This window comes from Antechinus flavipes, chromosome 3, assembly GCF_016432865.1.
Source record: "Antechinus flavipes isolate AdamAnt ecotype Samford, QLD, Australia chromosome 3, AdamAnt_v2, whole genome shotgun sequence".
Taxonomy (NCBI): domain Eukaryota; kingdom Metazoa; phylum Chordata; class Mammalia; order Dasyuromorphia; family Dasyuridae; genus Antechinus; species Antechinus flavipes.
In genome coordinates this window covers 314,118,311-314,190,399 of record NC_067400.1, presented here as the reverse complement: position 1 = coordinate 314,190,399, position 72,089 = coordinate 314,118,311, and the positions used below count along the sequence as shown (strand labels likewise).

At 34.9% G+C, this 72,089-nt stretch overlaps 2 protein-coding genes across 3 annotated transcripts in view; one reads left to right on the top strand and one right to left on the bottom strand.

Moving 5' to 3' along the window:
- The first annotated feature begins 24,466 nt into the window (after window positions 1–24,466).
- Window positions 24,467–62,051, top strand: CD80 (CD80 molecule). 2 transcript variants are annotated; one of them, XM_051985341.1, is made up of 6 exons: window positions 24,467–24,559; window positions 26,345–26,451; window positions 36,230–36,556; window positions 42,756–43,034; window positions 51,765–51,881; window positions 54,663–58,825. In XM_051985341.1, exons 2-6 carry the CDS (start codon window positions 26,382–26,384, stop codon window positions 54,803–54,805), a joined length of 936 nt encoding a protein of 311 aa, XP_051841301.1. In that variant the 5' UTR covers window positions 24,467–24,559; window positions 26,345–26,381; the 3' UTR covers window positions 54,806–58,825. The 2 variants fall into 2 exon arrangements, with proteins under 2 accessions (XP_051841301.1, XP_051841299.1); XM_051985339.1 differs by lacking the exon at window positions 24,467–24,559 and adding an exon at window positions 61,001–62,051 and having other exon boundaries at window positions 26,116–26,451; window positions 54,663–54,807.
- Window positions 62,052–68,803: 6,752 nt separating this feature from the next.
- Window positions 68,804–72,089, bottom strand: part of TIMMDC1 (translocase of inner mitochondrial membrane domain containing 1) — a 20,699-nt gene continuing 17,413 nt past the window's right edge. Inside the window, exon 9 of the mRNA XM_051985343.1 lies at window positions 68,804–69,573. Within this exon, the coding sequence (XP_051841303.1) occupies window positions 69,420–69,573 (154 nt within the window). The 3' untranslated portion in view covers window positions 68,804–69,419. The remainder of the gene's footprint in view (window positions 69,574–72,089) is intronic.

Genomic DNA, 72,089 nt, shown 5'->3' with positions numbered 1-72,089 from the left:
TAAAAGATAAAATATGCTGATATTATGCAATATTATACACCTATTTATGCATTTTTGAGTTTTCAAACTTTTTCTTTGTTGTCTGCTGGCCTTTGCATGTCATCTATAGCCTCTGCAAAACTTCCAAAAATTCCCATTTAATTTCTTAGGCCAACCTACAATATATCTAAACTGCAATGGGGAAAGTTGCAATGTGGAAGGAATCCAGAAATCCAGAAGTCAAGGCAAATAGTAAACAGGTGGTACGTGCATGTGGGGACATATGGGGGGAAAAACAGAGGACACCAGAGATAAAAAGCAGGCTGGTAGAAGAATCTATAGATAGAATAGATCATCAAAAGCAAGGTATATAAGAAACAGGTCACTACCAGAGTTGAAGAGTGAAACAATGTCAGGGCTCCAGAAAGATAGTTAGAAAAGACCAATAAAGTATCAAAAACCATGATAGGGCTTTTATGCTAATGCAAGGTTTGGGTCTAAGCAGAAATTATTAAATTGTCTCCTGTAATTATAAAAATCAATACAATGAGTCTTGTCATTTTTTCCCACTTAAAAATTATTTTTATTCAAATTTCTAATTCAGCACATATATCAAAAACTAATCAACTCCCCAAAATTTTAAAAGACATTAATTTTAAGTTTTATATCTCTCTAAATTCTGACCAAGAAAGGATATCAAGTTTGCCCCTGCATATCACTACTGGGTCTGTTTGCAGCAGCTCTTTTTGCAGTAGTTAGAAACTGAAAATGTAATGGAATATTATTGTTCTATAAAGGATGAGCAGGTTGATTTCAGAAAAGGCTGGAAAGACTCACATGAACTGATTGTAGGTAAAGTAAGTAGAACCAGAAGAACATTGTACATAGTAATAGCAAGATTATATATATGATAGACTTAGCTCTTCTCAATAATACAGTGATCCAAGACAATTTCAATAGACTTCAGATAGAAAATGCCATCTCCATCCAGAGAAAGAACTATGGAGACTAAATGTACATGGGGACTCAAAGCATACTATCTTCACTTTTTTTTGCTTCTTCTTGTGGTTTTCCCCTTTTGTTCTGATTTTTCTTTCACAAAATAACTAATATGGAAATATGTTTTAAATGATTGTTCATGTATAATCTATATCACATTGCTTGCTGTCTTGGGAAGGAAGGAGATAAGGGAGAGAGGGAGAAAATTTTGGAACTCAAAATGTTACAAAAATGAATGTTGAAAACTTCTTTAATTGGAAAAATGAAATATTATTGATGAAAAAAGATTGCAACTGTATCCCCAAATCTATTCAAGTTGTAGGGCCAACCATGGTGAGTCACTGATATTGTTCACTGAGAAAATGAGTTCTTTCCCTTGGTAAATTCCTTCCACTTCTCCAGTTCACTTTTATATACTTCTTAGGTACTAAAAAAAGCATAGAAGAGACTTGTGGTTGACATGATTAGATAATTATCTGAAGAATCACTCAACTTAGTTGTTATTTCTGAAACTTTTTGTTTTGAGGGAAGGGAGGGTTGTTTGACCAGAATGAAGTTCAGATTGAGAAATATGATAAAAATTAGTTGACAAGGTAGATTGAGTTGAGAACTAAATTCTAGTAATAACCAAAGTTAAGACATGAATGAACATGTAGATACTCAGAAATACTATACATAGCTCCCACACCCTTAGGGAATAATGGATAGTTTCCATCCCCTAACAAGAGGCAATCTGGACTTGGCAGTTCATCAATTACAAAAGCTGCCAAAGAACCTGAGAAAATGCTACCCTCTTATGACTTCAGACTGACAACTGTGTGTGGTGTTTCATTTTGTTCTTATTGTAGTAAAAAAAAAACAATCACAACTTTCTTAATTTGTTATAATGACTCTTGGGCATGGAAATCACATAGCAGCTTCAATGACTGGCTCAGTAATGATTTAGAAATTTATTACCATTTGCTATATACTTGTTTGGTCGGTCTCCTTACAATGTTGGTTACTTACAAGTAGATCTTGTAATTTTAGTACCTTATAATACTATGGACAGTTTGGAAGCCAAAATTGAAAACAGTAAGTGAATGAATTTCATTTTTTAAAGGGGGCAAGAGAGCAACAGATAAAGAGAAATTCTGATATCCTTCTTTATTTTGCTTGTATATTTATGTTTTAGTGATGCTTCTTCAGCAGTCATTTCTTAATTTCTCAGTACTATCTCTTCAAAGCCATATAAGAAAGGAGAAAAGGTAAGCAAACCTAAGCCACAGAATTATTTATGGCTGTCATGTTTACATCATTCTATACCTCCCAGATTGTTGTGAAAATAAAATGAGATGATATTTATAAAGTAGTTAATACAAAGCTTGGCACACAGTAGACATCTAATAAATACTTGTTTTCATTAATCATAAACATAAAAATGTAAATGAAAGAATATGTTAAAAGATATCAAATTAGAATACATAAATGCAATGAACAATTTTTGTACAGTATCATACCTCTTTTCTATGGAGAAAATAAGTATATTTTATTCTTATGATATTGTATAAGTATCATCTCGTTTTATTTTCACAACAATCTGGGAGGTTGGTACTATTATTATCCCCATTTTTTTAGAGATCTTTATTTTTATTAAAGCTTTTTATTTTAAAAACATAAGCATGCATCATTTTTCAACATTGACCCTTGAAAAAACCTTGTGTTCCAAATTTCCCCCCTTCCCTCTATCCCCTCCCCTAGATGGCAAATAATCCAATATATGTTAAACACGTACAATTCTTCTATGCATAGTTCTACAATTATCATGCTACAGAAGAAAAATCAGAACAAAAAGGAAAAAATGAGAAAGAAAACAAGATGTAAGCAAACAACAACAAAAAAGTTGAAAATACTGTGTTGTGAGCCACAGAGTTCCCACAGTCCTCTCTCTGGGTGTAGATGGCTTTCTTCATCACAAGACAATTGGAACTGGCCTGAATCTTCTCATTATTGAAGAGAGCCACGTCCATCAGAATCTTGTTGCTGTGTACAATGTTCTGCTCACTTCACTCAGCATCAGTTCATGTAAGTCTCTCCAAGCTTCTCTAAAATCATTCGGTGGGTTGTTTCCTACAGAACAATAATATTCCATAGCATTCATATACCACAATTTACTCAGCCATTCTTTAATGATGGGCATCCACTCAGTTTCCAGTTTCTTGCCACTACAAAATGGGCTGCCACAACATTTTGTCCATGTGGGTCCTTTTCCCTTTTTTATGATCTTTTTAGGATACAAGCCCATTAGAAAACACTGCTGGATCAAAGGGTATGCACATTTTGATGGCCTTTGGATATAATTCCAAATTGCTCTCGAGAATGGCTGGGTCCATTCATAGTTCCACCAACAATGCATCAGTGTCCCAATTTTCCCACATCCCTTCCAATATTCATCATTATTTTTTCCTGTCATCTTAGCCAATCTAAGAGGTGTTTAGTGGTACCTCAGAGTTGTCTTAATTTGCATTTCTCTGATTAATAATGACTTGGAGCATCTTTTCATATGGCTAGAAATGGTTTCAATTTCTTCATCTGAGAATTGTCTTTTCACATCCCTTGATCATTTATCAATTGGAGAATGACTTTTAATTTGAGTCAATTTCTCTATATATTTTAGAAATGAAGCCTTCATCAGAACCCTTGAGTGTAAATTCCACCCCCCTCAATTTATTGCTATTATTATCCCCATTTTACCATTGAGGAAACCAAGGGCCTAGGGTCACACAGCTAAGTTTCTAAGTTTGGAACTCAGGTGCTCCTGACTTCACATCCAGGATTCTATCTATACATTACCAAGCTGCCTCTGTATACTGACCCCTTGATTCTGCTTTTTGTTCTGTGCATCTTTTCATATAGGTCTTTCCACAATTCTTTCAATTCTTCATATTCATCATTTCTTCTAATGCATTAGTAATAAATATACCACAACTTGTCAGTGTAACTTGTTTCCTTTTTTCTACTATAAAAAAGGCTACTGTGAATAGTTGGTATATTTATTCCATTGATTTTTTTCAGATGCATGCCCAATATTATGAATGTTAGCTATAAACAAGTTGTTCGCTTTTCTCACATAACCCCAATTTATTTTCCCAAATCATTGGATCAATTCATGATTCTAACTATATTGTATTAGTGTATCTGAGTTCCAATAACTCCTTTAATATCGACTCTTTGTATCTTCTATCATCTGCATTATTTTGATGGATATGAGACAAAATCTCAGAACTATTTAAATTTTCATTTCTCTTATTTAACATTTGGGTTTTTTCATATTGCTGTTGAAAGTTTGCATTTCTTCTTTTTGAAAATTATTTCACTAATTTGTTGAGGAGGAGAGAAGGAGGGAAATGGAACAGTATTGTTCTGGACCTAGAATCTGGAAAACTTGGGATCTATATTCTGATTCACATATTTACTGTGTGGCCCTAGGAAGATCTTTAACTTTTCTGCACCTCTGTTTCCTCCGCTATTTGATCAAGCTAATATTTACACTTATCTCACAATGACATTGTGGAATCAAATGAGAAAACATATATCACACTATTTTTCAAATCTTAACAGTGCTCTGTTAAATGAAAAATTAGTCTTATTTGTATAAATCTGGATAATAAGTGTTTATCAAAAATGTTTGATACAAAAGTTTTTTCCCACTTCAGGGCTTCTCTTCTTATTCTCTACAATAACTTTTTAAAAATATTTTTTCATTTATAAAGCATTTGTTTTTCTTTCCCCTCATCTTCAACTTCTGCCCCCATTGGGGAAAAAAACCACATCTGTAACAAATACATGTGGTTAAACATAACAATTCAGTCCATCTCTCTGACATCACTTATCCTCTGGAGTTCAATATATCTCTTCCAGGAGGTGGTAATCTTCTTTCTCATTTGCCCTTTGGGCTCATGAATGATCACAGATTGATCAGAATTCTAAAATTTTTCAGAGTTGAACAACATTATCTTTTTTTTTTAAAGCAGAGACTTTTTTTTCAATTCCAAATATTCTCCCCCACTCAATGTAAAAACAAGAAAAACAAAACTCATTACAAACATGTAGTCATATAAAACAAATTTCTGCATTAATCATTTTTAAAAAAGAAATAAAAGGACATATTTTTAAATATACTACAATCTATGAAATGCAAAATGAATAATTTTCATTATGTTAAATTAAAAAGGTTTTGTACAAAAAAACCAGATGCAACCAAGATTAGAAGGGAAGCAGAAAACTGGGAACAAATTTTTACAGCCAGTGTTTCTGAAAAAGGCCTCATTTCTAAAAATATATAGAAAATTGACTCGTTTATAAAAATACAAGCCATTCTCCAATCTCAGGGTATGAACACATGGTTTTCAGATGAAGAAATCAAAACTATTTCTACTCATTTGGAAAAAAAATACTCAAAATCACTATTGACTAGAAAAATGCAAATTAGGACAACTTTAAGGTATGACTTCACATCTCTCAAATTGGCTAAAATAACAGGAAAGATAATCATGAATGTTGGAGGGGATGTGGCAAAACTGGAACACTAATATATTGTTGTTGGAATTGTGAACTGATCCAATCATTTTGGGGAACAATTTAGAACTATGCCCAAAGGGCTATCAAATTGTGCATTCCCCTTTGATCCAGCAGTGTTTCTACGGGACCTGTAGCCCAAGAGATCCACATTGCAAAAATATTTGTAATAGCACTTTTTGTAGTGTCAAGAAACTAGAAATTGACTAGATGCCCATCAGCTGGGGAATGATTGAATAAATGCATATGAATATTATGGAATATTATTGTTCTATAAGAAATGATGAGCAGGTTGACTTCAGAAAAGCCTGAAGAGAATTGCATTAATTGATGCTAAGCAAAGTAAGTAAAACCAAGAGAATATTGTACACAGCAACAATAAAATTGTGTTATGACCAAATGTGATAGACAAGGGGATTCAAGGCATTTCCAATAGACTTGTGATGGAAAATGCCATTTGCATCCAGAGACTGAATGTGGATAGAAGCATACTCTTTTCACCTTTTGTTGTTGTTGTTATTTGTTTGCTTGCTTTATTTTTTCATGTTTAATTTTTCCTTTTGATCTGGTTTTTCTTGTGCAGCATGATGAATGTGGAAATATATTAGAAAAACTATACATGTTTAACCTATATTGGATAGCTTGCTGTTTAGGGAAAGGGAGAAAAGAGGGAAAAAAAAAAACTTTGGAACACAAGGTTTTGCAGAGGTGAATGCTGAAAATCATTTTTTGCATGTATTTGGAAAAATAAAAAGCTATTATTAAAAAAGAAACATGCTCTATTAAATTCTAAGAAAAAAAGCTACAGTCTATACTCTGAGTCCATCAGATTTCTATCTGAAGGTGGATAATATATTTGATTTGGAAGCTTTTCCAAATTGATTTTCTTTACAATATTGCTGTTACTATAAAGATTATTCTTCTGGTTCTGCTCACTTCACATTATATCAGTTCATTAAAGTCTTCCCAGAACTTTCTGAAACCATTCTCTCATTTCTTATAGTACAATAGGAATCCATCACATTAATATACTATAACTTGTTCAATCATTCCTTAGCTAACGGGTATACTTTGTTTTCAATTTTTTGCCACCATAAAAACAAAAATAAAAAACACTACTATGAATATTTTTTGTACAAATGATTCCTTTTCCTCTTTCTTTGATCTTTTAAAGATATAGACCTAGTAATTGTATTGCTAGATCAAGGAGTACACACAACTAAATAGCCATTTGAGGAATTTCTTCTAAAATGGTCAAATTATTTCACAATTGCACTAACAAAGTATGTGTATTTGTTTTTCCACATTCCCTTCAGCATTTTTTGTCATCTTAGCTAATCTGAAGAGTTTGAGGTAGTATCACAGATTTCTTGAATTTTTTGTAATTTAGAACATTTTTTTTTCATATGACTATAGGTAACTTTGATTTCTTTTTCTGAAAATAGCTTTTTCATATCCTCTAACTATCAATTGGATATTGGTTCTTATTCTTTTTTATTGTTTTATTTTTTTCTAATTATACACATACATTCATTTTTAATGCATATTTCTTTATGCATCATATTGGGAGAGAAAAATTAAATTAAAAGAAAAAACCACAAGAAAAAAAAAACAGAAAAAAAAAGAAAAAGAAATGAATATAGCATGCATTGATTTACATTCAGTCTCTATAGTTCTCTCTCTCTCTGGTTGCTAATGGTGTTTTCTATCCAAAGTTTATGGGGATTGCTTTGGATCACTGAATCACTGAGAAGAACCAAGTCTTTCATAGTTGATCATTACACAATCTTGCTGTTACTGTGTACAATGTATTCCAGGTTCTGCTTATTTTGCCCAGTATCAGTTCATGTAAATCTTTCCAGGCCTTTCTAAAATCAGCTTGTTTATCTATTTTTATAAAACAATAATATCCTATTACCTTCATATATCACAACTTATTCAGCCAATCTCCAATTGATGGGAATCTACTCATTTTCCAATTCTTTGCTACCACAAAAAGAGCTGCGACAAAAGACCAAGTAGGTCTTTTCCCTTCCTTTATGATTTCCTTGGGATACAGACCCAATAGTGGCATTGATGGATCAAAGAGTATGCACAGTTTTATAGTCCTTTGGACATAGTTTCAATTTTTAACTCTTATTTGTGTAAATTTTACTCAATTTCCATATATTTTAGAAATGAGTGAGACCTTTATCAGAAAAATCTACTACAAAGATTTCTTTGCCTCTACCCCCATTTCCTGCTTCTTTTCTAGTTTTAAATGCATTAATTTTGTTCTCAAATTTAAAAAATCTTATATAATAAAAATTATTCATGTTACCTCCTGTGAACCTTTCCATCTGTTCCCCTATCCATGGTTCTGACAATTCTTCCCTACTTTACTAATTTTCTTATGACATCAGCTTTTATATCTCAATTATGTACCCATTTTGGGGCTTCTCTTGATATATAGAGTGAAATACTGGTCTGTGTCTAGTTCCTACTACATAATTTGCAGTTTTCCAAACAGTTTTTTTGGTCAAATGGTGTGGTTTTGCCTCAATATCTGGAATCTTTAGGTTTATTAAACATTAGGTTATTGTGTTCACTTGTTTCTATACATTATATATCTAATCTATTCTATTGATCAACTTTTCTATTTCTTTACCCAGTACCAAACTTCCTTTCCATTCTCCCCACTAAAAAAATTCCCAGGTTATTCTTGATTTTTTGTTCTTCCAGATGAATTCTGTTATTATTTTCTCTTCTATAAAAGTAATTATTTGGTAGTGTAATTGATATGGTTCTAAATAAGTAAATTTATTTAATATTTTTATTATACTAGCTCTATCTATGCCTAAACAATTACCATTTCTCCAGTTATTTAAAGGCTTTTTTGTGAAAAGTATTTTAAAATTTTGCTTATATAGTGTGTTTTGGCAAGTAGACTCCCATCTATTTTATATCATATATTTTATATAATTTGTTATTGTTATATTTAGTAGTTTTAGTTGTATCTGACTCTTGATGATGAGGTTTTCTTGACAAGATACTGGTGTGATTTGTCCCTTCTTTCTCTAGCCCGTTTTACAGGTGAGGAAATTGAGGCAAACAAAGTTAAGTGACTCAGCCATGATCACACAACTAGTAAGTATCTAAAACCAGATTTGAACACAGGAAGATGAGTTTTTCTCACTCCAGAACTAGCACTATATCCATTGCACCACCTACCTCTTTCATACATTTTCTTACAAATAATGTTCTTTGTAAGTCTCAATTATTTTCCCACTGCCCCACCCCCTCCTGACTCTTTTTTTATTTTTAAAAAAAAAATTATCACTCTTTTTAAAAACCTCTTTAGCTCTTCTAAGAATTTTTTGTTGGGCTTGGGTCAATTCTGCATTTTTTTTTTTGAGGCTCTGTGTATAGATCTCTTAAGTCATTGTCTTCTATTTTTGTCTGGAGTTTTCCTGTCATCAAAGTAGCTCTTTGTGGTTGTGGTCTTTTATTACTTCATTCTTTATTCTACCCTACTTCTTGACTTTTGAGTTTTTATCAGTGTTGGACTCTTGTGTGTGGAGGGTGAAATTTCTGGCCTGAGTTTCTGTCTTTTTATGGCCTGCTACTTTCATAGCTCACCCTAAGAGTCTGCAAGCTTCTGGGGCCTCCCAGCTATTATGATCGAAGGAGGGGTTATGGGCCCTAAGAGTTCTTGAGCTCTGGATTTGTGTGGACCTGGTGGATTGTATGTTGTTGAATTTCACTCACTGTGAACTCCTGGGAAGTTCTGCAGGCTCAGACTGAGTGAACTGTAAGACTCCCCTTTAGTTTTGGTTTCCTGCCCTGGTTATTCCACTGTAGGCTTATTTGTAGTCAAAGGTTAGAATTGAATTTCCACTCTGTTCTTCATATCTCCTGCATACAAGAGTATCTCTGTCACTCATAACCATTACTGTGTCCTGGAATGATGAACTGGAACTGTGTAAAGGACAATAGAATTGCCAGCTGGTACTTGTTCCTATTCCCAGATCTGATTCAGGGGGGCCTCTAGTATCTCTTTCTGCTCCACTGCTTCCAGTCCTGGTGTTAAGTTCCAGTTTCCTCGGTCCCTAAGCACTACACTGCTCCCCACCATTGAGTCCATAGCTACTCCTGGCCAGTCTTCTCCTCAGTGTCCACAGACTTCTCTCTTCCTAAACTGTCCTAGTCTGGGAGGAAAAATGATGCATTGTCAATTTTTATTGGTTTCCCCAATCGGAATTTGGTTTGAAAAATTTTCTAGGTTGTTGTGGAGGATGTATGTTGGGCAAACTGGGCAAAAATGTTGATTGTCCATCTCTCGACTGCCTCCACAACAATACCTTTCAACAACTTTTCTATGTATGGTTTTGTACAATTTAATGGGAATATATATTGCCTGAAAAGAAATAAATATGTGAATGTAGTGAGAGTACTGAGACATGATTCTGCGCTGGAGATCTACTGATTTTAAGACAGGGAAGTAGAGCAGGAAAAATGAGGAAGTCCAGAGATTTTCCTCCGCTACCTTGTTGCCTCTTCTTTCTCACCTCACTTTGCTTTCTCAGATTTAAGTTTTATGACTCACTGCTCTGGGAATTTTCTCTCACCTAATCCCCAAACTGCTGAGGTATTAAATGTGGGCTGCTGATACATAAGAGCAGCTCCTCCTAGGAGCATTTGCAAGAGTCCCTCAACAAGAGACTCTTAGAGACTGAGACTTCTTTGTCCCAAAATAGAATGGTAGGTATTGTAGTGGTGAGGGAAACATTTTTGAAACGAAGGACTTTCTTTGTGTCTTCAAACAACAGCACAGAAGCAGTTGCCTTTATGTGTTTTGTAGAAGGGATGTCTGCATGAGGGAAGAGTTAAGACTGGGTAACCTAGAATGGTTAAACAACAACAAAACACAAACAGAATGTTGAGGAGGTAGGGGGATGGGCAGGAAATTCGAATCTAGTCCAGAAGAGTCAAGCAGTTGGCTCCACAATAGTAGGACAGGAGGGGCCCCTAGATAACACAGTAGACAGAATAGCAGCTGTGGAGTCAAGAGGATCCACGTTCAAATCCGGCCTCCCACACGTGTGATCTTGGGCAATTGCCTCACCAAAAAAAAAAAAAGAAAGAAACCCAAAATAATAGTATTAAAATGTTATTGGAAAATATTTAACAAAATAAATAAAAATACACTAAAACATAGATAATGATGATTTGTAGTTCTAAGTCAATATGGAGCCCACAGATTGCCTCATAGACAATTTGGTGGCCCAGTGTTTCTATTTGAGTTTGACCCTACCACTTTAAAGGAGGCCTGAAGAGGTGAACAGAGAACTTGCACAGAGTGACATAGCAAAAATCCAGTCTAATTTCCCACTCTCTGAATAAATCCCTGTGTAACATCCCTGACAAATGGTTGCTGTTGTTGAGTCATTTTAGTAGTGTCCAACTCTTCATGACCCCATTTGGGGATTTCTTGGCAAAGGTACTGGTTTGCCATTTCTTCTCCTGCTCATGTTACAGATGAAAGTTCTGAAAAGTCAATGGAATGGCAGCAGAGACAAACTTTCTAGACCTCTCAGTTTTGCCTTCTTGGCTCTCACATCTTATGATCAATTGATCCCTATCTCAGCACATTCATTCGCACATTTCCTTCTTTTCAGGTCATATATTTTATACAGTTTCCACATTGTGTCCCATCTCCCCATTAAAATACACAGCACCATGGTAGCCATTGAAAGTTAGTGTTGTATCTGCTAGTTTCTAGAGAAAAGATTATCAAAGTTACTATTTATTGTGATTATATTGATCACTAAAACTGAATTTCCTCTATTCTAGGTTTTTGAATTATTATAATCATTTGATTATAGATGAATTGGATGGTATTTTTATTTATCCACATATCCATTTGTTGAGGATCTCACAGAGGGATTTATTCACAGGGTAGAAGTTAAATGAACTTACCCTTCCAACTCTAAGACTGGTTATCTGTCTAAGCAGTGACTTGTGCAAACCACCCTAGAATTGTATTGTTACCAAATGCCCATCCCCAGCTCTTTGCTGCAGTTTCTTTCTTTCTTTCTTTCTTTCTTTCTTTCTTTCTTTCTTCCTTCCTTCTTTCTTTCTCTCTTTCTTTCTTCCTTCCTTCCTTCCTTCCTTCTTCTTTCTTTCTTGTATGTTACCAAATGCCCATCCCCAGCTCTTTGCTGCAGTTTCTTTCTTTCTTTCTTCTTTCTTTCTTTCTTTCTTTCTTCTTCTTTCTTTCTTTTTCTTTCTTTCTTCCTTCCTTCCTTCCTTCCTCCTTCCTTCCTTCTTCCTTCCTTCCTTCTTTCTTTCTTTCTTTCTTTCTTTCTTTCTTTCTTTCTTTCTTTCTTTCTTTCTTTCTTTCTTTCTTTCTTTCTTTCTTTCTTTCTTTCTTTTTCTTTTTTGGCTGAGATAATTGGGGTTAAGTAACTTGCCCAGATCAACACAGGAAGCGTTAAGTGTCTGAAATCAGATTTGAACTCAGGTCCTCCTGACTTTAGGACTGGTGCTCATCCACTGTGCCAACTAGCTGTCCCAGCTTATTATTTTCTACTGGCAGCATTCTTCAAATCAGAACGGTCACTCTGAAGCACAGTGTGTTTGTGTGATGAGTGCATTTTCACTATTTCTCAGCTAATGTTCCCTCTTCCCTTTGTACTTTTCCTTTTGTTATTATTGTTCAGTCATTTTTCGTTGTTTCCAACTTTTTATAACCTTATTTGGAGTTTTCTTGACAAAGATATGATACTGAGGTAAAGTTAAGTGGCTTACTGTCTTAAATCAAAAAGATGTGCTTTCCTGATTTCAAGCCCAATACTCTATCCAGTTGTTTATAATGTTCTAGCTAAGGGAAAATAAAAATTTCAGAACAAGTTGAGAATCAGTGAGGAAAAACTAGATTTTGTTATCTTTGTAGACAATCTCTAAAATAATTTAGAAATTACTCTCTGATCAGGTCATCTTTGTGGCAGCTAGGCTGTGCAACAGATGACACATGAGGAGACCTGTGTTTAAATCCTGCCTCAGACTTTTACTAGCCATGTGACTGAGGAAGTCAGCTAATTTCTTTTCCTCATTTGTAAAATAGGAACAACAACATGTATCTCGCAAAATTATTGTGAGGATCAGTGAGTTAACATGTTACAGAATTAACATAACTCTTTGCATGTCTTAAAATATTATATCAGTGTTAATTATTGTTATTTTAAAAAAACATACTTTTGACTCATTCCCTTAACAATATAGACATACAGACAAATGGACATTCCTCTGAGATATCCCCTTTCTTGGAACTCAGTGAGGCAAAACTAATTCTCTCTGAGAGATTCCTATTTTGTAAAGCCCCACAAAATTCATATGTAAGGTAAAAGAAAAGGACGGATACAGAATTATTTTAAGAACAGAAGCTAAATTTTTTTTTTAGGCCAAGACACATACACAGTTTCATAATCACTATCTCCCCAGAACAACAAGCTTATCTGTTAATAATCACCAGAATCAGTTCTATTGACTAATTTTTGTTGTTGTTGTTGTTGTTGTTTTTGTGTTTTTTCAGTCCTGTCTGACTCTATGACCCCATTTGGGGTTTTCTTGACAAAGATACTGGAGTGTTTTGCCATTGTTTTCTCCGGTTCTTTTTACAGATAAGGAAACTGTGGCAGACAGAATTAAGTGATTTATCCCAGTGTCACAGTGAGTAAATCTGAGACCAGATTTGAATTCAGATTTTCCTGACTCCATGCCCAGCTCTCTACCCATTTCACTACCTAGTTGCCCACTCTTTTTTATAGCTGGTATTATTATGGCTTTTTGTGAAATTTTTCACTTGTGAATTTTCCATTACTACATCTACCAAATCCCTGAAGATCTGTTTGCTCATTAATTTTCTTGACAACTTAGACAACTGATTTAAAAAGCACTTATTTACTATACTTCAAGCAATATGCTAATAAGTGCTGAGGCTTACACTTCCAAGATTACAGTTTCCTCCTCTGTATAATGAGGAAATTGAATTTGATGCCCTCCAAGATCCTTCGAGGCCATGTATGAATCTATAGACATATTAATGGGATGCAGCTCTCAGGAATGATGTAGACCCCCAGACTATTTGATCTTGGGAATGGTGTAGTACTGATCCTAAGCTATAATGACTTAGGAATTGTGTATGTATTCTCTTAGGCTATCTTGCCTTCATTTACCTTATTGAGTCCAAAAATTGCTGGCTGTTAGGCTGCTACCTGCTGGTCAGTGATAACTGGGCTTCTGAAACTAATGAGCATCAGTAATGAAGTGTCTAAAGTTAATGCAGGTATAGCACAAAATTGGATGCCAGTCATAATGACAGTTCAGGCTTAAAAACACAACTCTGGAAGGTTCCCTTCTCCCACTTAATTAATGTTTATTGATGGACTGATTTCTGATTCCATTAATTGAGGGTAAATATCCCACACTTTTCCATTTGCCTTTAGGGAATTTTTACGTTACTTAATGGAATATTTAATAGCCTACCAAACACATTGCTAGATTTAGAAATCAGAAATGATTTTTCAATCTCCTTTTTGAGATGGGAATAGTTCGGGGAAATTGAGCTACCATCAAGATTGATTCTATTCCCTTAATGCAGTATTTCCTAACCTATATTCTGTCAAGTGCTCATGTGACACTTATTGAGAACAGCAGTTCAATGAGAAAATTTCAAAATTAGCAATATTTCTCCTTTAAAAATATTAAATTATATGAAATAAATTAAATTCATTTCTAAATACAACTTGAAATTTTAAAATTCCAAAATATAAAAATTGATTGGTTTACTCCAAAATTCCTTGACTTTCTTTCATCTTGCTTGTTTTCTATGCCTGCTAGCCTAGAATTTATGAATTTGGCTAATATATTTCAAACTCTAAAATGCTATATAGTCAAAATAATTTGGTAAATACTGTCATGACTTCTCATGGACCTCAAAACCTCAAGTTATTTGGTTCCACCTAGTCCAATTCACATTTCACATCTCCTTGTTATTCTAAAACAAGGGGATGTGAAATGTGAATTGGAACAAGGGAATGAAATGTGAATTGGACTCTGCCATTTGTCTTTGAAGAAGTCACTGAAGCTCTCTCAGCTTCCATGTCTTCATCTGTACAGAGAAGGTACAACTTACCTCATAGTTTAATATTGAAGGAAGTGCTTTACAAAGTGTTCTTCAGCCAGGCAAGGTGGCAGGTGCTTCTAAATTTCTGCTGCTAGAGGGCTGAGTACATTTCTTGAGCTCAGTAATTTTTCACTTAGTAGGCTAACACTAATTGGCTTTCTATATTAATTTGTGCACCAATATGATCAAGAGGCCTCCAAATTGCCCAAGGAGGAGCAAATGGGCCCAATTCAGAAAGAGGTCAAAACTCCTAATCAACCCCTGAACTTCCAGTCTGGGTGAATAGGGAGAACCAGTCTTAAAAGGGCAGCTAAGTAGCTCGTTGGTAGAGTTCCTAATCTGGAGTTAGGAAGATTCATGTTCCTGAGTTAAAATACAGCTTCAAAAACTTACTAGCTGTATAACCCTGGGCAAGTCACTTAACACCATCTGCCTCAGTTTTCTCATCTACTACTGCAGGATGTTTACCAAAAAAATCCCAAATGGGATCATGCTCATCACTGAATAACTACAACAAGGTCTATTAAATTTTTTAAAAGAAAATAAAATTTTCTGAAAATATGTGTGACTGTGAAATTTTTTCTTTATATGTTAAGTGTATTATTTTATGTAGGCAGTAGTCAAGTCATGGAAAGGTGATACAAACAGTACATGGCACAGAACTTTGAATTTATTCATGATCTTTTCACAAATGTTTTGGCAATCATACAAGGGTAATCCTAAAGTTTATAGCTAAATTATTATTTCTTCTCAAAGACAATTGAGAGATGGTAATTACTACAAAAAAAATAAAATGACCAATGCTTTCAAGGAGAGAGGATGACATAGTGGAGAGAAGTGGAGTAAGGAAGGGAAAGAAGCTATTATTAAGCATCTGTTATGGGCCAGCCATTGGGCTAAACACTTTACAAAGGTTCTCATTTTATTCTCACAACAACCTTGGGAATAGGTGCTATTATGATTTTTATTATACAATTGAGGAAGCTGAGGTAGATGGAGGTTGTGACTTGTTCAGTACAATTAGGGTCGGAGGCTGTATTTGGATGCAAGTCTTCCTAAATTAGACCCAGTAGCAGGTTCTATTATAACAGGGTCAAAAGACCTATGTCCAAATCCCTGGCTCCATCATTTACTAATTGTATGATCTTATGTAAGTCATTTTTACCTGTCAAGGCTTCAGTTTCTTTGTGTACCAAATGGAAATGATAATATAAACACACGAGGATTGTTGTGAGGCTCAAATTAAATGAGATTATAAACGTAAAATTATCATAACATCATAGATTTAGAACTGAAAGGGACTTGAGAGATCATTAGTCCCATCATTTTGTAGATAACAACAAAGAGAGTTTACTTGTTCCGAATAATATAGAAAGTAAATAGCAGAACCTAAGTCTGAATTTAGAGCATTTGACTATATCTAGCCCTCTTTTTTAATGCACCAAACTGAATACATGACTATTATTAGTAGTAGTGGTAATTTTAAACAGGTGGGGCAGTGGGCATGGAGTCAGGAAGATTCATCTTCAAAATCAACCTTAGATACTTCTAATTATGTGACCCTGTGTAAGAGAAGGAAATGGCAAACCACTCCAGCATCTCTGCCAAGAAAATCCCAAATGGGAAGTTAGCGTCAGACATGATTGAAATAACTGAACTTCAAAAATGCATAAGGCTAGAGGGATAGTTTAACTGAAATGTGATGGATTGGAAGGAGAGTAACAGCAAAAAAAAACCTGAGAAGATAGTCTGTGGTTAGATTGTGAGAGCTTTAAATACCAGCCTAAGGAGTTTATATTTTATCCTGGGACCATTAGGGAGGTTTTTGAGGAGGATAGAGATATGGCCAATCCTATCTTAGGAAGATTAATTTGGTAGCTTTTTGGAAAAATGGATTGGGAAGGGAAGAGGCTGGAAACAGTGAGATTAAGTAGGAGGCTATTGTAAAAGCAAGAATTGACAGTAGCCATATGAAGAGTGAGAAAGGAATAGATATAAGGCAAAATTGTTAAGACTTGGCAACTAATTGAATCTGTGGGGTGAGGGAATGAGGGTGAGTGAGAGTAAGAGTCATGACTGATAATATAATTGGAAAGTTTGGTGACTAGAAAGATGGTGTTGGTCATAAGGGAAGCTAATTAAGAAGCTTTGAAATTAAGGCATTGCAGATAATATGGATTAGTCGGATAATAAGTATAAATAAATATTCATTCATATCAGAAAGTTTGAAGGTAACAGCATTATCTAAAAGTAAAGGTCCCATTTTACCAAATATTCACAGCAGCATACTTTGTAATAGAGAGGGAAAATGATTAGAGAATGGCTAAACAAATTGTGGCAATTAACATAATGAAATATTATATTATAAGAAACAATGAATGTAAGGAATTCAAGGAAACATGGGAAATCATATGAACTGATGCAAAGTGAAGAAAGCTGAAATGGGAGGAAAATATGTATATATATATATATATATATATATATATATATATACACACACACACACACATCTCCACACATATTTAGCACAAAAATATAAATATAAATTAAAATTGTTAAAAAGATAGTAGAAATCAGATTAAATGAAATGACTAATCTTGATTTAGACTAATGAGAATGAAATACACTTGTCATTTGCCCCATGGAAAAGAGGTAAACATGGGTATAAAATGATATAATGTGCTAGAGTGCTTAAATGCAGGATCTATGGCCATGGGGAGATAGTTTCTGGAAAGTAACTAGGGAGGAGAAGAAGCATCAATAAAACATCAGTCAATTTACACACAAGCAAAATAAAAAAGGATATCAAAATTTGTGTTCCCTGCTGTTTCTTTAATCTCCTTTTCTAACTAGATGCATTCACGTACTTCCTCTTAATTATGGCCTTTGAGTTTCCCATGTTTGGTATTAGTTCTTATAATTACAAGAGGTATTAAAAAAAAAAACCCTCCTGCCTGAACTCCAATAGACTTGGGATGGAAAATGTTATCCTCATCCAGAGAAAGAGAGAGATATGGAGACTGAATATGAATCAAAGCATGGTATTTTCACCTTTTTTGTTTGTTTGTTTTCTCTCATTTTTTTTCCTTTTTGTTCTGATTTTTCTTGCACAACATAACAAATATGGAAATATGGTTAAAAGAAATGCACATATTTAACATATCAGATTGCTGTGTTGGGAAGGATAAAGGTAAGAAGAAGGGAGGGAGAAAAATTTGGAACGCAAAGTTCTACAAAAATGAATGTTGAAAAGTATTTTTTACATGTATTCACATGTATTTACATGTATGACATAGAATTTTTTTTAATGGAGGAAAAAAATTCTGCCTGGACCCAAACTTGCCTTAGTATCAAGGTATTTGATGCCTTGTCTATCTGTTTGTGTTTCTGGTACTCAATGGAATAGTTTGGGGTCCAGAATTAATTAGTATACTAAATGAAGTAATCTTGGAGTAAGATATAAAAACAAAAATGGTGCAAGAAGATCCTTTGTTTCATGTCATTATTTAGCTTACATATATTTTGTCTTCTTTATATAAAAGGACCTATTGACCAATTTACAAATAGTACCTATTCTAGTTCACTAATATCAAAGTAAAAAAAAAAAGAAAAGCAAAACCCATGCAACAAATATTTATAAAGCAAGCAAAACAAACATTTCTGATATTATAAATTGCAGTCATCGTGTTTGTCTTATGAAAATTTTTTTAAAAAGAAAGTGAGGAAAAAAGTGCTTTAGATTAGAGAAACATAAAGTAGACATGGGGGGAGGGATGAGTATAGTATGTGTGGGTGTGCTTACTAAGAAGACTTAGCTTGAGCAGTACACAAAGTTTTGCTCAAAATTTTTACTTCTCTATTCAGTTGAAGCACCTATGATTTTTATTTCAGAGAATCAGAAAGTACTTACTAGTGATTTAAAAGGAAGAAGTAATACCTCTCAATTTTGCAGTTGTTTCATCTCGAAATATTATTTTGTGAGGATTCATTCCCTTGAATTCCTACAATGGTGAGGAATGATTTTATGCAAATCTCAGCTGCTGGTTCTGTACAAGACTTGCAGAAAGAAAGATGGATCCAGAGATAGATTAGGATTCCTTCATTCTAACCAACTATATACCCTGTCCATCTGACAAAGTAAGAGAATTTGTTGAATGATGAGTACTTAGCACAGTGCCATATCTGGCATATGGTAGACACTTTCTTGTTCAGTTCTTTTAGAGCCATGTCTAACTCTTCATGACCCTATTTGGGGTTTTCTTGGTAAAGATACTGTAATTTTTTTTTTGCCATTCCCTTCCCCAGCTCATGTTGCAGCTGAGGAAACTGAACCAAATAGGATTAAGCTACTTTGCTGGGATCCTACAGGTAGTGTCTGAGGCTGGATTTGAAGTCAGGAAGACAAGACTGGGTGCTCAATCCACTTCACCTTCTAGCTGCCCCAGTAAGTACTTAATAAATGTTTATTGATTGGTTGATTTCTAGATTATTTTGTCCTGAAAAAGTCAGGAAAATCATGGTGCCTCTTTGTAGTCCCCTGGCACTTAGTCACATATACTACTCTGAGTGTGCTTTCTCTACTTGCTATTGGAGTAAACCATAGAAAGAAGGAAAAAAAATTAAATCTCCGATATTTTTTGATATGGCTTTCTTGATATGGCAATAGTGATCCAAGCACTATGTGGGGATTGCGCTTACCCCATCACCTGGTTTTGGTCTGGCCAAATAGCTCTATGCTTTTTCCTAGAAATTCGATGTGCTCAGATTTGGGAACCCCCAGGAACTCCCAATATCCAGAGTAGCCATACGGGGAATTAAACACATTTTTCAGTTAGGAGAAAGAAAATTAGCTCTTTCTCTATTCAAAGGTCAAAGAGTTCCTATAATTTCAACTACCACTTTGCAAACATAGCTTCCAATTTTACATCTTTATTACGCTTCCAGGACTACCTCTCTTCTTGCTAGTATATCACTTCTCTGTTAGAAAGGGCATAGTATGTTTTATTATCAGTTCTCCAGAGTGGTGGGTCATCATTGCAGGCAGGGTTCTCAAATCTTTCAAAGCTACTTCTTGGTAAAATGTTATAGTCCCTGTAAAAATTGTCCTCTTGGTTCTCATTTCACATACACAATGTAAACATTAGTTTACATAACTAATCTCAGATATTTGAATCTGTTTCATCACAATGACACAATAATATTCTACAATACTTATATAGCATGATTTGTTCAACAGCACTCCCCAATTGTTGAGTACTTTAGTTTTATGATATGACAAAAGGCGATGCTATTAATATTTTTATATAGTTTGATCCTTTCCCTTTTTTTTCATCTCTTTAGCAGTGGTTCTCAAAGTATGGTCTAGAGAATCCTGGGGATCTCTGAAACCCTTTTAGAGGGTCTACAAATTCAAAAATAGTTTTTATTTCCAATATGGTAAATGTCTGTAAATATAATCCAGATAAACAAAAATGCTTTGGAGAGATCCTCAATAATTTTTAATAGGATAAAGATACTGAAAACAAAAGTTTGAGGACCACTGCTATATGCCTAGCATTGGTATCACTGGATCAAAGGTTATGCATATTTTCCTGACTTTTGGGGATGGCTAGATTAATCTTGCTGAAGTGCCATTCTGAATTTGTCAATCCACTCTCAAAAAACTCAATGTTCCCTATTGCCCACTAAGTAAAATCTCAATTGCTTAGTCTAGTATTCAAAGTCATACATCATATGGCCCTAATCAACCTTGCTAGCCTTATTTTTGTGAAATCAGTCCTTTGTGACTAGAGAGATAGATGGAGATATGGAGATGTATAGGGGGTACAGTGAATAGAGATCTGGGCATGGAGTTAGGAAGACTAATAAATCTTCAATGTCTTCAAGACATGAGTCTTCATGAGTTCCAATCTAACCTCAGACATTTACTATTTATGTGACCTTGGGCAAGTCATGTAACCCTGTTTGCCTCAGTTTCTTCATCTGTGAAATGAGCTAGAAAAGGAAAAGGCAAATAACTTCAATATCCTTGCCAAGAAAAACCCAGATGGGATCACAAAGAGTCAGACGTGACTGAAACAAATAAACAAAAACAAAATCTATATGAATACATATTTTATATATACATATGTATATGTGTGTATACATATACACATATATATGAATATGTATAGAGAAATGCTATATGTGTACATATATGTGTATCTATATATACCATATACATATGACATGTATTGTGTACTCTGTATACATTTATATAGCATGTATGTGTACAAATATCTGTTTACTGAATGCTGTCCAGACTATAAATCCTTTGTGGGCAGGATAACATATGTAGTATATTGTTTGTATCCCCAGGGTCTAGGTCAATGCCCTGAATATGGCAGATGTTCAATAACTATTTTTGCTATTTATGATTATTATAAAAACCCTATTTTATGTGGCATTCTGATCACTTTGGTCTCTCAAAGATTGTGCCAGTGGGATAAATGGTCACATTGCATTTTTTTTCCTATAAACATCTTCAGTACAGAATCACACAGTCCTGCCCCAATCTGTTAAAAAAAAATTAATAAATGAAATACAATTTTACCTTATTAAAACTCATCCATATCATTGAACATCCCTAATGTAATCAAAGAGTTGATATTTGTCATAAAGATATGTACCTAGTTCCTAGAGACCAATCAATCAATAAATAATTAATCAAGTACCTCCTGTGTCAGATCCTCTGAATTCCTCATAGTTAACTCAAACACAGGGAATGAAGCAATTTCTCATCTCAAGGAGTTTACCTTCTAAAGGGAGGCAACAAGGACACATGTAAATATATATGGAATAAATGCAAATATCAGGGGATCATAAATTTAGAAATTTAGTTACTACCAAAACTGACAGTCCCTTTTTTTTTTCCATCTCTTTAGCAGTGGTTCTCAAAGTATGGTCTAGAGAATCCTGGGGGTCTCTGAAACCCAAAAATAATTTAAAATTATTTTGGAAGGTTGGCAAGGCAGGATAGAGAAATGTGAATTGGATAGTAATACATTTAGTAGATTCATGATAATGATAATAATAAAAGACTATGTAAAATAGTAGATGGAGCTTTAAAATTTTTTAAATAACAAATAATAAATAAAATAAATAATATTTAATAAATTTTAATAATTTATTAATTTAATATATATTTAATTTAATTTATTATATATTTAGATATTATATATAATTAATTTAATATATATTTAAAATATAAATTTTAATAACTAAATAAAATTTTAAAATTAATAAATGAATATTATAAATAATATTTAAATATTAAAAATAAATAAATAAATAACTGGAAGATAAGTAAAAATAAATAAATAATAATGAAATAAATTTTTTTAGATAGAGTGACAGGAAGACAATTCAAGTCTTGTCTTTGACACCTACTAGCTAAGTGATCTCAGGCCTGTCACTTAACCTTAAAATGTCCTCAAGTAACTCTAAATCCATAAGTCACAAATAGTTGCTATCAGTAACAATGGAGGGAGTTTCCACTATGGGAGTTCCCACACACTGATTAAATGTAGACAAAATCATCACTTTATTCTGCATTAAATTCATTAAGTCTTCATATGTTACTCTGAATTCCTCATTTTCAGTATTTCTCACTGCACATTTCATGACATTCATAAACCACAATTTGTTTCATCATATCCTAGTGTGTTGGAATCCATGTATTTTTCTAGTTCTTTGTTAGAGTGGAAGTGCTGCAACATGACTTTTATGGAAATGTTTTGCACAGCTTCACATGTGCCCTCTCAATGGGGGTAGTGGGGAAGGAGGAAGAGAAAGAATCTGGAACTCAAACTTTGAAAAACAAATGTTAAAAATTGCTTTACATGTAAATAAGGTAAAATAATATATTAAATAATGAAAAAAAAAGAATGGAAGCATTATTGTGGATCTATTAGAGAAACATACAGAGACAGAGATAGAGACAAATATACACCTACACTCTTATACACTTACATATGACTTCTCTTTCTGGCTTTGATTTCACAATTTCCAATATTTAACAATGTGTTGGAATCAAAAAAATAAAATAAAAAAACAAAAATTGTATAATTTTAGATTATATTAATATATAGAAACGACATAAGCTTTGGGAAGGAATAGTCGTAGAATCTAAGTTATATTACCTTAACACCTTCAATTTGAAGAAAAGGAAACTGTGACTCAGATCAATAAGTGACTTGTCCAAGCTCACACAGTAAGTAAATGACAGCCTCAGTTTGAATTTAGGTTCTCTGACTCCAAACCTAATTAATACCCATTCTGCTGAACTTCACAGTCATAATGTATTGAGCTAATTAGATGACATCTAGAGTATTTCATCAAGTTTTGGACACTATAGTTTAAGAAACACTAACATTGCTAAGAACAGCATTTGTGAAGGAAGGTGACTCAGGGAAAGATCTGAAAACTATCACACAAAGATTGATAGAAGGAAGGAAGGCAGGGGAAAAAAGGCTTTTATTTCTTAAGAAGCACACATGAAAGTGCTTAATATATGTAAATCATTGTGCTAAGCATCAGGGCTACAAATAGAAAAATGTGACAGTTTTTGCTCTCAGAGAGCACACATTCTAATGGAGGAAAGAACATGTAAGAACTGTCAACTACAAGTTAGATGGAAATTTGTCTTCAGGATATAGCAGCAACATAGATGATAATATATCTTGTTTATTGTCATTTCTACTGATAAAATCACATCTGTTGCTGATCTTGTGCCATTAAATTTAGGTGCTGAGGGCTAAACTGTCTTGTCCAAACTCACATAATAATTAAAATTCATGAACTGCTTTTTCTGGGTCTTCAGGAGCTGTGGCTAGTTCTGGGTTGCATTTCCATGGGAGTTGCTGTCAAGGCTGGACTGGAGAAAGGAGGGAAGCACTATTTCTAGGGTTTGGGGGCTTACATGGCTGGTGCTAAAGAAAGGAGATCTCTTTTCCAAATGACTGCTCCTCTAAAATAGTTGTGTGTTTTTAGCTAATCATTCAGCAGCTACTGCTCTCCCAGAAGCCTTGGGTTCTAGATCCTATGATACTTCCATCAGAAGAGGAAGGGAAGTTATGGTCATTCTGCTGATTCTATCTCCTCTCTCTCCCTCAAGGTATCTTGATGCTTCAGGATATTGTTCCTACCAGGTGGTATTAATTTGAGCATCATGTATATATATATATATATATATATATATATATATATATATATATACACACATATATATACATATATATATACATGTGTATACATGTGTATATATACACTCATATATATATATAAAATATATGTATGTGTAATCAGTTGTAAAGCACCCAACTTTACACAGCAATGCAGATGGGACTGCCCTTCCCCTTCAGAATCTCTCTATTCTGACTTTCCCCCCTACTTCAGGACTGCCCCTTGGGATCCAATTAAGCTAGTTTCACTTGTAGAAAAAGGTACAGAGAGACCAGAGGTGTTCAGTCTCAGGGCTGTTCACACAGGTTCGCTCTCCCCTAGGGACAGCTCTGGTATTAAGGTTTTTTTCTCTCGTATAGGGTCTTCCTGAAATCACACTGTGTGGGTGTCTCTTCCACCTATGACTTCATGTCAAGCCAATCCTAAGTTTGACTCTAATACTTCTGGGTCAAAGAAGAATCAGATCCTCAAATCATTTTAAGGAAATGATAGGGAAGTGACGATTTAATGACATCACTGAGAAAAAGGCAGTTAACCAGACTGATTTGCCATTTGAAGTCTGCAAGCCCATGGAAAAAGAGGGTCAGCTCTCTTAATAACTTTTCCTAAAGACAAAAAGGAAGAAACTTGTCTTCGGTAAGTACAATTCTACTCATCTCAATTTTTAAAGTACTGTGAGCGACTATAGTTTAATGAGACCTGGATTTTGTTTTTTATCTTTTTTTAACCAGCAGCCTAGAACTTGTAGGTATGAATGAGTTTTGCTTCTTTCAGAGTAATCCCCTTGGAAGATCTTGTACTTCTTTCAGATATGTTTGTCCAAGAATTCTGTAAAACTCTTCTTTAAGAATTGCTTTTAGCCTTGGAGTACAATTTTTAAAATTTTATAAAATAAAAATTTTAAACTTTCCTCCTTCAAAGATGTCCTTAAAAATTCCCAAATTTGCTGAATAAGGTGGGTTACAATGTATTTTGGCAATACTCTTTGTAACATATGATTTGGAGATTGAAGGGTCATTGGAAATCATTTGGTCACAGGTTCTTAGATTGAGAGTCAGAAAGAACTCTAGCAGTCACTGAATCTGTGATTTTATACAGGAAAAAATTTAGGTACTGAGGACTAAACTGTTTTGTTTAAACTGTCTTGTCACGTAGACTATAATAATAATTAAAATTCATGAGCATGAGTCTATGTGGCTCCTAAATCATTCCTGTAAGTATATTTATCCAAAAATAAGTCTCATTGCCTCATAGTTTCCAGTTATGTTGGCCTACGAAAACAAGAAGTTATTTCTATTATATGTCTATAGATCTTTCCATTGATATAGTCTACTCCACTCTCCTAAGTACTTAATATTTTTATTTACCCCCCTCAAATTTATAATTTATTCATTTTGTTTTCAGCATTAATTTAAAATTTTTTGAGTTTTCAATTCTCTTCCCCCAATGAAAAGATAAGTAATATGATATCAATTATACATATTGAGTCATGTAAAATGTATTTCCTTACTTAATGTTTTTACTAATCATTACTGATGAAGGTGAAGATGAATCTAAATCTAGTTGCATATTTTTCAAGAAAATTGTGTTAAAGAAACAAGATTCTTTTCAAATTTAGACAAATATTTCTTTTGTATTTATATCCACAGACCCAGTACAGTGCTTAGTATATAGTAGGTGCTTAATTGCTCTGATTTTTCACCCTGTCCCAACAAAAGGACTTTTATGCTATAGTGAGTATTTTGATCTTCACATTTTGCTTTAAGATAATATTTATAAAGCACAGTACCTATATGAATGCTTTTTTTCTTTCTTTATTCTCTTTCCTTTGGATTTTTGATAAATTTGGACAAAAATAGTAGAAGTAGTGTCATTGAGAAATGAAATTATTTCCAAATTACAAATAACAAAAAGCTGGTCACAGAATATATTGTAAATATGATGAAAATGTAACATTTTTGTGATCCTTTCCACCTGTTTTCTCTATCCAGACACAAGACACATTGGAGATACAAGAAACAGAAGAAATGAAATTCATGAAGTAAAAAAAAGATGGATTTCTCTTATTATTAAACAGCATAGATTTTATGATGTGTATATAATTGGACAAAGCATGGTTGAAATAAACTTGATTTTTTTTTTTAAAGGAGCGCCCTTTGGTTGGTTTTGAAAGAGGAAACAAATAGACCTCTCCTTCCAAAGAGTTTTAAAAAAATTAAGTGTTTCAGCGGCCCAGCTTTAATAGAGAACACATTGAAAGGTTATTTTAAAACCTCAGGAAAACCCTTTAGAGCCTTAATGAATATAATCATCACGGGCTTCTTCCTGTTTCTTCTACTCATATGGGTATAATTCCAAAAGACAGCTCATCTGCATTTTGCTTCTGACATTTTATTTTTATTTTCTCTTTTTGGGTTTCAGGCATTTGGAAATACACCTTCCTGGACTGGAACTGGGGATGGCCCAATCCACGTTCTCACTCCTCATGTTCCTTTCGTTTCTTCTGAATCTTTTCTACTCCAGCTCAGGTACAGGTAATCAACTTTAAGGGGATTAACATACTCACTACTCCTAATGAGGGGAGCAATGATGGAGTTTCCCCTGATTTCTCCACAACCACATTGGTCATAGGGATTCAGAATGATAGTCTTGTGTGATGGCTTCTTCACGGCATGTAGCTAATCTGTGCACAGTGATGCATGTTTGGTGTATTCTGCAAGAGGCTCTTCAATTAATTTTGTTTGCTCTGTACCTACAGGGGAAGCCCCAGTTAGTTGATCTTTCTTCTGGGTGAGATTGAGAGGAAGCTGTTTCAGCCACAATAAAAAAAACAGCAAACAAGCTATCTCCATCCCAGAAAACAAGAGAATGAAGCACACTTCCCTCTTTTTGGTAGAGAGGATTACAGAGAACTACAGAGTGTTGCCTATGTTGTCTGACTTTTTCAGCCAGTTTTGCTGGGGTTTGGGTGACTGCACTGGGAAATGATAGGTTTGTTATTTTATTTGTTTTTAAGAAATAAATAATTTTTTTTAAAGAAGTTTCCTCAGGGGATAAGGAATAATTTTCTTCCAACAACTAGAAGTGAGAACATCTAGTTATGTAAATTGAAATGATCAGAAAGCTAGGGATGTAATCTCTAGCCTTAAAATGATCAGATATCTGTCTTTGGTGGGATGATTCCATTATGAATACAGTAGAAAAAGACATGGGTTTAGAATTATGGAACCTGGATTAAATTCTGTTAATTACTAGATCCTAAGCAAGTTAGTTCACCCCCGAGTCTCAGCCTCTCATCTGTAAAATGGAATTATGTGTTTGTACTAAATTACTTCTAAGGTCCCTTCTGTCTCTGAATCTATGATCCTCTGTTCATCTGACCAGTGTATTTAGTGCAGTCTTTACATTAGAGACTTTTTGACACAATCAATTATATTAGAATTTCTATTTCCTTTACCATGCAACTATATGCTTCATTATCAGTCAACAAGCGTGAATAAGGCAACTAATCTGTACCAGACATTGTGCTAAGTGCTGCAAAGGGCTATGAAAGCCTGAGTAGCAGCTCTGTGGTACTTCTTTTGAAACTACTTGCCTCCCTATAGTCCAGTGAGGTTGGAATCATGATTATCATTAGCACCTCCATTTTGCAGAGGAGGAAACAAAGGTTCCAAAAAGTATAAATGTTTTATCCACAATCACACAACAGGAAAATGTGCAGGTCTTCCAGTTGATTCTATTCTTTTTTAATGAACTTTGAAATGATTTAAGATAAGGTTTTAGTTGCACTGGCTTCTTCCCTTCCCCCTCCCAGATTTCTCTTCCTTCACTTACTGTTTTTCTCCTCTTGGGTGCCATCTTCATTTCTTCTTGCTCTTTCTCCCCTCTCTTTCTTTTTCTCTTCTCTCCTTGTTCATGTTCTGTAATCTTTCCTCTCTCTCTCCTAACTCTAAGCCCCTTCTTTCTCCATCTTCTTTATCCTATACCACCAGCAATTCCCTACACCAATGGATTGGAATTGGAAGGCATATTGTTCCAGAGATGTACCAGAGTCTGATCAAATAGGCAGTTGTTAGATATTCATCCAGTAGGAGCATTTACTCCTCAAAAATCAGGGCTTGGATTATTATTTTACTGATTGTTAGACTTAAGATAATTAAATTTCAGCAAATTAAGTTGAAAAAGTGTCATCTATACATTTCTCTCCCTAACCCCAGTCAGCTGTTAAACATTTATTAGTACATCCTGGCACTGTTCTTGCTTGAATAAGTCTTGTTGAGTTAGAAAATTAACATTGGAGGCCAACATTTGCTGTATCTATTATTTCTATAACAGGCAACCTGATGGAACACCTATCTGTATCATTTCAGCTACAGGTTGGAGATTATGAAAGTTGGGAAGAGGGAAAGGGAAGAAAATGTGTGTATTTTAGCAGATGAATAGGCAAAATGGAAACATAGAAAGTGGAAGGTGATGAAGAATGCTTAGTTCAAGCTGGCTCTAAGTCCAAGACTTTTTTGTCTTTATTGAACTGGGGTAAATTTTGTGTTTGTTTGTTTAGTTGTTTATATATGCATTGTGCCTATGACCTATGCAAGAGGTCTCACCAACTCTCTAGCATTACAAGTTACAAATGAATTGTTGCTAATCTACATGGGTTGAGTGAGCTTCTATCCAGGATAGATATATGTATTTATAAGATACATTTGTGCACACAGGGTGTTCCAAAAGTTTTAGTTCAGTTTTGCATTGAGGGTTTTCCCATGATTTTCTATGAATAACACACTCCACCTTAGTGCAACTTTGCATTAAGATTTTTGAGCTACTTTCTGTATATCTGTGTACATATTATAAATACACATAACTGTCCTGTATGGAAACTCTAGAACTCAAGGCAAATATTCCTGATTAAAGGGCCAATACAGGCTGCTGCTGCTGATAATATATATGTTTATATGTATATATATATATATGTGTGTGTGTGTGTATGTGTATACACACATAAATACACACACACACACACACACATACCCACACCTACCATGAGCAGGTCCTGATGTGCATTGGTAATAAGTCAATAAACATTTAGTAAACACCTACAATGTGCCTGGTACTTTGCTAGAGATACAAAAAAGAAGCAAAAGACAGTACTGAATCCCAAAAAGCTTACAATCTAATGGAGACAATAAGCAAATAAATGTTTACATACAAGTTATATTCAAGATAAGTAAGAAACAATTAAAAGAGGAAAAATCACTAGAATTAAATAGAGATGGAAAAGTTTTTCTGTAGAAGATTAGATTTTAATTGAGTTTAAAGGAAATCTGGGAAGCTAGAAGGTAGAAATGAGAAGGGAGAGTATCCCAGGCATGGAAAACAACCATAGAAAACACTCAGAGTGGAGAGAGAGAATATTTTATTTATAAAACAGCAAGGAACTCTTCTATCATATATATACTGCATATATGTATGTGTGTATGGGGAAATGGGGGTTATATATATAATATATAGTAAGTAACATGTGTAGGCAGCTAGGTGGTACTGTAGTGCACAGAGCACCTGCCCCAGAATCAGGAAGCCTCAGCTTCCTTAGTTCAAATCTGGCCTCAGACAATTTAATTAGGTGTAGAATCTGGACAAGTCACTTAATCCTGTTTGCCTCATCTATAAAATGAGCTTGAATAAGAAATAGAAAACTTCTCCAGCATCTTTGCCAAGAAATGCCCAAATAGGGGTCACAAAGAATTAGACATGTATGAAAATAAACAACAAATCTATGTATGTGTACCTGCAAGTATGTATGCATTCATATGTGTATACTTTGTGCCCAATTCCTATAGAAATCCTAAGTGACTGAGAGAGAGAGATAGATTCACTTGTTGGATTTCAATATATGACCTATTATTCCTAGGGATCAGAGGATCAGAGGGCTAAGAAGATTATAAATCTGAATGTAAAAAGTTTTAGAGAGATGATGTAGCCTATGTATATTTATATCTACACATATAGAATTATATAAATATACAGGATATCCCAAAATTCTTATTGTAGTTTAAAACTAGTAAAATTAAGCACTAAGACTTATGGGAGACCCTATAGATAGCTAGATGGGTAGGAAAGTAGAAAAAAAATAGCTCACAGTGTGTTTCATTATTATGTGGTTGTCCTTGAGGGATTTCATAATAGGAAGGAAAAGGAAAAATTGACACAGATACAACTATTTTTCAAAAAGTTGGAGTAGAAAAACAGTAGTTTGGAGAGTCAGGCCTTTGCTTCCAAAGGGCTTGAGGAGAAAGAAAGACACCTTTCAGGTGAATAAGACTCTGTGTGTGTTGAGGTTGAGTGAATGGAACATTGGTTGCAGTGACATCTGGGGAGTTTTACTTTATTGGAGTGAGGTAGCAAGACAAGGAATGGGGAGGAAGCATATCTCTAGTCTTGGCTCTTAAACTAAAGAGTTCTGTGATCTGAAGCAAATCCTTTGCCCTTTATGACCCTCGGTTTCCTCTCCTGTAAAGTGAAATGAGATGTATTCATTGTCTCCAGGATCCCTTCCAAATCTGACATTCTCTATATCCAGCTAAGTCAATTTAGCTTTTCTATTCATTCTTCAATGAGTCAGTAAAGATTAGCCATCCGTGGTGATGAAAATGACTGATCAGCTTAAATTAAAGAATAGAAAGATTTTCAGGGGCCCAGTACATTTCCTGCAAAGGTTAATGTGGCAGTGAATGGGTCAAAAACTCCCTTTAACTCCCCTCAAAAAAGAAGTTGTTTAGTAGAAAAGAAAACAGAGGCAAAGGGGAAATTTGTGTTACTGTTCAGGCAGGATGAACTTTGGGGAGAATTATGAAAACCTTGAACTTAATTTAAAGACATTAAAAAAGAAGTCTGTTTAGCCAGCCAAGTTCTCTTCCTGCTATTAGCAAAAAAGAGGCAAAATAATGGACTTAGCAATTGGATCAATTGCTAAGGACAAATGGTTAAAATTATCTTTCACTGAAGACTTGGGGTGGAGGGGAGAGTTTTTGAAGTACAACTACTTTGGGGTTTTATTGCTTAATGAATTAGCTGATCATTATATAAGTAGCAAGGTAGAATAGAAAGTGTGCTTCTGGATTTGGAGGTCAGAGGACCTCAGTTCAAATTCCTCCTCTGACTACCAATTTGACCTTGAATAAGTCATTTAACAGCTACCGATGACAAATGTGGTAAACGGCCTCTATGATCCTTCCCAACTCTAAATCGATAATCCTATTGAGCTGATGGATATAATAAATGTATATTTACAATGTGTTTGTAACAGTGTGGATTCCTGGTCTCAAAGAACATTCAAACAAAGCAGAGAAGGGTTAATATACAGAGAATGTATATTAGTACTCATTGGTTGGTGTTGACTGGGTGGGCAGTAGGAAATCAGTGGGAGGAGAGAGATCAAATTGGGGTTGAAATAGCTAGAGAAGGCCTCAGAGAAGATTGAGCTGAACCTTGAAGAGTAAATAGGGTTTTAGGAAGAACAGGGAAAGAAAGAAAGCCTTCTAAGAATCACATAATTTAGAAAAGTGATGAGAATGGACATATTGTGTGGGTGCAGGACTACTGAGATTCATTTCCTTGGCAAAAAAGTCTTACCCTGATGATTATAGTCTTCAAACTAGAGGTGGCTTTTATAAGTTATTTAATCCAACCTCCTCCCTTTTACAGGAGAGGAAACTGAGGCAAAGAGACGTTAAAGTACATGGTCACATAGGGAGAAAATGCTAAGACTTAGTTTCTACAATGGGACAGCTAAATGATACAATGGATAGAGCAATAGAAGAATTTGAGTTCAAATTCACTCAGATACTTAGTAGCTAAGTCAAAGAGAAAAAAAAAAGATTTAGTTTCTTTCACAGGTCCTCTGACTCCAAATCAAATTCTTTTTCTACCGTGTTATGCTGACAAATAAGAAATAATCTCAGTCCTCAAATCCCTTTTTTCCATGAAAATCTCCTCCTTCTTCTTCCCCCTATTCACAATACTTTTATCCATAAAAAAATCGGGGTGGGGGAGGAATTTACAAATACTAAAGTTGAATTAAATTAATTGAAAGGTCAGAAACTAAATTGAATTTCAACTTTATTTGTGTGGCCTTGGGCATATCATTTGTTGTTTCTGGGCCTCAGTTTATTTCTCTGTAAAATGAGAGAGAAGTGGATCAAATAACCATTGTTATGATATTCCCTAGAATATCAGAGATTATAGAAATCCTAACAGGCAAAGAAAGATTTTAGTCTTCCTTCAGATAGGTACAGAGCTGTATTTTAACCTGTTGCAGAATGGTTCCTTTTTTCTTACCCCCTCCCCCAGTCTTCTCCCTTTTCCTGAATCAGGGGCCGCAGATGCACCCTGTTTTCAGCAGACAGGCAAACACCCAGGATATTACTCATTTCCTTAGCGGAGAGGGGGCAAATGAGCTCATTTGTTACCTAAAACTGACAGACCCAGTATTGGACCAGGGAAATACATAAGTCCTGCCTTCTAAACAAATAATAAAGGTACTAGCTGGGCAGACATTTCAAATTCTGCCTGCAAGGTCTCTCATTGCATTCAGGACCATCTCCAGTCCTCCTGATCTAGATCTTGCCACTGGACCCAGATGGTTCTGGAGAGGAAAATTAGGCAGGTGACCTTGCATAGCCCTCTTTCATTTAAATCCAATTCACTTGCATGTGTTGGAGTATTACTTCCCTGATATCTTGATCCTCTTAGAAAACAAAGGATCAACAACAACAACCTTTTTATTTTTAGCTTTGAAGTGACCAGAAAAAAAAAAAAAAAGACTTGGAAAAGATACATTTGACTGGTAAAGAGTGAGATCTCTAGAAAAAGTGTCTAAAGTAATAAATAGAGTCTCAGCACAGCAACTTCAGCTGGGGATTTTCAGAGACAGTTTTGATCTTAATAAAAGAAAATGAACTTTTAGTAGACCCTTGTAAGAATATTCTTTGCCAGATTATGGGCTTCAACTGTTCATTTAGAAAATAAGGTCAATGTGCTCTTCAGATGCTTTCTAGTTGGGCATATTTATCTGGGGATGAGGGTCAAGGATAGGAAATATAATAAGTGTCTATCATGAAAGCTCCTCTATTATGGATACCCTTCTCTAGGGCCTCAGAATCATTCAATGCTTTGTATCATTCCTTGAATGGTTTGCCTGTGTTAATGATTGCTAAATTAATGATTGCAAAACATATATGTATATATGAAAAAGAAATGAAGGGATCAGATCTATGCCCATTTTAGATTTGTGTCTAGACAGGACATGAGATATTGTATGTAAAGTACTTGGCACATCTTAAGGTGTTAAATAAATGACACTTATAATTATGGATATTGTAATCAATACAATACAATCAATACAATTTAGGCTGTCCTAATTTGAAATTATTTCACATTAGGCAAATACAGTGATGGAATAAGAGTCTGAGGCAGAATTAACGTTTGTAAAGAGGGTACAGAGAATAATCTAACTATGAGTGCAGTGGGACAGGGAGATAGGATGACCCTTTCCCTGGAGAGTCTGCCCTTTGCCATCAATGAGCTTTAGAGAAAAAAGGAAGACCCTTTTCAGGGGCTAAATGAATGAAACACTGGGGGAGGAAGGGAAGAGGCCCCTGGGGAACTGCACTTTGTTGAAGCAAGATAGCAAATCAAGGTATATCACCTCAAGGAGGAAACGTACCCATCTGTATACTATATATTGGTACCCCAGGGTGAAGCCCCAGGAACCTCAGGTTAGTTCTAATTTTAGGTTCTTAAGAAAGATGACTTTAAGCTTTAAGCTTTTTGCTATAGCTTCTGCTCCCCTATTAAAATGCAGATATCTCTGAGATTTGTCAGACTTTAAGCTTCATCCCTTATACTTCAATATAAATGAATCTTTGAAACTTTTTTCCTGGGAAAGTTTTGATAGCAATAGAATGTAAGTACAAATCTCTCTCCTGACCATGACAATTGCATGAGTAACTAAGCCACTTAGTTGATTACAGTTGTATCCCTGCCTCAAAAATTTTTAGGGAAAATCCATGCCCTCCTGGATTTTTCAGTTATTTGTCTATAACTATTAACAGCCACAATCACTAGGCCAGGACCATAAATCCTATAAGGGTCAGTCAACTACGTAACAAGTGAAAGAAGTATATCTGTATCCTAGAGAGAAATTGAGAAAAAATGTCTGTTATTCAGTCGTGTCCAACTCTTTTCTTGACAAAGATATTAAGGTGGTTTGCTTTCCCCAGCTCATTTTATAATTGAGGAAATGAGGTAAACAGTGGCTTGACCATGATCACAAAGCTACTAAATGTTAGAGAGCAAATTTGAACTCAGGAAAACAAGTTTTCCTAACTCTAGTCCTAGCACTTCACCACCGCACTAGCCAGCTGGAAACAGACTTCTGGTAAGAGGTAAGCAATGGATGAGAAATTCAGAATATTGGTTCCCTAAAATAGACTGGCTTAGACTTCAGAGAACTAGTTTGGACCACAAATGAATACCAATCTGATTCCCATCCCTACTCTAAGCCCTCCTCCAAGCAGGAAGTCAAGGACATATTGCTGGGATAGAGATAAAACCATAAGTATCAGGAACAACCAAGATTTCGAGGAGGAGTAATGAAGTAATACAAACCAAAGGAAATTTGAAGATGAAATATGTTATAATTTTTTTTAACCATAAAAAGAAATATTCTAAAGAGAAGACCATGAAGGAAGGGACATTAGGACTGGAACCAGAAGATCTGTGTGCAGATCAAGCTCTATGAGCTTGGGTACTCATTTCCCCTCAGTCTCAGATTCTTAACCTGAAAAAGGAGAAAATTGGCCTAGATCATCACTAAGGTCAATCAATCAAACAAGTATTCTTTAAGAGCCTACGGTGTGCCAAGCACTATGCTGGGCACTGAGGATACAATGGCAAAAATAAGACACGATTCCTATCTCAAGGACCTGGGGAAGACCACAAGTAAACTTATAAAAATGAATGCAGTATAGATATAAAATGAATAACTACAACTAAGTACAAAGCAGTTAAAAACAAGATAGTTTGGGAGGGAAGCAAACTGTTTATTAGTTGGAGAGATCAAGAAAGACTTTAGGTAGAAGAAGATGGTGCTTGGGGATTATCTGAAAGGAAGAGATAATCCTACCAGCTCTTCCATTCTATGGCTTTAGGTTTTAACACAGTTAGGTGGAATTCAGACTGATTGAACCACAAATAAGCTGTATTGAAGTGACTCAGTTTAAACCTGTTTTGTTATCAGGACTCTTTCTCTCTTTTCTCTCTCTGTCTCTTCCCTTTCCTTCCTCTCTTTCTTTCTTCTTTTGTTCATTCTTCCTTTTTTTTCTTCTTCCTTTGTCTTCTTCTCTTTCATCTTTCTTTTGTTCATTCTTTTTCTGTTTTTTCTCTCCTTCCTTCTTTTTCCTCTCTTTCTCTCCCTTCATTCCTCTCTTCTTCCTTTTCTTCATTATTTCTTTTTGTCTTTCTATATTTTCTTCCTTTTTTTTCTCTCCCTGTCTCTTTCACCTTCAATCTCTCTTTCAATATATCTGAGTGTGCCTCTATCTCTGTTTCTCTGTCTCTGTTTCTTTGAATTTCTCTCTCTCTCTTTTTCTCTTTCTCTCCCTCCCTTTCCTCATTTCTTCACAGGACCTGATCATTCGAGGTGGGACCTCAGTGGGAGTTTCCAAGCTCTCAGCTTTAATTGCCCAGGCCAGTTTCTGTTCCTCCTTTTAGTAAGGCTCTTGTTCAGTTCTTGAATTTTACAGGAGGATGCACCCGCCAACCCTTCCCCTCCTCAACAGGAACCTCAGGCAACTCATGAATGATGCATTTCAATGACCTTTTAGAGAAAACACCCACAATGTTCCACAGATGGCTGGAGAAAAACTCCATGAGTCATCCTTCACCAATACTATGGATTTCCAAGCTTTCAGTTATGTTTATCTAGAGGATCATTAGGAACGATTAACAAGGGATGGAGGAGAGAATCAATCATTTTTTGAAAATAAGCAAATAAAAATACACATTTTAGCCTTACAAAGTTCTTTAAAGTTTGCAAAGTTCTTTAAAAAATACTATCTTATTTGATCACTTGAAAATATTGGGACTATATTAAAAAATTCTTAGCTATGTGATGCTCAAATCTTTAAACCCAAGAGTATTGTTGACACCAAATCACAAATATACTCAACTTCTTTGTTCCAGATAACTTGAAACTACAATTCATATTCACTCATACAACTTACATTTATGCTTATTTTCCTTTAGGACAGAGCCTGGTGGCAAGAGTGAATGAACCTGCTACCTTTTCATGTGATTATGATATTCCTAAAAAGGAAATTGCAAATTATCGAGTCTATTGGCAAAAATCTGAGAAAGTGGTACGGACCTATGTACATGGAAAAAAAAGCGAAGAGCTCTTCCACTCTCCATTTGTGAACAGGACGACTCCGATTGACTTACTCAAAAACCTCTCTGTCACAATTCTTTCCCTGCAAGTGGCTGATGAGGGCATCTATGAGTGTATAGTACAGAAAATGGTAGGCGGGCAGTACAAACGTGTCCACAAGCATGATGTGAAACTGTCAATTAGAGGTAAGTGCTAAAAGATTAACTATTATTGTCATGAAATAACAATTGATACTTACATAACTGTCAAGGTTAATAAAGCACACTATCTATCCATTATCTAATTTGATCTTCACCTTGTATGGTACACAGCACAAATATTTTAATTTTCATTTTTTAATAGCTGAGTAAAGAGTAATTAAATTAAATGACTTGCCTTTGAGGTGCATAAAACACTAGATCTGGAGTCATGAAAATCTAAGTTCAAACCTAACCTTGGACACTTACTGTGGGACTGTGAAAAAGTCACTTAACCTCTGTCTACCGTAGTTTTCCTCAACTGTAAAATGAAAATAAAAATAGATTCTTTCCTTGGGTTATCGTGAAGATCAAATGAAATAATATTTGTAAAGTGCTTGACACATTGCTGGTGCTATATAAATACTTAATCCTTTTTGATTTGTACAAGCTCACAGCTAAAGAGAACTACATTAATTAACTAATTAATTATAATTATTTATTAAGCATTTACTCTGTGCTATGTATTATGATAGGTCTTGTGAATATAGAGATAAAATTAAAATAGTTCCTTTTTTCAAGGGGCTAATATTCTACTGGGCAAACATTCCAGATATGACGCATGGTCATACAAACACATGGAAATGGGAACTGGAGTATCATATGTGAGGAACAGAAAGATGGTAAAGATAAAGTACATTAGGTACAATGATGAACCCTCCAAAAATTGGGGTTCAGGGCCAGTGTTGTGAAGCAATTCAAAAAAATTTGTAGACTCACATCATCTCTGAATCAAGGGGCAAAATCTTATTATTATACAATTGACTGGCAGGCTAAGTTCAAAAAAAAAAAATTAGCCTCGCCATTACCAAGAAGAAAATGGGAATAACCTGATGCCACAAAAAGGGCAAAGTTCTTAGAGAATTTTCTGCCAAAAAGCAGGCAAAGCTCTTAATAAACTCTAATTAAAAAGGAAGAGGAGAGGGCCTTCTTAAGGAACTCAATAAGGTCCCATTGCAACAAAAATCGGCTCCAATCAATGGCCCTCCTTATGATTCACCTAGCTACCAAAGACCCGGTCTTTTGCTGGGGTCTTAGTGACCCCATCATTTCCCCTCTCAAACAAACGGGATCTAAAATCTTTTGGGGTGTGGGACAGAGATCCCATCTTCTGCAACAGCTTCCTGCTGAGATTGGATGTATAGATGTTTCTTTCTTACAGATGCCATTCAAAGGGGTGAGGAGCTCATGCTGGACAATGTAGCATTCAGGGATGCTCAGTCTCAGGATCAGAAAGAGACAATATATAATTTTTAACAATCATTTGATAATGAATCAGTTGGAGCACGGGGGAGACAAATCTAGCAAGAAATATGAATAAATATAGGTCACAAAAAAGTAGGGGAAAGATGATTAGAAGTGGGATGAGTATAGGAATCAACAAATAGAATAGCCAGAATTTCGAGTTTACCCATTCTTCTGGTTGTACAAGAGCAGAGTTTTCCTTTTTCTTGTCAAAAGTTTTGGGAGGTCCACTGCTTAAATTACTTTTGAAATGAAGGCTGGATCATTGTTCCCTTTTAGGGAGCTAAGCAGACTAAAGCAAGATATAATCTCTTCTAGCAGAAACTTTGAGACCTCCTGAGTCTTTCAGTCCTACAAGAAAAGGTCTCCTCCCAACTGTAAAAGTGACAACAAAAACCAGAAGTAATTTGAATGTGTAAAGTCAATCTGCAAATCTTTTCCTGCATAGGTATTCCTCCTCTGAACAGAGTTTTAAAGAAGGGAGGAGAAGGGAGATTAATGGTACCTTCAGAATTCACTTGGGCACAAATTGGGCAATCTTAATAAACCTGTCTAATGGTTTTTTTCTAGCTTGTGACTAGTGAAAATAGATTTCACAAGGGACTGGAGGTGTTTTTTCCCAAGTCGGCCACAGAGAAATTTCCACTGGCTTGCCTCTGAGATTAGAAGTTAGCCTGAAGGTGTTTGAAATCACCAGAAGTTGGAAAGAGTAGATCCCAATCTTTAGGGTTGAAGATTATAGGGAGGTATATAAAAATCAGGGAGTTGGGGGAGAAATAATGCCATGATTTAAGGTCATGCATGCAGCAACTTGGGCAGCTGAATCTATTTCTCCTGGCTTAAGTGAAATCATTGAATAACCCTTAGACTCTGAGGAAATATGTATAGGGATTAGGTACTATTGGATGAGGATGGTAATAACCTCTTATTAATATCTCTGAGTATTCCCCATTTGGCAATAGGGGGATGAGAGTATTAGAGAGAGACTGGCATGGAATCAGAAGCTTATACTTTAGAAATTTTTCAATCAAGGGTTGTAATCTCTGGCATCAGGCTTCATTGGGTACTGGCATTAAGGGGGGGGAGGGAACATATTAGGAACTCTGGGGCCAGAGAGTAATTCATCCTGGAATTCCCTGGTTCCAGACAGAGAAGTCCACTTCCACCCAGATTTCAGGCAGAATATGGGAAGGCCTCGAGAAAAGTATGAAAAGTGCTCCCAAAGATCTGAGAAGGGAGAAATGGGTCCCCATTTTCACCATCAGATCATACCCTAATAAAGGGGCTGGGCAAAGGAGAGAATAAGAAAAAGTGTGTTTAAATAACAGGATCCCAAACTGATAGGGCAGAGTGAAGGTCTCAAAGTATTTCCTAAGTTTCCCATCAAATCCTACCCTTTTATAAGGTGCTGGGCAAGGGAGGACAGAGTGCTAGGAAGAACAGAGTAAGTGGCTTCTGTATCAATAAGCAAATTATTGGACTTAACTGCCACATCCAAAATTACCCTGGTTTCAGCTATGGTGATGGAGTAAGGAGGATTCTTGTCAAATTCTCCTGTTCCTGAGGAGACTGGGAGGCAGGAAAACAGAGAGAAATAGCTTGCACTCAGTCTCTCTTCCTGTACACCTCCTGGTTTCACACAGGGTACAGACCGGAGCTTTCTTCAAAGACAGTTTTGAGACCAATAACTCTGCAGGAATCTCCAAGAGTGGGGCCCCTCTGAGTCCCGGACATGACAGCAGCCAAAATCTGAGTGTGGTCCTGCCCCTTGGCTGCAGCTTGGTCCTTGTTAAAAACTCTAAAAGCTGTTTCCAAAATCTATATCTGAGGAGTCTGAGGACATATGGCTAACTTGTGCAGCTTCCTTTGAATGTCTGGGGCAGATTAGCTAATAAAATGCATGCTGAGGACAGTGGCTTTCAGGAGAAGAGGAGTCCAAGTTAGTATATTTCTTAAAAGCTTGACAAGTCATCCTTGAAAGAGGGAAGAGTTTGGTTACTTGGGTAATTTCCTTAAATTTCTCATAATTAATCTGCTTCTCAATTCCCTTCCATATATCTTTAAGGCAGATCAACATGTAGTCCCTTCTTTCTCTGTCTTTCTGGTAATTCCCACCAGGATCTATAACTGAGATAGCAATAATGTTTGAGGGGTACCTACCTGACGAAGGTAACTTGACCATATCATCACCAAACTTCTGATCTAAATCCCAGATTCTTCTTTTTTCCTCCATTGTGTGGCAGGAAGAGATAATCATATTAAATCTTAGAGGGAGATGGGGGAGGGGGTCTCTAGTGTAACAATCCAGTTTTTCCTTAATTTGGGAAAGACCTACCATTGAGAAAGGGACATGCATCCTGAGTGTTCCACCTCAAAGTCTGCTATTTCTTTCAATGTGTGAGTTTAAAAGGTCTTTAGAGACCCTAAAACAGTGCTGAGGAGGAAGAAAAGAGGTCTCACTCCTTATATGGGAGGGACTGAGGAGAAAGGGTCCAGGAGGTTGTAGAATCCAATTTAGGGTATGAGGGTTTAGAGGATCCCATGCGGAAGGATATTTGGGAGTTGGGGACATATTGTTGCCCATCAAGTCCAGATCCTGATATGGGAGTAGTCCTGGCAGGCATTGCTGAGCCTCTTGCTAGAGGCTAAATAAAGGGACAGAAGGGGAAGTTTGTGACCCTGGACAATAGACAATCATCTAGATTGTTCAGTTTCAATCTCAACCTTCAATTTTCCTCTGCTAAATTTAACCAGGAACATCCTACGTTGTTGTCTTAAGTTAGGATCTTGACATAAAGCCATGAAGGCCTGGGCATATAGAACTTTAATCCATTTGTCCAGTTAATGGCAAAATAGACCAAGCTGTATTAGCTTCCTGATGGACTATAGTAAAGGTAGAAATTCATCCAGGACCACTGCAACAAAGGCCCATTCCTATCTATAGCTCTCCCTATGAGCCACCTAACTGGTAAGGACTGGTCTTTTGCCAGGGTCTTATTCACGCTCATCGGTAGATATCTGAGGGCAGGAAGGCAAGCAAAATATGAGGCTGGAAAGGAAGGCTAGTGCTTCCAAATCTTCCTTTGGTTAGTGAAGCTGTGAAAAGTCTTTAAAATCCAAACCAAGGAGTTTATATTTTATCCTGGAGGCAACAAGAAGTCAATGAATCCAAGGAATGACATGATCAGACCTGTACTTAAGGAAGATCACTTTGGCAATTCCCATAATTTTAACAGAAGGAATATGGACTTCATTTTCTCAAGGTTAAGGGAGAACTAATAACTTGATTCACTATGAAAAAAGTAAAACCTCCAGTTAGATTTATCTTCTCTATGCCTCCTTTAATGTCTTTCTCTGATGTCTTATCAAAACATGAAAATTATGTCAACTTCTGCCACGTTCATCAGATTCCATCAAACTGGGAAGAACTTGAAAATGGACCCATGACAATCTGCCAGATTCTTTGTCTGAGGATCAGCAGAGCCAGGTTCAAACAGGCTCACTGTCAATCTCAGCTACAGTGGGGTGAATTTTTAGCCACAGCACTCTTGAAAACCATTTAATAAGTCACTGAAGGACTGAGATTTGCTCTTTTGAAGGGAAACTCACATTCCTAGATCTTTGAAGAATAAGAAATATTAAACACATAGTAAATTCAGGTTTATTGATCATTCTGCCAACTAAAAACCTTTTTTAGATAGTCTTTCTGCAAATGAGTATACAATAATAGATGCTCATGATGATGATACCAGGTCCTCCAGAATTCTAAAGGTCCTTCTTCCTGGATCATCAAAGAATATTAAAGTATGTGCACTGTAGGTTTAGTGGTAATTGTATTTTATGGAAAGAGATAATTCATGGAAAAGAACTATGAAGCAACAGAACATAAGCATAAAGTAATCATTTCATTCAGCAAATATTTATACACAGAGTATGATGATGATAATGATGATGATATTTTCTAGGTAGATACATTTGGTTGGAGGGATCTGCAAATATTCTGCCTTAGAGAATTATCTAGCTTTCCTTTCCTTCTTTCCAGAGACTAGGGACAAATCTACAGATTGTTCTAGAGATAGAACAGTGAAAATAATTTCAAACTTTTTCAATATGTTAATTTATTGAACTGCTTTTTTCCCTCTCATTTTTATTCTTTGTTATGAGGGATGGCTCTGTTGGAGGAGTAAAAGATATGGAAACACTGGGAAATATAGACCAAGTAAAAACAAAAACTATCAGTATTTTTAAAAGGTGTTGCTTGGGGCACAGAATGCTTAAACAACTAGTTTTAGTTTTTATGGTTAATCTCTTTTAGAGGTGGAACATGAACCCAGTTCTTGTCTTTGAGTCTGGTTCTCTATTAGATAAACCATGCTATCCCTCCCATGTGTATACAGGAATATGTGCATATATATCTTTGTGTACACATATATATATTTCAGTTATTTAAAACTGACAATCCACATATCTTATAAAAATTTTATTTTTTATTCACTAGAATCTTTACTTAACTAGAAATATATTCCTGGACTATGTCATATAACAGAGAGTTTATTATATACAAAAAGTATATGTAGTCAAAAAGAAATGGTCTTCCAAGATGAAGAGACTTCTGGGATATAATGGAATGATTCAGATTGTACTCGGGTGAGAAATGAGCAGATGGCTGGCCTAAACATTCATCTTCTGTTTCCCTAATGTGGATAGATGAGAATTGGGGTAACTAGACCAAATTTCCCTGAGATGTAGCTGATTAGCAAAATAATATTGGCTAGCTGTCTCAGAATTATAATTCTTCCAGGTACAGGACTATTAATTTCAAATACAAAATCCAATATATAGTATCTATGCACATATGTTTCACATACTTTCTGGATTCATATACCTCCTTGTCTTTCTCCAGCTGACTTCTCAGATCCTATTATCAAGGTGAATGAAGAAGAATTGCCTTTTCCTACTTGGAGGATAACTTGTTCATCTAGCAATGGTTATCCACAGCCTAACCTCATCTGGTTGAGCAATGGGAAAGAACTAACTTCCCTCAACATCACCATTTTCCAAGATCCAACAACTAAACTCTATGATATTAAAAGTGAATTGCATGTCAATCAAAGCAACAATTTCTCTTTAACCTGCTTAATCAAATATGGTGATTTTCAAGTGTCGACAAATAATACTCTTCGTAAGTACCATTTCAGATAACTTGGTTAACTCAAGCACAACAAAGTAAAAGCCTTAATTGATCATATTTTTTCCTTGTACTCCACTTTCAAAAATAGATTTTTAAATACCTTTAGTTTTTACATTACTTTTATTTCAAGTCAAGAAAAATCCAGTGCTTACTACAACCCAGGTTCTGTGATAATTGAAAGACAAAGACAATCTCTGTCCTCAAGGAGTTCACTGTCTAAGGGGAAGACAATATGCAAGCAACTGTACATGACCAAAATATGTACGGGATGAATTGGAGACAATCTCAGAGGGAAGGCACTAAGATTAGGAAGGACTAATAAATCTTAACTGAGGGACTTTAACTGAGATCTGAAGAATGCCAGTCAAACCAGAAAGTAGAGATAAAGAGGAAAAGATGTCCAGCCATAGGGGACAGTGAGTGAAAATGTTCATTTGGAAGATGGACTGATATATTCGAGCAAGTGAGCCAATGTCATAGAGTATCATAGAGTAAGTGGAAGAGACTAAGGTTGTTGTTTGTGCTTTCTTTGACATTGGGAAGGTGATGTTATGACTTGCAAATGAATTGAATTTAAATAAGGAAAGGCTGTGCAAAATCACCAGATGGAAGAGAGTAACATATATAAGAAGACTGGAAAGATAGAAAAGATATTTCTTAGTATAGTTCTTTCCCTTCCCTACCCAGTGAGTCATCACTGGTTACAAAGATTTAAAAAGGAAGAGGAAGAGAAACAATGATTCACAAAAACCAACTAATACCTTGATTGCCTCTGGCAATATATTCAATATTCCATATCTCTATGATTGGGAGAGGCAGTGTATTTTCCCAACTCTTCCACTGGGCTAAGCTTTATCATTTTTATCATACAGCAATCAGCCTGGGTTTCTTATTGTTCTGCTTACATTGTTGTGGTTGTGCATATTCTTTTCTTGCTTACTTCATTCACCATCAGGTCCTATAAGTTCTTCCTATACTTCTCTGAATTTTTCTCATTCAAAAATTTTTACAATACTGTAATATTTTATTACATTTGGCTATATCACAATTTGCTTAGTTGGTCCCCAATTGATGAATACTTTTTTTGTACCAAAGGGTTAAGCTCCACCTTTTTTTAAAATCATTAGTTCAATAGGAATTTATTTAAGTACCTGCTGTAATAGGGGTCACACACAAAGATAATATTCAATAATGCTAAAGTAAGGAATTGTATGCTTTAGTTCGTCTGTTGCTAACTTGCTATGTGACTGGAGATAGTTCACACCATCTCTCCTGTTAGGGTTTTTGTCATGATCAAATGTGATAATTAATACAAATTATTTTGAAAAAGATTATAAAGTTCTATATAACTATACAATATTCTTTTTAAAATATCATAGCTTTTTATTTTTCAAAATACATGCAAAGATAGTTTTCAACATTCACTCTTGCAAAATTTTCTTAATACAATATTATCAACAACAGTGACTTATTTTTCTTAGAATGTTAGTGCTTACAAGATTCCTTCCTCATGATAATCCAATGAGATAAGCAATATGCTTTTCCATATTGGAAAAAAATTTAAATTTTCAAAATTCTGAACTTGACAAATGCTTTAAAAAGAAGAAGAAGGAGTATAATGCTAAGAAGGTAGAATTGTTTTTGGTGGAGTTTTTTGTTGTTGCTTGTTTTTTTATTGGTGAGGCAGTTGGGATTAAGTGACTTGCTTTGGGTCACACATATTTACTAGTATAAAGTATCTGAGACTGGATTTGAACTCAGAACCTCCTGAATTGAGGGCCAGTGCTCTATCTACTATACCATCTAGCTGTCCCTGGTGGGTTTTTTGTTTTTGTTTTTTTAAACAAATGTGAACTTAATGTGCTCAATTGAGGGCTGTCAACTTGGAAAGTTGTATATGTATTCCAAAGTTTTTTCATTTCTTTTGGAGAATTGTTTTTGGAATATATACCTCTTGAATGGTCCATCCCTTTAAGGGTATATTTGACTTTTTTTTCCCAACTAAATAAAAATAATCATTGAGAGCCCAAATTGGAGAGCTCAAACAGATAATGAAGCTGCATTCTCTTGTTTTGAGTCTAAAAAGTTCCTGATGTAGCCAAAAGTAATGAATCAGATTTTCTTGTACAACTAGTTTATGAGAACAATTTGGGAAATATTCTGGGTAGTAGCAACATTTCTAGAATAGATAGAAACAATCTTTCATTGTGACTGCTTTACAATTTAAAAAGCATTTCCTTAACAATCATTTTAATGAGGTAAATAATGCAAGTATCATTATCTCCACTTTCTAGATTAAAAAATTTCAGGTCCAAAAAGGTCAAGTGATTTGCCCATAGATACAAGGCAGGTAAACTCAAATCTAATTCTTGTGACTCTAAGACTAATATGATAGATAGGTGGTATTTGAGCACTACAGCAGAGTCAGGAAGACCTGAATTTAAATCCAGCCTTAGAAACTAATTGTATGGGGCAGCTAAGGTGGTGCAGTGGATAGAGCACTAGCCCTGAAGTGAGGAAGACTTGAGTTCAAATGTGATCTCAGAGAAACCAGTTCTTAGCTGTGTGATCCTGGGTAAGTCACTTAATGCCAATTGTCTCGGCAAAAAAAAAGAAAGAAACTAATTGTATGACCCTGTTCAAATCATTTAACCTGTTTCTCCATCCTAGAATGGTAAGAATCAAATGAGACAACATTTGTAAAGCATTTTGCAAGCCTTAAAGTTCTGTATAAATACTAGCTATTTCTACTATTAATATTTTCCACCTCCACTATATACCTTCTATCATGAATATAAAGAATCATGGAATTTCACAGTTATATACACATCACATACACATCACCTTAGAAATCATGTTGCAAATGAATCAAGTCTAGCCAACAAGCTTTTATTAAGTGCTCTTATGCTCCAGGCAATGTGTTTAGTGCTGAGAATGCGATTATCTTTCTACAACACAATTCTCCACATCACAGTTTCAGTATATCATAGGTTGGCATAAGAAATCAAATGAGAATTTTGGGGAGAGTTTTGCAAAGCCAAAGACTCTATGTGAAGGCCAGCGGACAATACAGAGCCTATGATTAAATACTTAACCCAAATTTTACAATAAAGTACTGTGACTCACCCATTTTAAAAAGAGGGGGGCATTCAGATTTTTCCTCTGCTATGAAGGGAAGGCCAAAACCTTTTACAATGGTTGTCCAGATCATGAGGATATCATGTCCTAACTGTTGAGATATGGAAGAGAGAACTGTAGAAAGAAAGGTAACAAACAGTTCCTTCTCTCAAGCAGCTAAAAATCTAAAGATGTTTGTGAAAGGAAAACAACTATGTACAAACAAGATATACATATGATAAATGAAAGATAAGGTGGAGAGAGTTAGGAGTGAGGAATTAGTCTTGACTTTGGCACTGACTCACTGTGATTTCTAACTGAGGATTCCTTCTGTTACACCCTGCTTAACAAAGTTTAAGCAGGCAAAAACCATCATTACGTAGATACGCTAAATATACTTAGGAGAACTAAAGGGCTAAGATGACTTATTTCTATTTGCCAGGCAATTGCTGGCATAAAATTGAATGAAGCAACAATTGTTGCTATAAACTTTCCAAACTTCCAATCTTTACATGTGTAGTCCACAGCCCAGCCATAGCACTTGTTTTGGTACAAACTCTGGTACCAACATTTAGGACACCCTTGTAGTTCTTATGGTTCTTTGGCAGATAGAAACTGAGCATAATAGCTACTTAGCAAAAAGTTTCTCCCTGGCCCCTCACTGCTGAAGGCAGCCTTGCAGTGTCCTTAGTTATTATCTTCTTGGCAGGATTTATGTTCCAAGATGTTCTCAGAAAAAAAATTAAATTTGTCTTAAAAAATTGAATTAAGGGAGTCTTTTATAGTAATTGTTCCCAGATTTTACAATTGCTAGTTATGGCTCCATCCTTAAGATTGTTAGAGATAGTCAAACAATTGACAATCAACACTTCTTTTTATACTTTTTTTTTTAAGCAAGCAGTAAAATGAGTCACAGTTTCACATAGAATTTTCATTTTGTCTTCTGTTCTGTGTATGGTATTGTGCTTTTTTGATATTTAAGTTCAGAATATTTTTAGTCCATAATATTTTAAAAACAGATAATAGAGGTCTATTTCTTTTTTTGTTTGTTTATTTTTTGAGGTAAGAAAGTTAAGTGACTTGTTCAGAGTCACACAGCTAAAGCCAATACCTAAGGTCAAATCTGAACTCAAGTCCTTCTGATTCCAGGGCTGGTGCTTTATCTGTTGCAGCCCTTAGTTATCCATATAGGTCTATGTCTGATAATGCCCAAATGACCAAAATTACTCAGACAGTATAGGTCATCAACATAGGTCTCTTCAAGATTTGTCCATAGAAATACAATACCTAAAAAAGGCCTGGCAATTCTGTGCTTAAGATTTATAGGTAAGTGGAAAATCCATAAAAGAATGAATGACATAGAGTACAATAAATTGTCTGCTGTCACCTTCTCACATGGCTTTTTCCCGTTACTGTTCAGAAGCAAAAAAAAAAAAAAAAAAGTCACTCAGAATAAGCTATTAAAAGACAAAACAACTAAATTAAAATTATTCAAATTTGAGTGACCTTATAATTTCACATAAAGCAAATGATGGTTTTGGTTTTAGGTATTTGGACAGATTAACTCCATAAGTTATGAGATCTTGGGGATAGGAAGCAATGCTTGCAAGGGCTTACGCCATCCTGAAAACATTATAACTAAGATATTTATGAAATACCTGAAGGCAGATTTGAACTCAAGATGAGTTTTCCTAACTCCAGGCCAGGCACTCTCTCCACTCTCTCCACTGTGCCATCTTGCATCCCCAAGCCAACCTCTTTTCTAAACTCTCCTATTCTTGTTTCAGGTACCATTATCTTTCCAGTCACCTAAGTTCTTCATCTCATTGTCATCTTCACTTTGCATCTATAATCAGTTACTAAATCTTACAGTATCTGCTTCGACAATATCTCTCATATCAATCCTCTTCTCTCCATTCACACAGCCAATATTTTAAGTTCAAGCCCTTATTGTGTCCTCCCTCTCTCCTTCTCTTCCTCCTTCCTTCTTTTCCTCCCTCCTTCTTTCTATCCTTTCCTCCTTCCAATTTACTTGCATGTCACGGTACCATATCCCTGATATAAAGGTTCTCTTCCAGAAAGGAGAAACAACCACAAGCACTAATTCTCTAGTACAACCAAACTAGTCTTGCTGCTCTTCCATCTTCTGTGTCCATCTTTTGCACTAGCTGTTCCCCATACTTGGAAAACATTCCCACTTCATTTTTTTTTTTTTTTTTAGAATCCCTGGTTTGCTTTAAGGCTCAGCTTAATGTCACCTTCTGCATAAGGTATTAATTTCCTCATCCTCTTGACTGCTGGGGATTCTACTCACTCACCCCCAAGTCACTTTGTATCTCTTTTGTATATGTCTATTTATGCACATTATGTCTCCTCTAAGAGAATGCAAACTGAAAGACTTTTCACTTTTGTCTTTTTATCTCTAGCACCTAACAACATCTAGCGATAGGTGTCTAGTAAATTCTTTTTGATTACTTGATTTGAATAAGAACTGTGAAACAACAACAAAATCAACAAACTGATGAGCATTTGATAATTGTTTGCAAGCTGTTCCAGAGATGAAGTGGAAACCAAAAACCCGATAAACTTGTGTTTTCCTTTCATCTGCTATTCTATCTGGGGCAGCTAAATGGCACAATGAATAGAGTACCACTCCTGGAATTGGGAACACGAGTTCAAATCCAGCTTCAGATTTTTGCTAGCTGTGTAACTCTGAGCAAGTCAATTAATCCTCTTTGCCTTAATTTTCTCATATTCAAAATGAGCTGGAAAAGGAAAAGGCAATTATCCCAGTATCTTTGCCAAGAAAACTCCAAAACAGGCTCAGAAATGACTTGACAACTACAATCTATTTTACCCCTCTCTTGGCTGTTGTTACATGGTCAGTCAAGGAGCTAAGAAAGGACATAGTCTACTGCTTTCAGTAGCATCCTATATCCAGTGAAAGTAAGATTAAGGACATATTATTGTCTGGTTTTTGTTCATCTTGAGGTCTGTAGGAATATATTTGAAGTGACAAAGGAATGCCAGACTGAATGCTTCCCCTCAAAAAGATACCACCTACTCCTAAACTCTGGTCTTCTTGACTCTCTCTTTAAAAAAAAAAAAAAAAGTTTTTATTTTATTTTTTCTCAATTACATGTAAAACAGTGTTAATGGTTGTTTTTTTGAAAAATAATCTTAGAGTTCCATATTGTTTCCCTCCTATCCTACCCTTCTTCTTTGAGAAGGCAAGTATTTTGATATAGATATATGTGTAATCATGTAGAACATGATTCTGTATTAACCATGTTGTAAAAAGAGGACACAGACCAAAAAGGAAGGAAGGAAGGAAGGAAGGAAGGAAGGAAGGAAGAAGGAAGGAAGGAAGGAAGAAGGAAGGAAGGAAGGAAGGAAGGAAGAAGGAAGGAAGGAAGGAAGGAAGGAAGGAAGGAAGGAAGGAAGGAAGGAAGGAAGAAGGAAGGAAGGAAGAAGGAAGGAAGGAAGGAAGGAAGGAAGAAGGAAGGAAGAAGGAAGGAAGGAAGAAGGAAGGAAGGAAGGAAGGAGGAAGGAAGGAAGGAAGGAAGGAAGGAAGGAAGGAAGGAAGGAAGGAAGGAAGGAAGGAAGAAAGAAGGAAGGAAGGAAGGAAAGAAGGAAGGAAGGAAGGAAGGAAGGAAGGAAGGAAGGAAGAAGGAAGAAGGAAGAAAGGAAGGAAGGAAGAGAAGAAAGGAGGGAAGAAGGGAGGGAAGGAAGGAAGGAAGGAAAGAAGGGAGGGAAGAAGGAAGGAAGGAAGGGAGGAAGGGAAGAAGGGAGGGAAAAGGGAGAAAGGGAGGAAGGAAGAAAGGGAAGGAGGAAGGGAGGAAGGGAGGAAGAAAGGAAGGGAAAGAGGGAGGAAAAGAGGAAGGAAGGGAGGGAGGAAGGAAGGAAACGAGGGAGGGAAGGAGAGAGGGAGGAAGGGAGGAAAGAAAGGAGGGAAGAGGTGGACAGCATTTTTCTTCATAAGTCCTTGGAATTGTCTCCACTCTTTTGTGTAATAGTCCTAGTATCATGCCAACTTGTAATTTGTGGTTCACTGTCTTGCTCCTCACTTCTATCTTGCCTGCATAAGTAAACTTAAGAAGTTACTAAGAGCATGAATTCTGGGAGTGTCTGTTCTGCTGGGGAAATTGAGTATGCATGTATATGCACATTTGTATGTGAGTGTCTTTAGATAGAATATATATACTACATGTGTATGTATCCAGACATACAGATTGAAAATGGAGGAAAGAGAAAAAATGAGAGAGAAGTAAGGAAAGGGGGGAGAGGAAGAGAGAGACAGAGATAGAAAAGAGGGAAGAATAAGAAAAAGATGAGCTAAAGATAAGGTGAAATGCAAATTGATTCTTATTAGTTAATAGTAAATAAAAATAACCATTTCAAAACATGAAATGGAAAGGTTAATATGCCTTTTTTTTCCAAAATAAAATATCTTAATAATTGCATCTTTGGTATCCTCTATCTAGATATTCACTTCCCACAAATTTTTTTCTTTTTTTAAATCTGTCTGATTATCAACTTTATGTTTCTTCCCAAACTGGGCGTGTATTAAATCATAGTATGATTTTAAAGGTATATATCAATAAATTTTTTTTCTTTAAAACAAATCTCATTCAGGGTTGGCCTAATTTCCCCTATTTAAGTCTCCCTGTTCCTGAAATTATATTATGTTTATTTTATATCTGTATATATATTGTTCCCCTTCACCCCAGAAAAATGTAAGTTAGTTGACATCAGGGACTATTTCATTTTATCTTTGTATATCCAGGATTGTAGCAAGTTTTCCTGGCCCATCATTGGCATTTATAGCTTGTTTGTTCACTGAAGATAACTAAGTCAGGATACTAGCTAGCTTGGTGGAGAATATGTCAGATATGGAATGAGAAAGTTCTGAGCCTAAATCCTATCTCAGAAACTTAGCTGTGTGACCTTGTGTAAAACAAACAAAAAAATGTTTTTCAATTTCTTCATCCATAAAATGGAGATAATGATAGCATCCAACTCAAATGGTTGTTGTAAGGCTCAAATGAGATAATATAATAAGTACTTCGGAGATCGGAAAGTACTAAATGTTATTGTTATTACATCTGGGCAGCAAGTGGCACAGTGAATAAAACACCAGCTCTTGAGTCAGGAAGATTCACCTTTCTGAATTCAAATCCAGACATGTATTAGCTGTATGATCCTGGGCAAGTCACTTAACCCTGATTGCCTCAGTTTCCTCATCTGTAAAATGAACTGGAGAAGGAAATGACAAGCCACTGCAAGATCTTTGCTAAGAAAACTCCAAAAGGGGTCACAAAGAATCAGACATAATTGAAATAATTGAAGAATAATCATTACCATTAATAAGTATTATGCTAGCTATTATTGTGGTTGTTGAATTTATTCTTTTTATTCAAATCAAGATGGTATTTGACTAAAGAATCATGTAATGGAAATTGCAACTGTTAAAACACATACAGTTAGTAGTTTAGGCAAAGAAATAGAGAATATCCTTTCCTATTATTGTGAGGGGTCAAAATGGTAGAAGGATGCTGTTATATCTCTGTGGCTCACATTTACGAATCCTTGCCTTCCCCACAGGAAAGGACCCAGTCACTGTGCCAACTTTTCAACCACTCATCATTGCTTCTATCCTGATAAGCATCTGCTTTTCCTTAATAGCTTTGATACTATGTCTAAACCGATTCCACTGCCAGTGTAAGTAAAATGTGATTCACAACACCATTAACTTGTTTTGTATTGTGGAGACTTAGTCCTTTTTGATGACTAAAACGTTCTTCTGCTCACTTTCTAATAATTTAATTCCAACCGAGATCTTAGGGATTGTTGGATTTTTAAAAAACATTTCTGATACCACCCAAAATTCCAATCCTAGATTTGGGAGGGACAAAAATTAGAAAATAGAGTTTAGGAGGATGGATTTCTTATTTAACGTAAATTAAAGAAAAGGTAGCACTTTCTAGGCTATGTGACCCTGGACAAATCATTTAACTTCCTGTTATAAAAAAGTGAATTTTTTGTACTTATGAAATCATGGACCCAGACCTTATTCAACCTTCATTCTTGCAAAGGCTGAAGAGGTTGAGGAAAATATAAGACTAATGAGAGTTTTTTATTATTTTTATTCCTGAGAAATGGATCTCTAGATAAAGGTTATTGATGGTGAAGAAAAGAAGGGAAATTTATGATGTTATTTTTTGTAAATCAAAATGTGGATCTTTTGTAACTCAGGCCTTTCATCATGACTCCCCTAAAAGTTATACAAAGATTCAAGGTGCTCTTTGGGCACACATACATCTAAACCATGACTCACAACCCTTCACCCTATGTTTCCCTTTTATCAGATTAATTCAGAAGATTTAGGCATTCAGAGAAAGGGTATTTGATTGAGCAGACTAACAAAAAATAAAATGGAAAATACCTTCTCTTTTTCTCTTCCTCCTTCCCCACATATATATTAAGGCATATTCTTCTACAGAGTCATGTCTAGTGAAAAGGGAAGACTTAAAGCCAGACAATCTTATTCCCAATGTTGTGTTCCATCTAGAACATCACTGACTTGGGAATTGCTCTTGATCTCTTTCTCAAAGAACTTCTGCTGTCATCTGCTGGACTACTTGCTGATGCCTGGACTTGCTATGGTGCTTCTTCTCATCTACCCTTGCCATCTGCTGCTTCTCTGTTTAATTGAAGTTACCAGGAGTCCTCTTCCTCCTGGAAGTATTTATGGCTCTTTGGGGAGTTAGTTCATAGCCTTGGGATTATTTCAACTCTTTCGTGAAGTAAAGTTCTTCAACTCCCAGTTCTCTTTTTCTCTATCTCTAACTAACCTGTAGAGACAACTCTCCAAGATGCACTGGATTTTTGGAACTGATATGAATAAATTTAGGTCCTATTGTGCCCTAAGTCATGTAGAATACAAAGGACCTTTTCTTAGCTACACTAGAAGATGAGGTTGGAAATGAAAACATTCATCCTTAATTCCTGCTCTCTTTTTACATCTAAAGAACTGATTTAGGGAGGAAAGGAGAAAAATTTGGAACACAAGGTTTTGCAAAGACAAATGTTGAAAACTATCTTTGCATGTATTTGGAAAAACAAAAAGCTATTAAAATAAAAAAAAAGTAAAAACAAAAAAGAATCGATCCAGACCATAAACTAACACTGGACTCTTTGCCATCCTTTTCCCTTCAAGTTCCTCCTAGCAGAAAATACATGCATTTTTTTATTAAAGCTTTTTATTTTTCAAGACATATGCATGGATAATTCTTCAACATTAGCCCTTGCAAAACCCTGTGTTCTAATTCCCCTCCTCTTTCCCCATGCCCTCCCCTAGATGGCAAGTAGTCCAATATATGTTAAACATAGTAGAAATATGTTAAATTCAATATAAGAATACATATTTATACAGTTATCGTGCTGCACAAGAGAAAAAGTGAAGCAAAATAAAATGCAAGCAAACAACAACAAAAAGAGTGAAAATGCTATGTTGTAAAACACACTCAGTTCCCACAGTCCTCTCTCTGGGTGTAAATGACTCTCTTCATCACTGAACAATTGGAACTGGTTTGAATCATTTTATTGTTGAAGAGAGCCAAAATTACATGCATTTCTTAGACAAAGTTGAAAACATAGTTTTCTGAAGTTACAATAGTAATGAAGTGACAACAAGCAAAGAAAATTTGAAGATGAAGTTATTTCTTGTTTATTAACTATAAAAGCAAATAATCAATAGCCAAGCTCTCAAAGAGAAGACTATGAAGATCTTTTGGAAATAGCATTAGACAGAGAATCAGTAGACTTATGTGCTTATATCTGTAGAACTTTGGATAAGTCATTTATCCTATTTGAAATTTATTCTCCAAGAGTATAAAATGAAAAGATGGAACTAGGTCATCTCCAAAGTCTCCTTAAACTCTGACATTCTATGGTTTTATGAGAAGGGTTCATTGCAGAATAGCTACTGTGAATAATCCACCTTAGAAGTCAGATAAAGAGAGATGGTTTCACACACCTGTCCCAGTTTTAATGTCTAAAAGGAAGCTAACAAGACATAGGGAGAAGGATGACTACATTTAGTGACTATATCTTGGAGCAAAATCCCAGCTCTTCCAACTGCTACTTGCGTAATTTTGAGCATGTTATTTCTCCTCAATATTCTTTTTTCCCCTTTTTTGATGAGGCAATTGGAATTGAGTGACTTGGCCAGGGTCACCTAACTAGTAAGTGTTAAGTGTCTGAGGTTTAATTTGAACTCATAGCTCCCAAGTCTAGAACTGGTGTTCTATCTATTGAGCCATCTAGCTGCCCCATTCCCTCAACATTCTTGTCTGTAAAATCACAAGATAAGACTACAATCTTGTTACTAGATGAACTTTAAACTCTCTTCCAGCTTCAAATCTACACCCTTGTGAAGGCTAAAAAAAAAAAAAAAGCACAGCCAAAATATAACTGAATTTTGTGTAATTTTTCTTTTAGTCTGTAAACAGCCAGAGGATGGCCTCTACTCTGATGCTGAAAGATCTACTGTAGCAGCCACAGAGGAAGAGGCAAATGAATTGGTGAACCGACTAACTCATGTTGAATCAGCTGCAACATCTGATAAGGCAGCCAGTGTGTGAAGGTAATCCAACAACTCTCCTCTGCCCCTGTTCTGTAACCTGGAGTCATCTGGGACATGAAACTCAAAATTATACATTGCTTTCCAGTTGCTTTCAGAATGAAATTTTAATTTTTCATGTTTGAAGGCCCTTTATCATTTCAGCCCCTTTATTTCAATCATGTCACTGTTATTTCTTACTATTTCCCATCTTCCTCCAAAGAACAAAACTTCCTCATTTCTACTCTGCTTTTTTTTAACCTACAACTGGCCCTTCCTGAAAAGGGCCTTTCTCATTTCTCTTTGGTAATATGTCCCTTCCTTCCTTTTAAACCTTATTTCAAATTTGTCTTCAAAAACCCTTCCTTGATAAATTTAAATTGACTCCAACTATTTCTTTCCTTCTTATTTAAAAAATTTTATTAACTTTTCTTTAAAAAAAAAAAGTCCTTTCTCTATGATTCATCCTTTTCCACCATTAAAACTCTCTTATAACAAATAAATAATCAAATGAAACAAGTCACCACATTGTTCATGCCTCATTCTGCACCTGTGATCTACTGAATCTGACAAAAGGCAGAAAGTAGGCTTCACCATAAGATCTTCTAAAATCATGATTGGACTTTGTATTGATTAGGGTCATATATTTGGTGATTTTTTAAAAATGTGATATATTGTATATTATTGTGATAATTGTTTATTTTTCTGCCTTTTCTTTCTTTATTCTTCCCAAGTTTCTTTGTATTCTTCATATTTGTCATTTCTTATAGACTAACAATGTTCTATTATAGTATTACTTTACATAAAACTGTCTAATCGTAAGACTTATCTACCATTTAAGAGTTAACAATAATTTAATGTATTAAATCATTTCTCAATTGACACTCACTTTCCTATTAAAAATTAGAGATAGGGACTGGACTTGTAACTTTATAGATACAGAGAATTCCTGAATGAAGAAATTCACTTTATCAATGGAAATCAGTATTTTCGCTACAATCCATACTCTTAGTTGTTTAAAACATTGAGGATTAAAAAAGATTTTCCCAGAATTGCATAGCCAATAGAGAGAACCACAGACAAGTGACTTCATATCTCTGAGACCTGCTGCTCCTTGACTATTACAACATATTGCCTATTTTATTTAAATGTATGCCATCAATATTTTTGTATAGCATCTTTAGCATCTCCCTCTCATATGTGATTTTCAAAAATGATAGTTCATGTGTCCCCACCAAGTCTGACCTTTTCAATCCCTGTGTCTGAAACTGAGATCAAAGCTTTCAGTTATAGATAATAACCTTACTTATAGTTAAGCAGTCTTCCATATTCCCAAGATTTTCTCTGGCTTAGCTAAAAATGAATTTGAGCTGGGAAATGATAATAGCATTCTCCATTCATATAACCCACATACCTGTCTTTAATATTCATATATGTCAAGAGGAAAGCTTTAAAAAAAAAAAGCAAAAAAAAAAAAAAAGGAAAAAAGATAAAAAAAATATCTATACTCTCAAGGAGCTTACATTGAAGGGGGAATAAAAAGTATAGATATATATACATATATGTGTGTGTGTGTGTGCAAAATAAATATGTACATTACTACCCCTGCTTTATGCAGACATTTTGTTTTTTGAAAGAGGGAGGATAAAAGGGATATTGGGGAGAAAATCATCTTCAAACAGTTCCAAGGATCTATGAGCAAACAGTCCCTTAGAAAAATGTACTAAGTGGACTAGTTTTGAAAGAAGTTCAGAATCAAGAACAATGATTGATGAAAAGCTGACTTTAGCACAGGACTGTCTATCAGTTCATTTACATATGCCTATTTTCAGGATTTTGGAGGATATAGCTGATAATCTAACTATCAGAAAACATAGGAGACAATGGGAAAACTGCATATCATCTGTTAGCGAACACTGGATTTGTCAACCATGACTATAAGTGGGTCTCTCTCTCCTCATGCGGAGTTCCTGATTCAGGACACTGGAAGGCAAAAAGGGATCTGAAAAAAAAAAAAACCCTGAAACTTGAAGAGAGATAATGCTAAGATAAAAATAAAGCAAGGACTGCCATTCAACCCTTTGCCCTTTTAAAAAGGAAAAAAAAAATAGAACAGAGGAGAATCTAAATCGAATAAAACATCATTTTGGGAATGAGTCAGCTGAAAGAGCTGACTGTTGTAAATAAGCTTTGTAGGTGGTGCAAGGAGCTCTTTGGAGTAGAGCTCCAGAAATGATAGAAGAGGTTTCAAGAAAGTAGAATCTTTTTGCTTATGAAGAAGCTGGCTGGGCTTGTATGCAATGCTCTTTAGCACCATCTAGAGAGTTGGGAGTAAGCAGAACCGAGGAGTTTTGCAGATCTCTAGCTTCTTGTCACTGAACCAACTTAAAACTGGAGACTCCTAAGTTCAAGGACTGCAAAGCAGAGTTGTAAACTGCCCTAGGCACATGGATTTCCCGACTCATATGCTTCACTTCTAGTTCTAGTTAACTAGAACACTAGTAAAGTAAACAACTAAAAAAGAGAATAACAACCAGAAAGTAGTGTCTACTCTCCCTCATGCATGGATGGGAGAATGTGACTCAGGTTTATGAGCTGATTCTTATATTTTGATTATTCCTGCTTTTGCTCCCTATTGAGCAAATGTATTGTTCAATTGCAACTTCAGAGGGATAGCAATGAAATAATGTTTTTTTGTATCAGCAGAAAGGAAAAGAACAATAGATGCTAAATGAGTTGATTATTTGTCAATATGTCCAATGTGTTAATTTGCTTCACTTGACCATATATATTATAAGAGGTGGTGCTATTGAAGGATAAAATAATTGGGAAATGATAGTGATAGTTTTAAAGAGAAAATTTTTTTCAATTTCAAATTCTTTCTCTCTTTTCACCTCTTCCCCCATTCATTGAAAAGGCAAGAAATATGATTACATGTGGATAGATGGACAGGTAGGTAAGTAGATAGGTAGGTAGATAGATAGATAGATAGATAGATAGATAGATAGATAGATAGATAGATACAGAGAGACCAGATAGATGCAAGACTTTAGCCATGATTTTTTAAAAAGCCAAAAATAATGTTTCCATTTGCACACAGAATTCATCAGTTTTCTCTCTGGAGTTGGATAGCATAAGTCCTTTGAAATTGTTGTAGATCATTGTATTAATAGATCAGAGTTGCTAGGTCTTTCACAGTTAATTATCACTACAATATTGCTATTCTAGATGCTGAGTGAAGTGAGCAAAACCAGGAGAACATTATACACAGTAACAAGAAGATTGTATAATGATCAATTGTGATAGACTTAACTCTTCTCAGCAATATTGTGATTCAAGACTATTCCAATAAACTTGGGATGGAAAATGACATCCTCATCCAGAAAAAGAGCTATGGAGACTGAATGTAGATCAAAGCATGCTATTTTTACCTTTTCTTGTTTTATTTTTTCCTTACTTGTGCTTTTCCCCTTTTAGTCTATTTTTCTTTCACAATGTGATTTAATATGGAAATATTTTTAAATGATTGTACATGTATACCCTATATAAAATTGCTTGCCGTCTTGGGGAGGGGGAAGAGAAGAAAGGGAGGGAGAAAAATTTTAAATCTTAAAAAAGCTGATGTTAAAAACTTTCTTTACATATAATTGGAAAAATAAAATACTGTTAATTTAAAAAGATAACCACCACCAATATTGCTATTACTATGTATAATATTCTGGATCTGTTCACTTCACTTTGTATCAGTTCATATAAATCTTACCTGGTTTTTCTGAAACCATCTAAAAAGAGTACATTTTTAAAAATTATTTATTTAGTATTACATTTTTCATAAGTTACATATAAAAATATTTTTAATGTTTACTTTTAAACTTTGAGCTTTAAATTGAGAAGGCAAGCAATTCGATATAGGTTATACATATGTAGTCACGCAAAACATTTCCATATTAGTCATGATGTGAAAGAAAACATAGACCAAAAAAAAACCTCAAAAAATTTTTTAAAAGTATACTTTAACTTCTATTAAGACATCATCAGTTTTTTCTCTAGAAATAGATAGAATTTTTCATCATAATTCCTTCCAAAGTATTTTAGGTCATTTAATATTGTTGAGAATAACTGATCATCTTATAATACTGTTGTTACTTTATACATAATACTTTTTATTTTGTATCAGCTCATGGAAGTCTTTCCTCATTTTTTCTGAAAGTATCATGCTCATCATTTTTAACAGCACAATATTATTTCATCATAATCACATACCGTAATTTGTTCATGGATATCCTTTTAATTCCCACTTCTTTATCACAGAAAAGAATGACTATAAATATTTTTGTACATACAGGTTCTTTTATTTTTTGGTTTTTATTTCTTTCAGGATACAGACTTAGCAGTGGTATTGCTAGGTTAAAGGGTATGTATAGTTTTATAGGCCTTTGGGCATAGTTCCAAAATGTTCTACAGAATGGTTAAAATCAGTTCACAACTCTACCAACAATGCATTAATGTAATGCACTGCACACTCCCTCCAACATTTGTTATTTTCCTTTTCTGTCCTATTAATCGAACTAATAGGTATGAGGTAATACTTCAGAATTGTTTTAATTTGCATTTTTCCAGTCAGGAGTGAGTTAGAGCATTTTTTACTCTGGCTATTGATAGCTTTGGTTACTTCATCTAAAAACTGTTTCAATCTTTTGATCCTTCATTAATTGGAATGACTTTTATTTTTATAAATGTGACTGTTTTTATATATTTGAGAAATAAGACCTTTATCAAAGAAATTTGCTTCAATTTTTTTCACAAGTTACTATTGCTAACTCTATTTTCCTCCATCTTACTTCCCCTCATCCCATTTATTGTATTCTCTCTCTCCTTTCACCCTGTCCCTTCTCAAAAGTGTGTTGCTTTTGACTACCTCCTCCCCTAATATGCCTTCCCTTTTAGCAGCCAACCTTTTCTTATCTTCTTCCCCTCCTATTTAACTGCAAGGTAAGATAGATTTCTAAATCCAATTGAATATGTATGTTATTTCCTCTTTGAGCCACTTATGATGAGAGTAAAGTTCATTCACTTCCATTCACATCTCCCTTCTTCCCCTGCACTGTAAAAGTTTTTTTTCTCTTTTATGTGAGATAATTTACTTCACTCTACCTCTCCCTTTCCTTTTCTCCCTTTCTCTAACCCTTTCCCTTTTAAAATCTTTCATATTCAACTCACACTTTTGCCCTCTGTCTATCAATACTCCTTTCACCGTCCTAATAATGAATACCATCTTCTCATGTAGGAAAGTAAATGTATTAAATCCCTTATGATTTCTCTTTCCCATTTACCTTTTTATGCTTTATTTGTCATATTTGAAAGTCAACTTTTGTATTTAGCCTGGAAAGACTTACATGAACTGATGTTAAGTGAAGTAAGCAGAACCAAGTGAACACTCTTAAAAAGAGCCAAGTCCATCACAGTTGATCATCACATAACCTTATTACTGCTGTGTATAATGAAGCGATCCAAGGCAATTCCAATAAACTTGTGAGGGAAAAAGGCATCTGCATCCCAAGAGAACAATGGAGACTGAATATGGATCAAAGCATAGGTTTTTCAAGAATGCTTGAAAGTTCACTACTTCATTGAATATCTATTTTTTCCTCTAAAGGATTATGCTCAGTTTTGCTGGATATGTGATTCTTGGTTGCAATCCTAGCTCTTTTGTCCTCTGAAATATCATATTCCAAGTCCTCTGATTCTTTAATGTAGAAGCTACTAAATCTTGTGTTATTCTGACTGTGGCTCCAAAACAGATGAACTGTTTCTTTTTGGTTTTGGTTTCTGCAATATTTTCTCCTTGACTTTGGATCTCTGGAATTTTGTTATAATATTTGTGGAATTTTTCCTTTGAAATCTCAGAAGGTGATTAGTGGATTCTTTCAATTTTTCTTTTACCCTCTGGTTCTAGAATATTGGAGCAGTTTTTTATATAATATGTTGAAAATTAATATCTGGGTGCTTTTTTGATCAAGGCTTTCAGTTAGTACAATAATTTTAAAATTATTTTTCCTGGATCTATTTTCCAGATCAGTTGTTTTTCCAATGATATATTTCAGTCTTCTATTTTTTTTTTATTCTTTTGGTTTCATTTTATTATTTTTTGATTTCTCTTAAAGTCATTAGTTTCCATTTTCTAATTTTTAAGGAATTATTTTTTTTCTCATCTCAGGTCTCACGTCTTTTCTTCAGAACTTCTTGATGACCATACAGAATGTTCTCACACCTTCCCTGGGCTTATTTGCTGATTTTTGGGTGCCTCTTCGTCTCCTCTCAGTGGGAAGAAAATAGAAGAGGACAGAGGAAGCAGAAGAACTTCTGATAACTTTAACCAGCTGCATTTATTTTGAAATTTGTACAAGCTAAAAAGAACTTGATTTGTACAAGCTAGAAAGAACCTGGGATATTCTCTAGTTTGTCTCATTTCACAAAGAGGAACCTAGGGGAACAGAAGGCCTGAGCAAGATCCCATTAAGTGAAAAATCAGGGATTAGAACCTAGGATTCCTGGCTGCCATCTCAGAGCTCTTTCCACTACAGCATGCCATCTCTCTGTCAGGGATGTGAATTTCAGTTGATCTGGTTTCTAAATTACGCTCCGGGGAGTTATATATTATATATTGCTGCTAAGGGGGCCAAAATGTAGAAACTGTGTGTGTAGAACAGTGGTTCTCAAAGTTTGGTAAGTTGGCTACCAGAGAATCCTAGGGGTCTCAAACTCTTTCAAAGAGTCTACAAATTCAAAATTAATTTTTATTTCTAATACAGTATCTATAAATATAACCCACATAAACAAAAACTTTTTGGACAGATCCTCAATAATTTTTAATAATATAAAAGGATCATGAGAACAAAAGTTTGAGAACCATTGATACAGAAAATACTTTTTATTTTTTAAATCATGGAGACAGTTCCTTTTTCATTGTTCTCCTTTGCTGCTTTTCTTCATTTCAACTTTCTCTCTGACTCCCAGGCCTCAGGAAAAAGTGGCAGAATAGACTCAAGCTTTGAAAATATTGAAGACATAATAAGTGAAATGGCTGAAAAGGCTAAATTCAGCAGTTAGAATGAGGCAAGTCCAGGATGCAAGGAGTCTGACACACCTCTAGTTCATATTGGACTGATAGTTTTCCCTAAATGGCTTTAAGCTATATTTTAATTTGTTTATAACATTTTGGGGGAAGTTCTCATTTATGATGAGCAATAAATTTAGGGTTTTTATTATTATTTGTTAATGTGTATGATTTTTATACATAGATAGTATGTTTCATAACATATCTTTGAAAGTACTTGTTATCAGTGATAGGAAGAAAATGGTTAGAGGTCATCATGGGAAGACATTATGAAGACATCATGAGATCCTCTTAGTTCTCCCACTTAAGCTTTTTACTGACCCAAATAGTCACTGTTAAAAAAAAAGTAGGGAGGGGTAAAGAGGAAGATTTTTCTTTTCTGTTTTCTTCAGTTCTAGAATGAAAAGAGGGTGCTCTCTGATGCCTTGTGCTGCCTTACTTTAAGATTAGAATTTTACTTTACAAAGCTTGACTCTAATGATGGTTGTCCCTACTAACAAGCTACTTACTGTTCAAGGTCTTTGTGCATGTGCCTAACATTCTATTTTTTAAATGACAGGAAAATAAAATGGAAATCTGCAATATATTCAGTTTTCTATTTGACTGGTAGAGTAGGAAGTTGAACCCAAATTCCTAGCTTTTTTAACCAAAGCTCTTCCTTACAGTGATCACTTCTAAGTTATAGCTTAGATCAATGAACTGAAGTAATTTGAAGCTACTCATTCCTTCATCCAGTTCCACCATCCTGAAAAATATGTATGGAATACCCTTATTAAATTTTAATATATTCATATTTTAGACACAATTCTCTATCTTTCCAACTTATGTGAATAATGTGTAGTTTTTCTCTTTGCAAGTGAAAAACATTTCCTCCCAAATCAGGTTTGTACTGGAAATATTTTCTCAAATTTTAGTTTTAAAATATATTTACAGTGAAAAACAAAACAACACTAAAAGACAATGGAATAAAAGGAAGGAAACGAGCACTTATGAAGTATCTAATGTGTATCAGGCACTATGCTAAGTGCTTCACACATATCATCTCATTTGAACAGAGGAGATAACATTTTAGAGGACTTAGCTCAGTGCCTGTCATAGTAGGTGCTTAATAAATGTTAGCTATTATTATTATTATGCTATTCACTTTCACAGTAACACTGGGGCATTGGTGCTATTATTCCCATTTTATAATTGAGGAAACTGGGCAAACAGAGGCTAAGTGATTTGTTATTCTAGTATTATGCACTTAGTTAAGTATCTAGGCTGGATTTGAACTCAGGCTTTCCTGACTCCACACCTGGGGTCCTTTCCACTGTACCAGCCCTATTTAAAAAATAAAACTAAATAATGAGTTATGGTACAGAATGGGCCAATTAGGTTTAAAGCAACTTATTTCCTCTAACTTGTATAGTTTAACATTTTTTAATCAGTGACAGTGGTAGAAGCATTCGTAACATATTCACAAAATTCATGGGAGAGAAAATTAATGTATTAAATGGCAATCAGTATCCAAATAAATTTGGGTCAGGAAATTTAATAAAGCCAAAACCCTCTTCTTTGCTTCAAGAAATCAACCACACAAGTACAGGATGTTGGAGTTAGGGTTCATGTGAAAAGGACTAATTTTAATAGACTCAAAATAAGTTGACAGTAACATGGCAGCCCACAGGTCCATAATTTTAGGTACCTTTTTTAAAAGAAGTAATGTGTCTCAAACAAGGAAAGTGATCAACCATGCCTTCGGGCTCTTATCAGAATATTCCTGGAATAATATGATTTTAGGGATATTTTAGGAGGGACATTGGCAAACCGGAATATATCTAGAGAACAGCAACTAGGATGATCAGGGAAATTGGAACCATGATACATAGAGATCAAATTGAAGAAACTAGGGATATTAAGCCCAGAAAATAGAACTTTTAGGAAGGATATGATAATTATAGCTTCACCAGTGAATTCTTCTGATAACTCATCATGGAAAAGAGAAGACTTTGGTTCTCAATGGCTATGGTAGCACAACACAGTTAAGAGTAGTTCCTACCAAGCCTAAGAATGGAAAAAATGTCTGTTGTCCAAGGACTGACCCAAGGTCAATTGGGCTCATTTGAAGGTTAGCCACCAAAAAATAACAATTTTATATCATATAAACTCTCAAAGATTAGAGGGGTTGCAATCTGTGTAGGTGCAGAAAGATATCTACTCAGGAAACAGTACAGAATTAGAATAGGATTGCTGTAGCAATATTGTTTGAAGTGAATGACTCTTGTTTTTCAAAAAATAATAAGGAATTATTCTATTTGGCATCAAAATATGACCTATGGGTAGAAATTACAGGAAAGAAAGAATTTTTTCCTTATGTTGGCCTAAAAAAGAAACTATTTAAGAACAGAATGAGCAGCTTTTTAAGGCAGTGAGTTCCCTATCTCTGAAAGTCAAAAATTCATGCTTCACTTAAAAATTTGTATTACATGATGATCCTATACACCTATAAAATTTGTTGACTGTAACCATCATTAACACTAGGAAATATAAGTATGTTTTAAAACTCAAAATTAAAAGCTTTTAAACTTTAAGAGACTTTAGTACTTTCTTGAGTTGAGATGGGATGAAAGTTTGCCATTTGCAAAATGAAGAATACTTACAGTTGAACTATATTCCAGGAAGAGCCATTAAAAAATTAGTAAAGATATAAGTTTAGGTATTAAGTTGTGATAAATGCTACAGAGGTACAATTTTACTGAGCTGGACAAAGCTCACTATTTAGGACTATGGAATGATGTTGATAGAATAAGAGGTCTTCAAAATCATAGTCTAAGGAACTTAGAAATTATTGCTCTAGTCTTGATTTATGAGAAATAGCTTTGTTTCAATAAGTTGGGTTGTACATCCCAAGCTGTTAAAACATCTGACTCCCATGCCAAATATAGTCACAATTTGACCAATGTAACCATCTTGTTTTCCCTCCTTCTCCCTCTTCCTTTTATCCTTTAAGGATTGATACCATTTGGATGCTATATTGCCACCATGTGGTTGGTAATCAGGAAGCTAAATTTCCAAGTTGGTTGTAATCTCTATAGCCTCCAATTTCCATTTTCATTTCCTCTTATCTAGGATTAGCACTTTATTTTCTGTTATAGTACTACTATCCTAATGATGTCTCTAACTATAAATCTGATTCTCTGTCCCCCTGACCACCAGTTTCAATGATCACTTTCACCAGGAAAGGAAAGGCTTCTCTAAAGTTGCTTTTTTATATTACTTTACTCAAAAAATAGAAAATTAAGGTGGGGTGGGAAAAGGGACTGGGGAGAACTATCATACCTCTGGGTTTAAAAGAAACTCACATTCTAGAGAAAGTAAGACAAGTCAAAGGACTTAAATTTGACATTTAAATGCAATTCTTAACTTTGAGGCTATATGTGACATGTCTATGTGTAAATGTATCAAATACTGAAATATCTATGAAAAGAAAATGACATGAAATCATCTATCCTTTAAAGTGTTTATCAAAAGTCTTGTAACTTGCCATATTAAGCTTTTTTCTGATGAAATAATTTTTCCCTAATCAATAAAATTATCTTCAAAAAAAAGTTTTAATTTTAGTCCTAACTATGGTTAATTGCAATCGTAAAATGATGACTGAACTGCCAATAAATGGTCAATGGTAAGCAATTTATGAATAATGGCATAATTCCTATGCCACTTTTGCTGATGGCAAATTTTAGAATGCAACTTTTTGATTTGTCTCACAGAAAACCTAGCAAACATTTTGGTGAAAAATATAATGCAAACTCTTCTTCCTTTATCAAGCAATTCAACAGGCAATTTATTAAGCAATTACCATGTACTAGGCACTACAGATACAAAGACCAAAGCCTGGATTTATATTTAATAAATGAGACAACCTGTACATATGATAGATTCAGAATAAATACAAGGTAATTAGGGAAGAAGGAATCAGAAAAGACTTATAGTCTGCAAAAGTGGTGCTTCAGCTGACTCACGAAGAAGGAAATAAAGGACTCTTTAAGATTCCCTCCTCATTTTGCTTTTTTTATGATGGTGAAATTCTTACTCTGTATCTTAGATCCCTTAGATACTCCCTAAACCAATCTGTTACCAAGTCTTGTTAATCTTGCCTCTGTTTCGTTTGCATGAAGGAATAAGGTACTTATTAAGTATTCATTATGAACAAAGAATTTTTTTGAACATGGACAAAAGGACTAAGTGCCAGGGATACAAATAGAAAAGAATGCCTTAGGATCCTAAACTGAGAATTTAGAGGTCAAATATGATCTCACTTTATATGAAGGAAGTGAGATTCACCGAGTGTCAGTGATTTGCTTGAACCCCAAATATTTCTCTACACTCACACAGCCATCAGCCTCAATCAGACTCCAGTCATCTCGTTTTGGTCTACTTCTAATAGGGCTCCCTACTTAGAGTTTCTTCCTTTTCTAATCCAGTTGCCCAAAGCATCTTCCTTTACACAAATCATGACATCAACCTTCTAAGAAAACTTTAATGACTCCCATCTGATTAGAGGATAAAATATAAATCCCATAAGCCTGGTTGTGTTGAGACTTCACTAGATCCAGCAAGCCACAGCCCTAGCTGTATTCTTTTTCATTTCTTACTTTGAAGAAAATGAGGAACCTCACTGGGCTCACTTTTCCTCATTTCAAAACCTATTGACATCCTCCCTCAGTGCCTCCTTTTTTCTTTAGACTCTGGTAACGAGGTGGATCTCCTTGCCAAGGTCAAATCTTCCAGATATGAATTCTTGATCCTATTCCCATATTCTTTAGCAAACTGCTTCCTCAATTTAATCTTCCTCTCGTTAACTCCAATTTCTTCTTACCTACTGACACCATCATCCCCTTGAAACATTCATCCCATATTTCTCTTTACTTTTTCAGTTAAATTCTACTGGTCTATATTTGTTTCTATTTCCTTTCCTGAACCTCATTAACAATGTGATCTGGCTTTGAATGATGTTACTCAAATAAAATTGTCCTCTTCAAAGTTACCAACAGGCTCCCAGTTGTCAGATCAAATTTAAAATTTCGTACTCTTTCTTTTTTGCTTAATTTGATAATGCCTACCGTGGTCTCCTTCTCTTTGGATCTTTGTTTTACACGACCACTTTTCATGCTTCTTTGCTGATTCATCTCCCCCAAACCATGCTTTGTCTCACCCAGAGATATCTCAAAAATTTTAAAGAACTTCTTTGTTCCCAAACTTATCCCTCTTCCAAATTTCCCCAAAATTCCCCCCAAATTTAAGGGACCTCATTACAGCCTCCCAGATTTTTGATTTCTCATTTGAGAGACTTATAAAGTCAGCTGCCAAATTTTGTATCATTTTTTAATAATTTCTACCAGGTGATATCTCTAATTACATGGCCACCCCTTTACTTCAGGATATCACTTCTCTTCACTACTATAACAGCATCTTAATTGAGCTTTCTTCCACAAGTCCCCATTCCCATTAGCTGCTTTATCTCCACAGTTGCCAGTCATTTTTCTTAAGTGCAGGTCAGACTCTGTCACTCTCCTATTCATGTCAATTCCAATGGCCTTTCATTCACCATCACTCATAATGGGAATGAATTTCTTTCCTACTGTTGCTTCACAGAATTCCTCCCTTCATTAAAGATATGATCAAGGCAATCACCTTTAGGAGCAGCTAGGTGGCGCAGTGGATAGAGATCAGCCCTGAAGTCAGGAGGACCCAAGTTCAAATTTGTTCTCAGACACTTAACACTTCCTAACTATGTGACCTGGGCAAGTCATTTAACTCCAATTGCCTCAGCAAAAAAAACAAAAACAAAAACAAAAACAAAAAAACCACCTTCAAATACAGACTTTTCTGATCCACTCAATTATAAATGTCCTTCTTTCTCACCTTGTATTTAATTACTTCATATTCATCTTGGATTTATTTTACACCCGTTTCTTCAGTATATATTCATATACGATCTCTCCTCTGATCAAATGTTAGCTCTTTTGAGAAAATTGTTTCATTGTTTCTGTGTACAGCAACAGGCCCAGTATTGCTTCATGAATGTCTGATATTTCTCATATTTTTCTGACCTTTTGTGCAGGTACATTCATCCTCATTCCCTGTGTTCCACTCTTTCCTCTGGGAACACTATTCAAATTAACTGTATACTTCTAGAAAGGGCATAGCAACTGACCACCCCATAGTTCTCATTCATCTTTGTTTTTTCCCAAAAAAACCCAAAACACTCTTCCTTTGTCACTAGTCCCCTATATGTGTGTGTGTCTTCTCGTATTAGAATTAGTAAGTTTTTTTAAGTAAGGAATTCTTAGTTTTGTATTTGTATACCCAGTGTTTGGCCTAGTTACTGGAACCAATGAAGTATTTAATAAAAGTTTTTTTTTTAATTTAAGACCCCCCCACAATCTGGTAGTCATCTGCTTCCCAGCTGTATTTCATACTGCTCTCTTAAATGAACCCTGTATTCCAGTCAAAAGAATTGTCTCTCTTATGTAATAGCATAAACCATCACAATAGCTGGTTTATACCCTCTTCTCATATCCATCTCTCAGACTTCTTTTCTTCCTTCAAGGATGAGCTCAAGTACTGCCTAAGAAGTCTCTCCTAATTTCTCTCCACCCTTCAATTTTTATTGTACTAAACATACTTGTGCACATGTTGTCTCTTTGCAATTCCTTGGGCATAAGAATTACTTTATTTTTATCTTTGTATCCCTACCCCTTAGCACAGTACTTTGTACACAATAGGTTTAATGTTTATTAAATGTATTAACTTATAGATGATGTTACTTAGTGGTGCCTTTTATTAAATTTTCACATCCTTAAAATATCATATTAACTTTATAGCTTAGTTACATAAAATGCACATTAGACAATTACATATTGAAGTAAACCCATTTTTTAATTTAAAAATATATATTCAGATTGTACTCGTTTTAAGGTGATTGACAGCACAATGACTTCCCACATGTTTTTGACCTAATTGTTTTCTTCTTTTGGTGCCTTCTTCTCATCCTCTCCTTTTAGAAGAATGGTATTAGGGGCAGCTAGGTGGTGCAGTGGATAAACACCAGCCCTAAAGTCAGGAGGACCTGAGTTCAAATGTGATCTCAGACACTTAACATTTCCTAGCTGTGTAACTTTGGACAAGTCACTTAACCCCAATTGCCTCAGCAAAAACAAAAAACAAAACAAAAAAGAATGGTATTAGTGACAAAGACAAAAAATTCTACTACTGCCCAAGGAAGTGTTATGGGAAACATTTTCTCACATATAAAGAAAAATACTATGTAAATAAACTCAAATTTAGGGAAAACAAAAACATAAACAGATAGCATCTCCAGCAGCCAAACTTTTGATGAGTCCGCCCAACACTGTTTACTTTATGGAATAGTCCAACACTACTCATGATTAAAATTTTAGGGGCATGGCCAGGGGTTCATCCAGCTTTCTTTAAAAAAAATCTCATTAAATTATCTCCTATATCTAGAATCAAACTAGTCCTTATCTTTACTATCTGTTGTTAAAGAAGGGTTTCTAGGAAGATTTAACAGCTCTTCAATTCTTTCCACATCTATTTCTGATTGATTTTCCCCTAAGTTATTCTGAAACTCTTCAGTGACAGCATCAGTAACCTGTAGCCTGGCCTTCCTGCAACAAAAGTAAACAGACAGATCAGATCAGATACAATCCTTCTTCTTCACATCATAACAACAACAACAAAAGCCTGGCTTCTGGCTTATTATAATGACAAGAGGAACTATGGACTGAAATTTGTCTAATGAGCAAGTATTGCTATTTGCTAGTCCCAGGGCACTGCTGTTCAGGTACTGGGTCCTCTGTCAAACAGCTTCATATGAACCCCTTAATAGTAAGTCAATGATTTTTTGTTTTTTTTAGTCCATTTCAGAATTGCTATTCTTAGCAGAGAAAACAGAAATAAGAAATGTTCTTGATCACCTGCAGTTGTATAGCTGTACAATGACAAAAGAATTGAAACTGAATGCTGCTAAAGTATGACTAAGCTTGGCTACCAAAGAACATATGGGAAGATATGTCTATATCCCATCAATACATTTTCTTGTAAAGACAAGGAACTATGGTTATAGAACTCTGAATGTAATATAAGACTTTTTTAAAGCATAGCAGATAGTTTTTTCCTGACCTGTTTTCCCTCTTTTTTATTCTTGGCTCTCTGGGAGAGGGAGGAGAGATACACTGGAAAATGTTTTTGATATAAAAACAAAAGTTAAAAATAAAAAAAAAAAAAAACATTTCTCAAAAATGTTATATATTTCCTAAAATTGTTACTTTAAAACATGCCCTCAAACTTCTTGTTACTAAAAAATTATTTCAGCTCATTGAGACCAGCAATTATAAATTAGTTCTGAAAGAAAAATATTAATATTGTCCAAAGAAACAGATCACATTCAAATCTAAAAGTACTGTAGAAGAACTAAAATTTTTGCTTTTGATGTACATAACACCGACCCTAAGAAATATGACTTAATGTTTATCTTTTCTGTGTTTAATATAGATACATAACAATAATATATTTACATCATATATCTTTACAGCTAATATTCTTTTCTGAATAATATAAACATATACATTTGCTTATATATGCCAAGTGATAATCTTTTCTGTGTAACATATGACATAATAGTTTTTATATCTTTATACCTAATATTAGTGTTTTCTGTATTATACATATATCATATATTATAAATATATTTGCTTATTTTTTTTTAAAGTGTATGGTTGTAACCAAGTAGTCCTTATCTTTTTGGTTCATCTTCTTTTCCTCAATATAATTCAAAAAACAAACAAACAAAAAAATCAATAGAAAGGCCCTGAATTATTATTCTTGCACCCAGACTCCGTCTGTTGAATTCTGGGATTACTGATACTCATTTCTTAGCATCTCTAATTGGTTTTCCTGTTATTTTCGATCTCTTCATTACTCTGCTCAGTAACAAGTATTAATTCTGCATTATTTTTCATCATTTCATTCTCAACTAATCTTTCTACAATTTGCCTTTAGAGTACCCTCTCAATACCCTCTGCTGTGGTACTTTACTGCCAATTCAAATTAATGTTCTCTTCAAATTACTCTACTAGTCATGTGCATTTTATTCTGTTCATCCTCCATTTCCAAAGTTTTTGATCATTTTCTCAACAAATCATTTTTAATGATCTTAAATAAAGCAAAAAAGAAAAAGTCAGAGAATATTTATTTACTTTTTTGTGTGTTTTTCTAAATATGTGATATTATCAATTTGTGTTTATAAATTAACCTTTTTCAAAGCATTTTCCTTTAAAAAAAGTCCTGTAAAATAAGTAGTAAATGTATTATTATTCCCAAACTATAAGCCAGAGAAGTTTAAGTGGTTTCTTACTCAGGGTTATATAGGTAGTAAGTGTTAGAAACTTCTAAATTTTAAACCAAATCCAGTGCATTTTCCATACATTTTTTTTCCTTCTTCAAATTTTCTTAAAATTCACTTCTTTAAACAGCTTCTTATTGTGTCTATAGGGCCATAGGACTATATAATTCCAGTTCCCTATTCCTATCTATTCAGCAGAAACCACATCTACCTTCTAAATTCTTTATCATTCCAAGATTATTATTGACACACAATAGTTTAAAATATAATAGCTAGCTGTATTCTTCAGACCTTAAGGCTTTTCCTGAGCTTTCATCTCTATTGCAAGAGGATTTAATAAAATAAATTCTTTTACTGGGTTTTTTAAGAGAGCTGGAAAAAATATTTCTCTTCATAACACATCTTCTTAATTTTTTCTGAGTTTTCCAAAGTGGCAATGAAGGAGATTCTCAGCATCTTGAGAAATGTAAACTCTAGAATGTTAACAAATATGTGAAATGTGTAATTCAAGTAAAGTTCACCCCTTGCTTATGCAGTTCCTTTCACATGTCCCTTCTTATTTAAAGAGGAAAAGGAAAAATACATGCAGTCAAATACAACAAGCATGCTTTTGTTTCTCCTAACAAAAGTTCATACATATAAAGAACCTCATCATATTAGAGAGAAAAATTAATGACTATCATGTTTTCCATTGACCTTCTATTTGCATTGTATATGTTTACTCATTTACTTTTAATAAGGTTTGTGATTTTGAGGATAGGGAAGTCTTAGTGAGAAACT

Bases quoted from the DNA above. Each gene is read 5' to 3' on its own strand.
- CD80 (XM_051985339.1), top strand. From the start codon at position 26,382: ATGGCCCAATCCACGTTCTCACTCCTCATGTTCCTTTCGTTTCTTCTG. The intron at 36,557-42,755 runs GTAAGTGCTAAA...GTCTTTCTCCAG, and splicing joins TGTGAAACTGTCAATTAGAG to CTGACTTCTCAGATCCTATT. The intron at 51,882-54,662 runs GTAAGTAAAATG...TTTTTCTTTTAG, and splicing joins AAACCGATTCCACTGCCAGT to TCTGTAAACAGCCAGAGGAT.